Source organism: Tachypleus tridentatus, chromosome 13 (assembly GCF_004210375.1).
Source record: "Tachypleus tridentatus isolate NWPU-2018 chromosome 13, ASM421037v1, whole genome shotgun sequence".
Lineage (NCBI taxonomy): Eukaryota > Metazoa > Arthropoda > Merostomata > Xiphosura > Limulidae > Tachypleus > Tachypleus tridentatus.
This window is the reverse complement of record NC_134837.1, coordinates 128,245,310-128,317,398: the sequence shown is the minus strand read 5'-3', so window position 1 is coordinate 128,317,398 and position 72,089 is coordinate 128,245,310. Positions and strand designations below refer to the sequence as shown.

At 35.4% G+C, this 72,089-nt stretch overlaps 1 protein-coding gene across 1 annotated transcript; it reads right to left on the bottom strand.

The window, feature by feature from the left end:
• Window positions 1–40,580: 40,580 nt before the first annotated feature.
• On the bottom strand, window positions 40,581–67,839 carry LOC143236288 (transcription factor RFX4-like). Its single transcript, XM_076474559.1, has 16 exons — window positions 67,792–67,839; window positions 66,242–66,303; window positions 62,883–62,960; window positions 60,386–60,419; window positions 60,042–60,140; window positions 59,064–59,141; window positions 56,980–57,143; window positions 52,337–52,437; window positions 50,203–50,409; window positions 48,652–48,746; window positions 48,213–48,330; window positions 44,684–44,825; window positions 43,163–43,215; window positions 42,319–42,468; window positions 41,288–41,366; window positions 40,581–40,692 (listed from the first exon to the last, which is right to left on the bottom strand). Exons 1-16 carry the CDS (start codon window positions 67,822–67,824, stop codon window positions 40,581–40,583), a joined length of 1,605 nt encoding a protein of 534 aa, XP_076330674.1. The 5' UTR covers window positions 67,825–67,839.
• Between the last annotated feature and the right edge of the window lie 4,250 nt (window positions 67,840–72,089).

Sequence of the window (72,089 nt, the reverse complement as noted above, 5' to 3'; positions counted from 1 at the left end):
CTAACTCATTAGATAACCACTGTATGCTACTTACTCATTAAATGGTAACCACAGTATACTATTGACTCAACAGATAATAACCACTTTGTACTACTGACTCAAAAGATCATAACCACTATGTACTGCTAAGTCAACAGATAACCACTGTATACTACTTACTCAACAGATCATAACCACTGTGTACTACTGACTCAACAGATAACCACTGTATACAACTTACTCAACAGATCATAACCACTCTGTACTACTGACTCAACAGATTAACACACTATACTACTGACTCAACAGATAACCACACTATACTACTGACTCAACAGATGATAACCACACTATTCTACTGAAACAACAGATGATAACCACTGCATACTACTGAATCACAGATCATAACCACTGTGTACTACTGACTCAATAGATCATAACCACTGTGTACTACTAACTCAACAGATAACCACAGTATACTATTGACTCAACAGATAATAACCACTGTGTACTACTGACTCAATAGATCATAACCACTATGTACTACTAACTCAACAGATAACCACTGTATACTACTTACTCAACAGATCATAACCACTGTGTACTACTGACTCAACAGATAACCAGACTATACTACTGTCTCAACAGATAACCACACTAAACTACTGACTCAACAGATGATAACCACACTATTCTGCTGAGCAACGGATGATAACCACGGCGTACTACTGGATCAACAGATCATAACCACTGTGTACTACTGACTCAAGATCATAACCACTATGTACTACTAACTCAACAGATAACCACTGTATACTACTGACTCAAGCGGATCATAACTACTGTGTACTACTGACTCAACGGATAACCACTGTATACAACTTACTCAACAGATCATAACCACTGTGTGCTGCTGACTCAACGGATAACCACACTATACTACTGACTCAACGGATAACCACACTATACTACTGACTGAACGGATGATAACCACACTATACTGCTGAAACAACGGATGATAACCACTGTGTACTACTGACTCAACAGATAACCACACTGTACTACTGACTCAACGGATGATAACAACACTATACTACTGACTCAATGGATGATAACCACACTATTCTGCTGGAGCAACGGATGATAACCACTGCATACTACTGGATCAACGGATCATAACCACTGTACTACTGACTCAACAGGATAACAACACTATACTACTGACTCAACAGATAACCACACTATACTACTGACTCAACAGATAACCACACTATACTACTGACTCAACAGATGATAACAACACTATACTACTGACTCAATGGATGATAACCACACTATTCTGCTGGAGCAACGGATGATAACCACTGCATACTACTGAATCAACAGATCATAACCACTGTGTACTACTGACTCAACAGATAACAACACTATACTACTGACTCAACAGATAACCACACTATACTACTGACTCAACAGATGATAACCACACTATACTACTGACTCAATAGATGATAACCACACTATTCTACTGAAACAACAGATGATAACCACTGCATACTACTGAATCACAGATCATAACCACTGTGTACTACTGACTGAATAGATCATAACCACTGTGTACTACTAACGCAACAGATGACAACTGTATACTACTTACTCAACAGATCACAACCACTGTGTACTACTGACTCAGCAGATAACCACACTATACTACTGACTCAACAGATAACCACACTATACTACTGACTCAACAGATGATAACCACACTATACTACTGAAACAACAGATGATAACCACTGTGTACTACTGACTCAACAGATAACCACACTATACTACTGACTCAACAGATAACCACACTATACTATTGACTCAACAGATGATAACCACACTATACTACTGACTCAATAGATGATAACTACACTATTCTACTGAAACAACAGATGATAACCACTGCATACTACTGAATCAACAGATCATAACCACGGTGTACTACTGACTCAACAGATAACAACACTATACTACTGACTCAACAGATAACCACAATATACTACTGACTCAACAGATGATAACTTCACTATACTACTGACTCAACAGATGATAACCACACTATTCTACTGAAACAACGGATGATAACCACTGCGTACTACTAACTCAACGGATAACCACTGTATACTGCTTACTCAACAAATGGTAACCACACAGTATACTATTGACTCAACGGATAATAACCACTGTGTACTACTGACTCAATAGATCATAACCACTATGTACTACTAACTCAACAGATAACCACTGTATACTACTTACTCAACAGATCATAACCACTGTGTACTACTGACTCAACAGATAACCAGACTATACTACTGTCTCAACGGATAACCACACTAAACTACTGACTCAACGGATGATAACCACTATTCTACTGAAACAGCGGATGATAACCACTGCATACTACTGGATCAACGGATCATAACCACTGTGTACTACTGACTAAAAGATTATAACCACTATGTACTACTAACTCAACGGATAACCACTGTATACTACTTACTCAACAGATCATAACTACTGTGTGTACTACTGACTCAACAGATAACCACTGTATACAACTTACTCAACGGATCATAACCACTGTGTGCTACTGACTCAACAGATAACCACACTATACTACTGACTCAACAGATAACCACACTATACTACTGACTGAACAGATGATAACCACACTATACTACTGAAACAACAGATGATAACCACTGTGTACTACTGACTCAACAGATAACCACACTATACTACTGACTCAACAGATAACCACGCTATACTGCTGACTCAGCGGATGATAACAACACTATACTACTGACTCAATGGATGATAACCACACTATTCTGCTGAGCAACGGATGATAACCACTGCATACTACTGGATCAACAGATCATAACCACTGTGTACTACTGACTCAACGGATAACAACACTATACTGCTGACTCAACGGATAACCACACTATACTACTGACTCAACAGATAACCACACTATACTGCTGACTCAACGGATGATAACAACACTATACTACTGACTCAATGGATAATAACCACACTATTCTGCTGAAACAACGGATGATAACCACTGCATACTACTGGATCAACGGATCATAACCACTGTGTGCTACTGACTCAACAGATAACAACACTATACTACTCACTCAACAGATAACCACACTATACTACTGACTCAACGGATGATAACCACACTATACTGCTGACTCAATGGATGATAACCACACTATTCTGCTGAAACAACGGATGATAACCACTGCATACTACTGGATCACGGATCATAACCACTGTGTACTACTGACTGAATGGATCATAACCACTGTGTACTACTAACGCAACAGATGACAACTGTATGCTGCTTACTCAACAGATCACAACCACTGTGTACTACTGACTCAGCGGATAACCACACTATACTACTGACTCAACAGATAACCACGCTATACTACTGACTCAACGGATGATAACCACACTATACTACTGAAACAACGGATGATAACCACTGTGTACTACTGACTCAACGGATAACCACACTATACTACTGACTCAACAGATAACCACACTATACTATTGACTCAACGGATGATAACCACACTATACTGCTGACTCAATGGATGATAAGTACACTATTCTGCTGAGCAACGGATGATAACCACTGCATACTACTGGATCAACGGATCATAACCACTGTGTACTACTGACTCAACAGATAACAACACTATACTGCTGACTCAACGGATAACCACAATATACTACTGACTCAACGGATGATAGCTTCACTATACTACTGACTCAACGGATGATAACCACACTATTCTGCTGAAACAACGGATGATAACCACTGCATACTACTAACTCAACGGATAACCACTGTATACTACTTACTCAACAAATGGTAACCACAATATACTATTGACTCAGCAGATAATAACCACTGTGTACTACTGACTCAATGGATCATAACCACTATGTACTACTAACTCAACAGATAACCACTGTATACTACTTACTCAACAGATCATAACCACTGTGTACTACTGACTCAACGGATAACCAGACTATACTACTGTCTCAACAGATAACCACACTAAACTACTGACTCAACGGATGATAACCACACTATTCTGCTGAGCAGCGGATGATAACCACTGCATACTACTGGATCAACAGATCATAACCACTGTGTGCTACTGACTAAAGATCATAACCACTATGTGCTACTAACTCAACAGATAACCACTGTATACTACTTACTCAACAGATCATAACTGCTGTGTACTACTGACTCAACAGGATAACCACTGTATACAACTTACTCAACAGATCATAACCACTGTGTGCTACTGACTCAACAGATAACCACACTATACTACTGACTCAACAGATAACCACACTATACTACTGACTGAACGGATGATAACCACGCTATACTGCTGAGCAACGGATGATAACCACTGTGTACTACTGACTCAACGGATAACCACACTATACTACTGACTCAACGGATAACCACACTATACTACTGACTCAACGGATGATAACAACACTATACTACTGACTCAATGGATGATAACCACACTATTCTGCTGAAACAACGGATGATAACCACTGCATACTACTGAATCAACAGATCATAACCACTGTGTACTACTAACTCAACAGATAACCACCGTATACTGCTTGCTCAACGGATCATAACTACTGTGTGCTGCTGACTCAACGGATAACCACTGTATACAACTTACTCAACGGATCGCTAACCACTGTGTACTACTGACTCAACGGATAACCACACTATACTACTGACTCAACGGATAACCACACTATACTACTGACTGAACGGATGATAACCACACTATACTACTGAAACAACGGATGATAACCACTGTGCTACTGACTCAACGGATAACCACACTATACTGCTGACTCAACGGATAACCACGCTATACTACTGACTCAACGGATGATAACAACGCTATACTACTGACTCAGTAGATGATAACCCCACTATTCTGCTGAGCAACGGATGATAACCACTGCATACTACTGGATCAACGGATCATAACCACTGTGTACTACTGACTCAACAGATAACAACACTATACTACTGACTCAACAGATAACCACACTATACTACTGACTCAACAGATAACCACACTATACTACTGACTCAGCTGATGATAACAACTACTATACTACTGACTCAATGGATGATAACCACGCTATTCTGCTGAGCAACGGATGATAACCACTGCATACTACTGGATCAACGGATCATAACCACTGTGTGCTACTGACTCAACGGATAACAACGCTATACTGCTGACTCAACGGATAACCACACTATACTACTGACTCAACGGATGATAACCACACTATACTGCTGACTCAATAGATGATAACCACACTATTCTGCTGAAAGCAACGGATGATAACCACTGCATACTGCTGGATCACGGATCATAACCACTGTGTGCTACTGACTGAATAGATCATAACCACTGTGTGCTACTAACGCAACAGATGACAACTGTATACTACTTACTCAACAGATCAAGCAACCACTGTGTACTGCTGACTCAGCGGATAACCACGCTATACTACTGACTCAACAGATAACCACACTATACTACTGACTCAACGGATGATAACCACACTATACTGCTGAAACAACGGATGATAACCACTGTGTACTACTGACTCAACGGATAACCACACTATACTACTGACTCAACAGGATAACCACACTATACTATTGACTCAACGGATGATAACCACGCTATACTGCTGACTCAATGGATGATAACTACACTATTCTGCTGAAGCAACGGATGATAACCACTGCATACTGCTGGATCAACGGATCATAACCACTGTGTGCTACTGACTCAACGGATAACAACACTATACTGCTGACTCAACGGATAACCACAATATACTACTGACTCAACGGATGATAACTTCACTATGCTGCTGACTCAACGGATGATAACCACACTATTCTGCTGAAACAACGGATGATAACCACTGCATACTACTAACTCAACGGATAACCACTGTATACTGCTTACTCAACAAATGGTAACCACAATATACTATTGACTCAACGGATAATAACCACTGTGTACTACTGACTCAATGGATCATAACCACTATGTGCTACTAACTCAACAGATAACCACTGTACTACTTACTCAACGGATCATAACCACTGTGTACTACTGACTCAACAGATAACCAGACTATACTACTGTCTCAACAGATAACCACACTAAACTACTGACTCAACAGATGATAACCACACTATTCTACTGAAACAACAGATGATAACCACTGCATACTACTGAATCAACAGATCATAACCACTGTGTACTACTGACTAAAAAGATCATAACCACTATGTACTACTAACTCAACAGATAACCACTGTATACTACTTACTCAACAGATCATAACTACTGTGTACTACTGACTCAACAGATAACCACTGTATACAACTTACTCAACAGATCATAACCACTGTGTACTACTGACTCAACAGATAACCACACTATACTACTGACTCAACAGATAACCACACTATACTACTGACTGAACAGATGATAACCACACTATACTACTGAAAGAACAGATGATAACCACTGTGTACTACTGACTCAACACATAACCACACTATACTACTGACTCAACAGATAACCACACTATACTACTGACTCAACAGATGATAACAACACTATACTACTGACTCAATGGATGATAACCACACTATTCTGCTGAAACAACGGATGATAACCACTGCATACTGCTGGATCAACAGATCATAACCACTGTGACGCTACTGACTCAACAGATAACAACACTATACTACTGACTCAACAGATAACCACACTATGCTGCTGACTCAACAGATGATAACCACACTATACTACTGACTCAATAGATGATAACCACACTATTCTACTGAAACAACAGATGATAACCACTGCATAGTACTGAATCACAGATCATAACCACTGTGTACTACTGACTGAATAGATCATAACCACTGTGTTCTACTAACGCAACAGATGACAACTGTATACTACTTACTCAACAGATCACAACCACTGTACTACTGACTCAGCAGATAACCACACTATACTACTGACTCAACAGATAACCACACTATACTACTGACTCAACGGATGATAACCACACTATACTGCTGACTCAACAGATGATAACCACTGTGTACTACTGACTCAACAGATAACCACACTATACTGCTGACTCAACAGATAAACACACTATACTATTGACTCAACGGATGATAACCACACTATACTGCTGACTCAATGGATGATAACTACACTATTCTGCTGAAGCAACGGATGATAACCACTGCATACTGCTGAATCAACAGATCATAACCACTGTGTACTGCTGACTCAACGGATAACAACACTATACTACTGCCTCAACAGATAACCACACTATACTACTGACTCAACGGATGATAACTTCACTATACTACTGACTCAACGGATGATAACCACACTATTCTGCTGAGCAACGGATGATAACCACTGCGTACTACTAACTCAACGGATAACCACTGTATACTACTTACTCAACAAATGGTAACCACAATATACTATTGACTCAACGGATAATAACCACTGTGTACTACTGACTCAAAGATCATAACCACTATGTGCTACTAATTCAACAGATAACCACTGTATACTACTTACTCAACAGATCATAACAACTGTGTGCTACTGACTCAACGGATAACCACTGTATACAACTTACTCAACGGATCATAACCACTGTGTACTACTGACTCAACGGATAACCACACTATACTGCTGACTCAACAAATAACCACACTATACTACTGACTCAACAGATGATAACCATACTATTCTACTGAAACACAGATGATAACCACTGCATACTACTGGATCACAGATCATAACCACTGTGTTCTACTGACTCAATAGATCATAACCACTGTTGCTACTAACTCAACAGATAACCACTGCATACTACTAACTCAACATATAACCACTGTATACAGCTTACTCAACAAATGGTAACCACAGTATATTATTGAATCAAGAGATGATAACCACACTATACTACTGACTCAACGGATGATAACCACATTATACTATTGACTCAACAGATAACCACTGTATGCTACTGACTCAACAGATTATAACCACTGTATACTGCTTACTCAAAATGGTAACCACGGTATACCATTGACTCAACAGATAATAACCACTGTGTACTACTGACTCAACGGATCATAACCACTATGTGCTACTAACTCAACAGATAACCACTGTATACTACTTACACAACGGATCATAACCACTGTGTACTACTGACTCAACAGATAACCACTGTATACTACTGACTAAATGGATTATAACCACTGTATACTACTTACTCAACAAATGGTAACCACAGGTATACTATTGACTCAACGGATGATAACCACACTATACTACTGACTCAACGGATGATAACCACACTATTCTGCTGGAAACAACGGATGATAACCACTGCATGCTATTGAAGAACAGATCGCCAACCACTGCGTACTACTGACTCAACAGATAACCACACTATACTACTGACTCAACAGATAACCACACTATACTATTGACTCAACAGATGATAACCACACTATACTACTGACACAACGGATGATAACCACACTATTCTGCTGAAACAACAGATGATAACCACTGCATACTACTGAATCAACGGATCATAACCACTGCGTACTACTGACTCAACAGATAACCACACTATACTACTGACTCAACGGATAACCACACTATACTACTGACTCAACAGATGATAACCACACTATACTACTGACTCAACAGATGATAACCACACTATTCTGCTGAGCAACAAATGATAACCACTGCATACTACTAACTCAACAGATAACCACTGTATACTACTTACTCAACAAATGGTAACCACAGTATATTATTGACTCAAGAGATGATAACCACACTACACTACTGACTCAACAGATGATAACCACCTTATACTATTGACTCGACAGATAATAACCAATGTTTACTACTGACTCAACATATAATAACCAATGTTTACTACTGACTTAACAGATAACCACTGTATACTACTGACTCAACAGATCATAACCACTGTGTACTACTTACTCAACAGATGATAACCATTGTATACTATCGACTTAACAGATGATAACCAATGTTTACTACACACTCAACAGATGATAACCACTGTATACTACTGATTCAACAGATGATAACCACACTACACTACTGACTCAACAGATGATAACACACTATACTACTGATTCAACACATAATATCCAATGTTTACTACTGACTTAACAGATAACCACTGTGTACTACTGACTCAACAGATGATAACCACACTATAGTATTGACTCAACAGATGATAACCACTGTATACTACTGACTCAACAGATAACCACACTATACTACTGACTGGACAGATAACCACACTATACTACTAACTCAACAGATGATAACCACACTATTCTACTGAAACAACAGATGATAACCACTGCATACTACTGACTCAACAGATGATAACCACTGTGTACTATTGACTCGACAGATAATAACCAATGTTTACTACTGACTCAACAGATAACCACTGTATACTACTGACTCAATAGATTATAACCACTGTATACTACTTCCTCAACAAATGGTAACCACAGTATACTAATGACTCAACAGATCATAACCACTGTGTACTACTGACTCAACAGATAACCACTGTATACTACTTACTCAACAGATCATAACCACTGTGTACTACTGACTCAATAGATAACCACACTATACTACTGACTCAACAGATATCCACACTATACTACTGACTCAACAGATGATAACCACACTATACTACTGACTCAACGGATGATAACCACACTATTCTACTGAAAAACAACGGATGATAACCACTGCATACTACTGAATCAACAGATCATAACCACTGTGTACTACTGACTCAATAGATCATAACCACTGTGTACTACTAACTCAACAGATAACCACTGTATACTACTTACTCAACAAATGGTAACCACAGTATACTATTGACTCAAGAGATTATAACTACTGTGTACTACTGACTCAACAGATCATAACCACTATGTACTACTAACTCAACAGATAACCACTGTATACTACTTACTCAACAGAACATAACCACTGTGTACTACTGACTCAACAGATAACCACACTATACTACTGACTCAACAGATAACCACACTATACTACTGACTCAACGGATGATAACCAGACTATACTATTGACTCAACAGATGATAACCACACTATTCTATTGAAACAACAGATGATAACCACTGCATACTACTGAATCAACAGATCATAACCACTGTGTATTACTGACTCAACAGATCATAACTACTATGTACTACTAACTCAACAGATAACCACTGTATACTACTTACTCAACAAATGGTAACCACAGTATATTATTGACTCAACAGATAATAACTACTGTGTACTACTGACTCAACAGATCATAACTACTATGTACTACTAACTCAACAGATAACCACTGTATACTACTTACTCAACAGATCATAACCACTGTGTACTACTGACTCAACAGATAACCACACTATACTACTGACTCAACAGATGATAACCACACTATACTACTGACTCAACAGATGATAACCACACTATACTACTGACTCAACAGATCATAACCACTGTGTACTACTGACTTAACAGATAACCACTGTGTACTACTGACTCAACAGATAACCACACTATACTACTAACTCAACAAATGGTAACCACAGTATATTATTGATTCAAGAGATGATAACCACACTACACTACTGACTCAAAAGATGATAACCATACTATACTATTGACTTAACAGATAATAACCAATGTTTACTACTGACTCAACAGATAACCACTGTATACTACTGACTCAATAGATTATAACCACTGTATACTACTGACTCAATAGATTATAACCACTGTATACTACTTACTCAACAAATCGTAACCACAGTATACTATTGACTCAACAGATCATAACCAATGTCTACTACTAACTCAACAGATAACCACTGTATACTACTTACTCAACAGATCATAACCACTGTGTACTACTGACTCAACAGATAACCACACTATACTACTGACTCATCAGATAACCACAGTATTCTACTGACTCAACAGATGATACCACACTATACTACTGACTCAACAGATGATAACCACACTATTCCACTGAAACAACAGATGATAACCACTGCATACTACTGAATCAACAGATCATAACAACTGTGTACTACTGACTCAAAATATCATAACCACTGTGTACTACTAACTCAACAGATAACCACTGTATACTACTTACTCAACAAATGGTAACCACAGTATACTATTGACTCAACAGATAATAACTACTGTGTACTACTGACTCAACAGATCATAACCACTATGTACTACTAACTCAACAGATAACCATACTATAATACTGACTCAACAGATAACCACACTATACTACTGACTCAACAGATGATAACCACACTATACTACTGACTCAACAGATGATAACCACACTATTCTGCTGAGCAACAGATGATAACCACTGCATACTACTAACTCAACAGATAACCACTGTATACTACTTACTCAACAAATGATAACCACAGTATATTAATGACTCAAGAGATGATAACCACACTATACTACTGACTCAACAGATGATAACCACACTATACTATTGACTCATCAGATAATAACCAATGTTTACTAGTGACTCAACATATAACCACTGTATACTACTGACTCAATAGATAACCACACTATACTACTGACTCAACAGATGATAACCACACCATACTACTAACTCAACAGATGATAACCACACTATTCTATTGAAACAACGGATGATAACCACTGCATACTACTGAATCAACAGATCATAACCACTGTGTACTACTGACTCAATAGATCATAACCACTGTGTACTACTAACTCAACAGATAACCACTGTATACTACTTACTCAACAAATGGTAACCACAGTATACCATTGACTCAACAGATAATAACCACTGTGTACTACTGACTCAAAAAATCATAACCACTATGTACTACTAACTCAACAAATAACCACTGTATACTACTTACTCAACAGATCATAACCACTGTGTACTACTGACTCAACAGATAACCACACTATACTACTGACTCAATAGATAACCACACTATACTACTGACTCAACAGATGATAACCACACTATTCTACTGAAAGAACAGATGATAACCACTGCATACTACTGAATCAACAGATCATAACCACTGTGTACTACTGACTCAACAGATGATAACCATTGTATACTATCGACTTAACAGATGATAACCAATGTTTACTACACACTCAACAGATGATAACCACTGTATACTACTGATTCAACAGATGATAACCACACTACACTACTGATTCAACAGATGATAACACACTATACTACTGATTCAACACATAATAACCAATGTTTACTACTGACTTAACAGATAACCACTGTATACTACTGACTCAACAGATCATAAACACTATGTACTACTGACTCAACAGATAACCACACTATACTAATGACTCAACAGATGATAACCACACTATAGTATTGACTCAACAGATGATAACAACTGTATACTACTGACTCAACAGATAACCACACTATACTACTGACTGAACAGATAACCACACTATACTACTGACTCAACAGATGATAACCACTGTGTACTATTGACTCAACAGATAATAACCAATGTTTACTACTGACTCAACAGATAACCACTGTATACTACTGACTCAATAGATTATAACCACTGTATACTACTTACTCAACAAATGGTAACCACAGTATACTATTGACTCAACAGATCATAACCACTGTGCTACTGACTCAACAGATAACCACACTATACTACTGACTCAACAGATAACCACACTATACTACTGGCTCAACAGATGATAACCATACTATACTATTGACTCAACAGATAACCAATGTTTACTATTAACTCAACAGATAACCACTGTATACTACTGACTCAATTGATTATAACCACTCTATACTGCTTATTCAACAAATGGTAACCACGGTATACTATTGACTCAACAGATCATAACCACTGTGTTCTACTAACTCAACAGATAACCACTGTATACTACTTACTCAACAGATCATAACCACTGTGTACTACTGACTCAACAGATAACCATACTATACTACTGACTCAACAGATGACAACCACACTATACTACTGACTCAACAGATGATAACCACTGCATACTACTGAATCAACAGATCATAACCACTGTGTACTACTAACTCAACAGATAACCACTGTATGCTTCTTACTCAACAGATCATAACCACTGTGTACTACTGACTCAACAGATATCCACACTATACTACTGACTCAACGGATAACCACACTATACTACTGACTCAACAGATGATAACCACACTATACTACTGACTCAACGGATGATAACCACACTATTCTGCTGAGCAACAGATGATAACCACTGCATACTACTGAATCAACAGATCATAACCACTGTGTACTACTGACTCAACAAATAACCACACTATAGTACTGACTCAACAGATAACCACACTATACTACTGACTCAACAGATGATAATCACACTATACTACTGACTCAACAGATGATAACCACACTATACTGCTTTACTGCTGACTCAACATATAACCACACTATACTACTGACTGAACAGATAACCACACTATACTACTGACTCAACAGATGATAACCACTGTGTACTATTGACTCAACAGATAATAACCAATGTTTACTACTGACTCAACAGATAACCACTGTATACTATTGACACAACAGATCATAACCATTGTGTACTACTAACTCAACAGATAACCACTGTATACTACTTACTCAACAAATGGTAACCACAGTATACTATTGACTCAACAGATAATAACCACTGTGTACTACTGACTCAACAGATCATAACCACTGTGTACTACTAACTCAACAGATAACCACTGTATACTACTTACTCAACAAATGGTAACCACACTATATTATTGATTCAAGAGGTGATAACCACACTATTCTACAGAAACAACAGATGATAACCACTGCATACTACTGAATCAACAAATCATAACCACTGAGTACTACTGACTTAATAGATCATAACCACTGTCTACTACTTACTCAACAAATGGTAACCACAGTATACTATTGACTCAACAGATAATAACCACTGTGTACTAATGACTCAACAGATTATAACCACTATGTACTACTTACTCAACAGATCATAACCACTGTGTACTACTGACTCAACAGATAACTACACTATACTACTGACTCAACAGATGATAACCACATTATACTACTGACTCAACAGATGATAACCACACTATTCTACTGAAACAACAGATGATAACCATTGCATACCACTAACTCAACAGATAACCACTGTATACTACTTACTCAACAAATGGTAACCACAGTATATTATTGACTCAAGAGATTATAACCACTGTATACTACTTACTCAATAAATGGTAACCACAGTATACTATTGACTCAACAGATCATAACCACTGTGTACTACTGACTCAACAGATAACCACACTATACTATTGACTCAACAGATAACCACACTATAGTACTGACTCAAGAGATGATAACCACACTATTCTACTGAAAGAACAGATGATAACCACTGCATACTACTGAATCAACAGATCATAACCACTGTGTACTACTGACTCAACAGATGATAACCATTGTATACTATCGACTTAACAGATGATAACCAATGTTTACTACACACTCAACAGATGATAACCACTGTATACTACTGATTCAACAGATGATAACCACACTACACTACTGATTCAACAGATGATAACACACTATACTACTGATTCAACACATAATAACCAATGTTTACTACTGACTTAACAGATAACCACTGTATACTACTGACTCAACAGATCATAAACACTATGTACTACTGACTCAACAGATAACCACACTATACTAATGACTCAACAGATGATAACCACACTATAGTATTGACTCAACAGATGATAACAACTGTATACTACTGACTCAACAGATAACCACACTATACTACTGACTGAACAGATAACCACACTATACTACTGACTCAACAGATGATAACCACTGTGTACTATTGACTCAACAGATAATAACCAATGTTTACTACTGACTCAACAGATAACCACTGTATACTACTGACTCAATAGATTATAACCACTGTATACTACTTACTCAACAAATGGTAACCACAGTATACTATTGACTCAACAGATCATAACCACTGTGTACTACTGACTCAACAGATAACCACACTATACTACTGACTCAACAGATAACCACACTATACTACTGGCTCAACAGATGATAACCATACTATACTATTGACTCAACAGATAACCAATGTTTACTATTAACTCAACAGATAACCACTGTATACTACTGACTCAATTGATTATAACCACTCTATACTACTTATTCAACAAATGGTAACCACAGTATACTATTGACTCAACAGATCATAACCACTGTGTTCTACTAACTCAACAGATAACCACTGTATACTACTTACTCAACAGATCATAACCACTGTGTACTACTGACTCAACAGATAACCATACTATACTACTGACTCAACAGATGACAACCACACTATACTACTGACTCAACAGATGATAACCACTGCATACTACTGAATCAACAGATCATAACCACTGTGTACTACTAACTCAACAGATAACTACTGTATACTTCTTACTCAACAGATCATAACCACTGTGTACTACTGACTCAACAGATATCCACACTATACTACTGACTCAACAGATAACCACACTATACTACTGACTCAACAGATGATAACCACACTATACTACTGACTCAACAGATGATAACCACACTATTCTACTGAAACAACAGATGATAACCACTGCATACTACTGAATCAACAGATCATAACCACTGTGTACTACTGACTCAACAGATAACCACACTATAGTACTGACTCAACAGATAACCACACTATACTACTGACTCAACAGATGATAATCACACTATACTACTGACTCAACAGATGATAACCACTGTGTACTATTGACTCAACAGATAATAACCAATGTTTACTACTGACTCAACAGATAACCACTGTATACTATTGACACAACAGATCATAACCATTGTGTACTACTAACTCAACAGATAACCACTGTATACTACTTACTCAACAAATGGTAACCACAGTATACTATTGACTCAACAGATAATAACCACTGTGTACTACTGACTCAACAGATCATAACCACTGTGTACTACTAACTCAACAGATAACCACTGTATACTACTTACTCAACAAATGGTAACCACACTATATTATTGATTCAAGAGGTGATAACCACACTATTCTACAGAAACAACAGATGATAACCACTGCATACTACTGAATCAACAAATCATAACCACTGAGTACTACTGACTTATTAGATCATAACCACTGTGTACTACTAACTCAACAGATAACCACTGTCTACTACTTACTCAACAAATGGTAACCACAGTATACTATTGACTCAACAGATAATAACCACTGTGTACTAATGACTCAACAGATTATAACCACTATGTACTACTTACTCAACAGATCATAACCACTGTGTACTACTGACTCAACAGATAACTACACTATACTACTGACTCAACAGATGATAACCACATTATACTACTGACTCAACAGATGATAACCACACTATTCTACTGAAACAACAGATGATAACCACTGCATACTACTGACTCAAACGATCATAACCACTATGTACTACTAATTCAACAGATAACCACTGTATACTACTTACTCAACAGATCATAACAACTGTGTACTACTGACTCAACAGATAACCACTGTATACAACTTACTCAACAGATCATAACCACTGTGTACTACTGACTCAACAGATAACCACACTATACTCTTGACTCAACAGATAACCACACTATACTACTGACTCAACAGATGATAACCACACTATTCTACTGAAACAACAGATGATAACCACTGCATACTACTGAATCACAGATCATAACCACTGTGTACTACTGACTCAATAGATCATAACCACTGTGTACTACTAACTCAACAGATAACCACTGCATACTACTAACTCAACATATAACCACTGTATACAACTTACTCAACAAATGGTAACCACAGTATATTATTGAATCAAGAGATGATAACCACACTATACTACTGGCTCAACAGACGATAACCACACTATACTATTGACTCAACAGATAATAACCAATGTTTACTACTGACTCAACAGATAACCACTGTATACTACTGACTCAACAGATTATAACCACTGTATACTACTTACTCAAGAAATGGTAACCACAGTATACCATTGACTCAACAGATAATAACCACTGTGTACTACTGACTCAACAGATCATAACCACTATGTACTACTAACTCAACAGATAACCACTGTATACTACTTACACAACAGATCATAACCACTGTGTACTACTGACTCAACAGATAACCACTGTATACTACTGACTAAATAGATTATAACCACTGTATACTACTTACTCAACAAATGGTAACCACAGTATACTATTGACTCAACAGATGATAACCACACTATACTACTGACTCAACAGATGATAACCACACTATTCTACTGAAACAACAGATGATAACCACTGCATACTATTGAAACAACAGATCATAACCACTGCGTACTACTGACTCAACAGATAACCACACTATACTACTGACTCAACAGATAACCACACTATACTACTGACTCAACAGATGATAACCACACTATACTACTGACTCAACAGATGATAACCACACTATTCTACTGAAACAACAAATGATAACCACTGTATACTACTAACTCAACAGATAACCACTGTATACTACTTACTCAACAAATGGTAACCACAGTATATTATTGACTCAAGAGATGATAACCACACTACACTACTGACTCAACATATGATAACCACCTTATACTATTGACTCGACAGATAATAACCAATGTTTACTACTGACTCAACATATAATAACCAATGTTTACTACTGACTTAACAGATAACCACTGTATACTACTTACTCAACAAATGGTAACCACAGTATACTATTGACTCAACAGATCATAACCACTGTGTACTACTGACTCAACAGATAACCACACTATACTACTGACTCAACAGATAACCACACTATACTACTGGCTCAACAGATGATAACCATACTATACTATTGACTCAACAGATAACCAATGTTTACTATTAACTCAACAGATAACCACTGTATACTACTGACTCAATTGATTATAACCACTCTATACTACTTACTCAACAAATGGTAACCACAGTATACTATTGACTCAACAGATCATAACCACTGTGTTCTACTAACTCAACAGATAACCACTGTATACTACTTACTCAACAGATCATAACCACTGTGTACTACTGACTCAACAGATAACCATACTATACTACTGACTCAACAGATGACAACCACACTATACTACTGACTCAACAGATGATAACCACTGCATACTACTGAATCAACAGATCATAACCACTGTGTACTACTAACTCAACAGATAACTACTGTATACTTCTTACTCAACAGATCATAACCACTGTGTACTACTGACTCAACAGATATTTACACTATACTACTGACTCAACAGATAACCACACTATACTACTGACTCAACAGATGATAACCACACTATACTACTGACTCAACAGATGATAACCACACTATTCTACTGAAACAACAGATGATAACCACTGCATACTACTGAATCAACAGATCATAACCACTGTGTACTACTGATTCAACAGATAACCACACTATAGTACTGACTCAACAGATAACCACACTATACTACTGACTCAACAGATGATAATCACACTATACTACTGACTCAACAGATGATAACCACACTATACTGTTTACTACTGACTCAACATATAACCACACTATACTACTGACTGAACAGATAACCACACTATACTACTGACTCAACAGATGATAACCACTGTGTACTATTGACTCAACAGATAATAACCAATGTTTACTACTGACTCAACAGATAACCACTGTATACTATTGACACAACAGATCATAACCATTGTGTACTACAAACTCAACAGATAACCACTGTATACTACTTACTCAACAAATGGTAACCACAGTATACTATTGACTCAACAGATAATAACCACTGTGTACTACTGACTCAACAGATCATAACCACTGTGTACTACTAACTCAACAGATAACCACTGTATACTACTTACTCAACAAATGGTAACCACACTATATTATTGATTCAAGAGGTGATAACCACACTACACTACTGACTCAACAGATGATAACCACACTATTCTACAGAAACAACAGATGATAACCACTGCATACTACTGAATCAACAAATCATAACCACTGAGTACTACTGACTTAATAGATCATAACCACTTTGTACTACTAACTCAACAGATAACCACTGTCTACTACTTACTCAACAAATGGTAACCACAGTATACTATTGACTCAACAGATAATAACCACTGTGTACTAATGACTCAACAGATTATAACCACTATGTACTACTTACTCAACAGATCATAACCACTGTGTACTACTGACTCAACAGATAACTACACTATACTACTGACTCAACAGATGATAACCACATTATACTACTGACTCAACAGATGATAACCACACTATTCTACTGAAACAACAGATGATAACCACTGCATACTACTGAATCAACAGATCATAACCACTGTGTACTACTGACTCAACAGATAACAACACTATACTACTCACTCAACAGATAACCACACTATACTACTGACTCAACAGATAACCACACTATACTATTGACTCAACAGATGATAACCACACTATTCTACTGAAACAACAGATGATAACCACTGCATACTACTGAATCAACAGATCATAACCACTGTGTACTACTGACTCAACAGATAACAACACTATACTACTGACTCAACAGATAACCACACTATACTACTGACTCAACAGATGATAACTTCACTATACTACTGACTCAACAGATGATAACCACACTATTCTACTGAAACAACAGATGATAACCACTGCATACTACTAACTCAACAGATAACCACTGTATACTACTTACTCAACAAATGGTAACCACAATATACTTTGACTCAACAGATAATAACCACTGTGTACTACTGACTCAAAAGATCATAACCACTATGTACTACTAATTCAACAGATAACCACTGTATACTACTTACTCAACAGATCATAACAACTGTGTACTACTGACTCAACAGATAACCACTGTATACAACTTACTCAACAGATCATAACCACTGTGTACTACTGACTCAACAGATAACCACACTATACTACTGACTCAACAGATAACCACACTATACTACTGACTCAACAGATGATAACCACACTATTCTACTGAAACAACAGATGATAACCACTGCATACTACTGAATCACAGATCATAACCACTGTGTACTACTGACTCAATAGATCATAACCACTGTGTACTACTAACTCAACAGATAACCACTGCATACTACTAACTCAACATATAACCACTGTATACAACTTACTCAACAAATGGTAACCACAGTATATTATTGAATCAAGAGATGATAACCACACTATACTACTGACTCAACAGATGATAACCACACTATACTATTGACTCAACAGATAATAACCAATGTTTACTACTGACTCAACAGATAACCACTGTATACTACTGACTCAACAGATTATAACCACTGTATACTACTTACTCAAGAAATGGTAACCACAGTATACCATTGACTCAACAGATAATAACCACTGTGTACAACTGACTCAACAGATCATAACCACTATGTACTACTAACTCAACAGATAACCACTGTATACTACTTACACAACAGATCATAACCACTGTGTACTACTGACTCAACAGATAACCACTGTATACTACTGACTAAATAGATTATAACCACTGTATACTACTTACTCAACAAATGGTAACCACAGTAAACTATTGACTCAACAGATCATAACCACACTATACTACTGACTCAACAGATGATAACCACACTATTCTACTGAAACAACAGATGATAACCACTGCATACTACTGAATCAACAGATCATAACCACTGCGTACTACTGACTCAACAGAAAACTACACTATACTACTGACTCAACAGATAACCACACTATACTACTGACTCAACAGATGATAACCACACTATACTACTGACTCAACAGATGATAACCACACTATTCTACTGAAACAACAAATGATAACCACTGCATACTACTAACTCAACAGATAACCACTGTATACTACTTACTCAACAAATGGTAACCACAGTATATTATTGACTCAAGAGATGATAACCACACTACACTACTGACTCAACAGATGATAACCACCTTATACTATTGACTCGACAGATAATAACCAATGTTTACTACTGACTCAACATATAATAACCAATGTTTACTACTGACTTAACAGATAACCACTGTATACTACTGACTCAACAGATCATAACCACTGTGTACTACTTACTCAACAGATGATAACCATTGTATACTATCGACTTAACAGATGATAACCAATGTTTACTACACACTCAACAGATGATAACCACTGTATACTACTGATTCAACAGATGATAACCACACTACACTACTGACTCAACAGATGATAACACACTATACTACTGATTCAACACATAATATCCAATGTTTACTACTGACTTAACAGATAACCACTGTGTACTACTGACTTAACAGATAACCACACTATACTACTGACTCAACAGATGATAACCACACTATAGTATTGACTCAACAGATGATAACCACTGTATACTACTGACTCAACAGATAACCACACTATACTACTGACTGAACAGATAACCACAATATACTACTAACTCAACAGATGATAACCACATTATTCTACTGAAACAACAGATGATAACCACTGCATACTACTGACTCAACAGATGATAACCACTGTGTACTATTGACTCGACAGATAATAACCAATGTTTACTACTGACTCAACAGATAACCACTGTATACTACTGACTCAATAGATTATAACCACTGTATACTACTTACTCAACAAATGGTAACCACAGTATACTAATGACTCAACAGATCATAACCACTGTGTACTACTGACTCAACAGATAACCACTGTATACTACTTACTCAACAGATCATAACCACTGTGTACTACTGACTCAATAGATAACCACACTATACTACTGACTCAACAGATATCCACACTATACTACTGACTCAACAGATGATAACCACACTATACTACTGACTCAACAGATGATAACCACACTATTCTACTGAAACAACAGATGATAACCACTGCATACTACTGAATCAACAGATCATAACCACTGTGTACTACTGACTCAATAGATCATAACCACTGTGTACTACTAACTCAACAGATAACCACTGTATACTACTTACTCAACAAATGGTAACCACAGTATACTATTGACTCAAGAGATTATAACTACTGTGTACTACTGACTCAACAGATCATAACCACTATGTACTACTAACTCAACAGATAACCACTGTATACTACTTACTCAACAGAACATAACCACTGTGTACTACTGACTCAACAGATAACCACACTATACTACTGACTCAACAGATAACCACACTATACTACTGACTCAACAGATGATAACCAGACTATACTATTGACTCAACAGATGATAACCACACTATTCTATTGAAACAACAGATGATAACCACTGCATACTACTGAATCAACAGATCATAACCACTGTGTATTACTGACTCAACAGATAAACACTGTATACTACTTACTCAACAAATGGTAACCACAGTATATTATTGACTCAACAGATAATAACTACTGTGTACTACTGACTCAACAGATCATAACTACTATGTACTACTAACTCAACAGATAACCACTGTATAATACTTACTCAACAAATGGTAACCACAGTATACTATTGACTCAACAGATAATAACCACTGTGTACTACTGACTCAACAGATCATAACCACTATGTACTACAAACACAACAGATAACCACTGTATACTACTTACTCAACAGATCATAACCACTGTGTACTACTGACTCAACAGATAACCACACTATACTACTGACTCAACAGATGATAACCACACTATACTACTGACTCAACAGATGATAACCACACTATACTACTGACTCAACAGATCATAACCACTGTGTACTACTGACTTAACAGATAACCACTGTGTACTACTGACTCAACAGATAACCACACTATACTACTTACTCAACAAATGGTAACCACAGTATATTATTGATTCAAGAGATGATAACCACACTACACTACTGACTCAAAAGATGATAACCATACTATACTATTGACTTAACAGATAATAACCAATGTTTACTACTGACTCAACAGATAACCACTGTATACTACTGACTCAATAGATTATAACCACTGTATACTACTGACTCAATAGATTATAACCACTGTATACTACTTACTCAACAAATGGTAACCACACTATACTATTGACTCAACAGATCATAACCAATGTCTACTACTAACTCAACAGATAACCACTGTATACTACTTACTCAACAGATCATAACCACTGTGTACTACTGACTCAACAGATAACCACACTATACTACTGACTCATCAGATAACCACAGTATTCTACTGACTCAACAGATGATAACCACACTATACTACTGACTCAACAGATGATAACCACACTATTCTACTGAAACAACAGATGATAACCACTGCATACTACTGAATCAACAGATCATAACCACTGTGTACTACTGACTCAAAATATCATAACCACTGTGTACTACTAACTCAACAGATAACCACTGTATACTACTTACTCAATAAATGGTAACCACAGTATACTATTGACTCAACAGATCTTAACTACTGTGTACTACTGACTCAACAGATCATAACCACTATGTACTACTAACTCAACAGATAACCATACTATAATACTGACTCAACAGATAACCACACTATACTATTGACTCAACAGATGATAACCACTGTGTACTATTGACTCAACAGATAATAACCAATGTTTACTACTGACTCAACAGATAACCACTGTATACTATTGACACAACAGATCATAACCATTGTGTACTACTAACTCAACAGATAACCACTGTATACTACTTACTCAACAAATGGTAACCACAGTATACTATTGACTCAACAGATAATAACCACTGTGTACTACTGACTCAACAGATCATAACCACTGTGTACTACTAACTCAACAGATAACCACTGTATACTACTTACTCAACAAATGGTAACCACACTATATTATTGATTCAAGAGGTGATAACCACACTACACTACTGACTCAACAGATGATAACCACACTATTCTACAGAAACAACAGATGATAACCACTGCATACTACTGAATCAACAAATCATAACCACTGAGTACTACTGACTTAATAGATCATAACCACTGTGTACTACTGACTCAAAAAATCATAACCACTATGTACTACTAACTCAACAAATAACCACTGTATACTACTTACTCAACAGATCATAACCACTGTGTACTACTGACTCAACAGATAACCACACTATACTACTGACTCAACAGATGATAACCACACTATTCTACTGTAACAACAGATGATAACCACTGCATACTACTGAATCACAGATCATAACCACTGTGTACTACTGACTCAATAGATCATAACCACTGTGTACTACTAACTCAACAGATAACCACTGTATACTACTTACTCAACAGATCATAACCACTGTGTACTACTGACTCAACAGATAACCACACTATACTACTGACTCAACAGATAACCACACTATACTACTGACTCAACAGATGATAACCACACTATACTACTGACTCAACAGATGATAACCACACTATTCTACTGAAACAACAGATGATAACCACACTATTCTACTGAAACAACAGATGATAACCACTGCATACTACTGAATCAACAGATCATAACCACTGTGTACTACTGACTCAATAGATAACCACACTATACTACTGACTCAACAGATAACCACACTATACTACTGACTCAACAGATGATAACCACACTATACTACTGACTCAACAGATGATAACCACACTATTCTACTGAAACAACAGATGATAACCACTGCATACTACTGAATCAACAGATCATAACCACTGTGTACTACTGACTCAAAATATCATAACCACTGTGTACTACTAACTCAACAGATAACCACTGTATACTACTTACTCAACAAATGGTAACCACAGTATATTATTGACTCAAGAGATGATAACCACACTATACTACTGACTCAACAGATTATAACCACACTATACTATTGACTCAACAGATAACAACCAATGTTTACTACTGACTCAACAGATAATAACCAATGTTTACTACTGACTCAACAGATAACCACTGTATACTACTGACTCAACAGATTATAACCACTGTATACTACTTACTCATCAAATGGTAACCACAGTATACTATTGACACAACAGATCATAACCATTGTGTACTACCAACTCAACAGGTAACCACTGTATACTACTTACTCAACAAATGGTAACCACAGTATACTATTGACTCAACAGATAATAACCACTGTGTACTACTAACTCAACAGATAACCACTGTATACTTCTTACTCAACAGATCGAAACCACTGTGTACTACTGACTCAACAGATAACCACACCATACTACTGACTCTACAGATAATCACACTATACTACTGACTGAACAGATGATAACCACACTATTCTATTGAAACAACAGATGATAACCACTGCATACTACTGAATCAACAGATCATAACCACTGTGTACTACTGACTCAACAGATAACCACACTATACTACTGACTCAACAGATAACCACACTATACTACTGACTCAACAGATAATAACCACACTATACTACTGACTCAACAGATGATAACCACACTATTCTACTGAAACAACAGATGATAACCACTGCATACTACTGAATCACAGATCATAACCACTGTGTACTACTGACTCAATAGATCATAAACACTGTGTACTACTAACTCAACAGATAACCACTGTATACTACTTACTCAACAGATCATAACCACTGTGTACTACTGACTCAACAGATAACCACACTATACTACTGACTCAACAGATAACCACACTATACTACTGACTCAACAGATGATAACCACACTATACTACTGTCTCAACAGATGATAACCACACTATTCTACTGAAACAACAGATGATAACCACTGCATACTACTGAATCAACAGATCATAACCACTGTGTACTACTTACTCAACAAATGGTAACCACAGTTTATTATTGACTCAAGAGATGATAACCACACTATACTACTGACTCAACAGATTATAACCACACTATACTATTGACTCAACAGATGATAACCACTGTGTACTATTGACTCAACAGATAATAACCAATGTTTACTACTGACTCAACAGATAACCACTGTATACTATTGACACAACAGATCATAACCATTGTGTACTACTAACTCAACAGATAACCACTGTATACTACTTACTCAACAAATGGTAACCACAGTATACTATTGACTCAACAGATAATAACCACTGTGTACTACTGACTCAACAGATCATAACCACTGTGTACTACTAACTCAACAGATAACCACTGTATACTACTTACTCAACAAATGGTAACCACACTATATTATTGATTCAAGAGGTGATAACCACACTACACTACTGACTCAACAGATGATAACCACACTATTCTACAGAAACAACAGATGATAACCACTGCATACTACTGAATCAACAAATCATAACCACTGAGTACTACTGACTTAATAGATCATAACCACTGTGTACTACTAACTCAACAGATAACCACTGTCTACTACTTACTCAACAAATGGTAACCACAGTATACTATTGACTCAACAGATAATAACCACTGTGTACTAATGACTCAACAGATTATAACCACTATGTACTACTTACTCAACAGATCATAACCACTGTGTACTACTGACTCAACAGATAACTACACTATACTACTCCCTCAACAGATGATAACCACATTATACTACTGACTCAACAGATGATAACCACACTATTCTACTGAAACAACAGATGATAACCACTGCATACTACTGAATCAACAGATCATAACCACTGTGTACTACTGACTCAACAGATAACAACACTATACTACTCACTCAACAGATAACCACACTATACTACTGACTCAACAGATAACAACACTATACTACTGACTCAACAGATGATAACCACACTATACTACTGACTCAACAGATGATAACCACACTATTCTACTGAAACAATAGATGATAACTACTGTTTACTATTGACTCAACAGATAATAACCAATGTTTACTACTGACTCAACAGATAACCACTGTATACTACTGACTCAATAGATTATAACCACTGTATACTACTTACTCAACAAATGGTAACCACAGTATACTATTGACTCAACAGATCATAACCACTGTGTACTACTAACTCGACAGATAACCACTGTATACTACTTACTCAACAGATCATAACCACTGTGTACTACTGACTCAACAGAAAACCACACTATACTACTGACTCAACAGATGACAACCAGACTATACTACTGACTCAACAGATGATAACCACACTATTCTACTGAAACAACAAATGATAACCACAGTATACTATTGACTCAACAGATAATAACTACTGTGTACTACTGACTCAACAGATCATAACCACTATGTACTACTAACTCAACAGATAACCACTGTATACTACTTACTCAACAGATCATAACCACTGTGTACTACTGACTCAACAGATAACCACACTATACTACTGACTCAACAGATAACCACACTATACTACTGACTCAACAGATGATAACCACACTATTCTACTGAAACAACAGATGATAACCACTGCATACTACTGAATCAACAGATCATAACCACTGTGTACTACTGACTCAACAGATAACCACACTATACTACTGCCTCAACAGATGATAACCACACTATACTATTGGCTCAACAGGTAATAACCAATGTTTACTACTGACTCAACATATAATAACCAATGTTTACTACTGACTCAACAGATAACCACTGTATACTATTGACACAACAGATAACCACTGTATACTATTGACACAACAGATCATAACCATTGTGTGCTACTAACTCAACATATAATAACCAATGTTTACTACTGACTCAACAGATAACCACTGTATACTATTGACACAACAGATAACCACTGTATACTATTGACACAACAGATCATAACCATTGTGTGCTACTAACTCAACAGATAACCACTGTATACTACTTACTCAAGAAATGGTAACCACAGTATACTATTGACTCAACAGATAATAATCACTGTGTACTACTGACTCAACAGATCATAACCACTGTGTACTACTAACTCAACAGATAACCACTGTATACTACTTACTCAACAAATGGTAACCACAGTATATTATTGATTCAAGAGATGATAACCACGCTACACTACTGACTCAACAGATGATAACCACACTATTCTACAGAAACAACAGATGATAACCACTGCATACTACTGAATCAACAGATCATAACCACTGTGTACTACTGACTAAATACATCATAACCAATGTGTACTACTAACTCAACAGATAACCACTGTATACTACTTACTCAACAAATGGTAACCACAGTATACTTTCGACTCAACAGATAATAACCACTGTGTACTACTGACTCAACAGATCATAACCACTATGTACTACTAACTCAACAGATAACCACTGTATACTAGTTACAGAACAGATCATAACCACTGTGTACTACTGACTCAACAGATAACTACACTATACTACTGACTCAACAGATGATAACCACACTATACTACTGACTCAACAGATGATAACCACACTATTCTACTGAAACAACAGATGATAACCACTGCATACTACTGAATCAACAGATCATAACCACTGTGTACTACTGACTCAACAGATAACCACACTATACTACTCACTCAACAGATAACCACACTATACTACTGACTCAACAGATTACCACACTATACTACTGACTCAACAGATGATAACCACACTATACTACTGACTCAACAGATGATAACCACACTATTCTACTGAAACCATAGATGATAACCACTTTATACAACTGAATCAACAGATCATAACCACTGTGTACTACTGACTCAACAGATAACCACACTATACTACTGACTCAACAGATAACCACACTATACTACTGACTCAACAGATGATAACCACACTATACTACTGACTCAACAGATGATAACCACACTATTCTACTGAAACAACAAATGATAACCACTGCATACTACTAACTCAACAGATAACCACTGTATACTACTTACTCAACAAATGGTAACCACAGTATATTGTTTACTCAAGAGATGATAACCACACTACATTACTGACTCAACAGATGATAACACACTATACTACTGATTCAATACATAATAACCAATGTTTACTACTGACTTAACAGATAACCACTGTATACTACTGACTCAACAGATCATAACCACTGTGTACTACTTACTCAACAGATGATAACCATTGTATACTATCGACTTAACAGATGATAACCAATGTTTACTACACACTCAACAGATTATAACCACTGTATACTACTGATTCAACAGATGATAACCACACTACACTACTGACTCAACAGATGATAACACACTATACTACTGATTCAACACATAATATCCAATGTTTACTACTGACTCAACAGATGATAACCACACTATACTACTGACTCAACAGATGATAACCACAGTATTCTACTGAAACAACAGATGATAACCACTGTGTACTATTGACTCAACAGATAATAACCAATGTTTACTACTGACTCAACAGATAACCACTGTATACTACTGACTCAATAGATTATAACCACTGTATACTACTTACTCAACAAATGGTAACCACAGTATACTATTGACTCAACAGATCATAACCACTGTGTACTACTAACTCGACAGATAACCACTGTATACTACTTACTCAACAGATCATAACCACTGTGTACTACTGACTCAACAGATAACCACACTATACTACTGACTCAACAGATGACAACCACACTATACTACTGACTCAACAGATGATAACCACACTATTCTACTGAAACAACAGATGATAACCACTGCATACTACTGAATCAACAGATCATAACCACTGTGTACTACTGACTCAATAGATCATAACCACTGTGTACTACTAAATCAACAGATAACCACTGTATACTACTTGCTCAACAAATGATAACCACAGTATACTATTGACTCAACAGATAATAACTACTGTGTACTACTGACTCAACAGATCATAACCACTATGTACTACTAACTCAACAGATAACCACTGTATACTACTTACTCAACAGATCATAACCACTGTGTACTACTGACTCAACAGATAACCACACTATACTACTGACTCAACAGATAACCACACTATACTACTGACTCAACAGATGATAACCACACTATTCTACTGAAACAACAGATGATAACCACTGCATACTACTGAATCAACAGATCATAACCACTGTGTACTACTGACACAACAGATAACCACACTATACTACTGCCTCAACAGATGATAATCACACTATACTACTGAATCAACAGATCATAACCACTGTGTACTACTGACTAAATACATCATAACCAATGTGTACTACTAACTCAACAGATAACCACTGTATACTACTTACTCAACAAATGGTAACCACAGTATACTTTCGACTCAACAGATAATAACCACTGTGTACTACTGACTCAACAGATCATAACCACTATGTACTACTAACTCAACAGATAACCACTGTATACTAGTTACACAACAGATCATAACCACTGTGTACTACTGACTCAACAGATAACTACACTATACTACTGACTCAACAGATGATAACCACACTATACTACTGACTCAACAGATGATAACCACACTATTCTACTGAAACAACAGATGATAACCACTGCATACTACTGAATCAACAGATCATAACCACTGTGTACTACTGACTCAACAGATAACCACACTATACTACTCACTCAACAGATAACTACACTATACTACTGACTCAACAGATTACCACACTATACTACTGACTCAACAGATGATAACCACACTATACTACTGACTCAACAGATGATAACCACACTATTCTACTGAAACAACAGATGATAACCATTTTATACAACTGAATCAACAGATCATAACCACTGTGTACTACTGACTCAACAGATAACCACACTATACTACTGACTCAACAGATAACCACACTATACTACTGACTCAACAGATGATAACCACACTATACTACTGACTCAACAGATGATAACCACACTATTCTACTGAAACAACAAATGATAACCACTGCATACTACTAACTCAACAGATAACCACTGTATACTACTTACTCAACAAATGGTAACCACACTATATTATTGATTCAAGAGGTGATAACCACACTACACTACTGACTCAACAGATGATAACCACACTATTCTACAGAAACAACAGATGATAACCACTGCATACTACTGAATCAACAAATCATAACCACTGAGTACTACTGACTTAATAGATCATAACCACTGTGTACTACTAACTCAACAGATAACCACTGTCTACTACTTACTCAACAAATGGTAACCACAGTATACTATTGACTCAACAGATAATAACCACTGTGTACTAATGACTCAACAGATTATAACCACTATGTACTACTTACTCAACAGATCATAACCACTGTGTACTACTGACTCAACAGATAACAACACTATACTACTCACTCAACAGATAACCACACTATACTACTGACTCAACAGATAACAACACTATACTACTGACTCAACAGATGATAACCACACTATACTACTGACTCAACAGATGATAACCACAGTATTCTACTGAAACAACAGATGATAACCACTGTGTACTATTGACTCAACAGATAATAACCAATGTTTACTACTGACTCAACAGATAACCACTGTATACTACTGACTCAATAGATTATAACCACTGTATACTACTTACTCAACAAATGGTAACCACAGTATACTATTGACTCAACAGATCATAACCACTGTGTACTACTAACTCGACAGATAACCACTGTATACTACTTACTCAACAGATCATAACCACTGTGTACTACTGACTCAACAGATAACCACACTATACTACTGACTCAACAGATGACAACCACACTATACTACTGACTCAACAGATGATAACCACACTATTCTACTGAAACAACAGATGATAACCACTGCATACTACTGAATCAACAGATCATAACCACTGTGTACTACTGACTCAATAGATCATAACCACTGTGTACTACTAAATCAACAGATAACCACTGTATACTACTTGCTCAACAAATGATAACCACAGTATACTATTGACTCAACAGATAATAACTACTGTGTACTACTGACTCAACAGATCATAACCACTATGTACTACTAACTCAACAGATAACCACTGTATACTACTTACTCAACAGATCATAACCACTGTGTACTACTGACTCAACAGATAACCACACTATACTACTGACTCAACAGATAACCACACTATACTACTGACTCAACAGATGATAACCACACTATTCTACTGAAACAACAGATGATAACCACTGCATACTACTGAATCAACAGATCATAACCACTGTGTACTACTGACACAACAGATAACCACACTATACTACTGCCTCAACAGATGATAATCACACTATACTACTGACTCAACAGATGATAACCACACTATACTATTGGCTCAACAGGTAATAACCAATGTTTACTACTGACTCAACATATAATAACCAATGTTTACTACTGACTCAACAGATAACCACTGTATACTACTTACTCAAGAAATGGTAACCACAGTATACTATTGACTCAACAGATAATAACCACTGTGTACTACTGACTCAACAGATCATAACCACTGTGTACTATTAACTCAACAGATAACCACTGTATACTACTTACTCAACAAATGGTAACCACAGTATATTATTGATTCAAGAGATGATAACCACGCTACACTACTGACTCAACAGATGATAACCACACTATTCTACAGAAACAACAGATGATAACCACTGCATACTACTGAATCAACAGATCATAACCACTGTGTACTACTGACTAAATACATCATAACCAATGTGTACTACTAACTCAACAGCTAACCACTGTATACTACTTACTCAACAAATGGTAACCACAGTATACTTTCGACTCAACAGATAATAACCACTGTGTACTACTGACTCAACAGATCATAACCACTATGTACTACTAACTCAACAGATAACCACTGTATACTACTTACTCAAGAAATGGTAACCACAGTATACTATTGACTCAACAGATAATAACAACTGTGTACTACTGACTCAACAGATAACTACACTATACTACTGACTCAACAGATGATAACCACACTATACTACTGACTCAACAGATGATAACCACACTATTCTACTGAAACAACAGATGATAACCACTGCATACTACTGAATCAACAGATCATAACCACTGTGTACTACTGACTCAACAGATAACCACACTATACTACTCACTCAACAGATAACTACACTATACTACTGACTCAACAGATTACCACACTATACTACTGACTCAACAGATGATAACCACACTATACTACTGACTCAACAGATGATAACCACACTATTCTACTGAAACAACAGATGATAACCATTTTATACAACTGAATCAATAGATCATAACCACTGTGTACTACTGACTCAACAGATAACCACACTATACTACTGACTCAACAGATGATAACCACACTATACTACTGACTCAACAGATGATAACCACACTATTCTACTGAAACAACAAATGATAACCACTGCATACTACTAACTCAACAGATAACCACTGTATACTACTTACTCAACAAATGGTAACCACAGTATACTATTGACTCAACAGATCATAACCACTGTGTACTACTAACTCGACAGATAACCACTGTATACTACTTACTCAACAGATCATAACCACTGTGTACTACTGACTCAACAGAAAACCACACTATACTACTGACTCAACAGATGACAACCAGACTATACTACTGACTCAACAGATGATAACCACACTATTCTACTGAAACAACAAATGATAACCACAGTATACTATTGACTCAACAGATAATAACTACTGTGTACTACTGACTCAACAGATCATAACCACTATGTACTACTAACTCAACAGATAACCACTGTATACTACTTACTCAACAGATCATAACCACTGTGTACTACTGACTCAACAGATAACCACACTATACTACTGACTCAACAGATAACCACACTATACTACTGACTCAACAGATGATAACCACACTATTCTACTGAAACAACAGATGATAACCACTGCATACTACTGAATCAACAGATCATAACCACTGTGTACTACTGACTCAACAGATAACCACACTATACTACTGCCTCAACAGATGATAACCACACTATACTATTGACTCAACAGGTAATAACCAATGTTTACTACTGACTCAACATATAATAACCAATGTTTACTACTGACTCAACAGATAACCACTGTATACTATTGACACAACAGATAACCACTGTATACTATTGACACAACAGATCATAACCATTGTGTGCTACTAACTCAACATATAATAACCAATGTTTACTACTGACTCAACAGATAACCACTGTATACTATTGACACAACAGATAACCACTGTATACTATTGACTCAACAGATCATAACCATTGTGTGCTACTAACTCAACAGATAACCACTGTATACTACTTACTCAAGAAATGGTAACCACAGTATACTATTGACTCAACAGATAATAATCACTGTGTACTACTGACTCAACAGATCATAACCACTGTGTACTACTAACTCAACAGATAACCACTGTATACTACTTACTCAACAAATGGTAACCACAGTATATTATTGATTCAAGAGATGATAACCACGCTACACTACTGACTCAACAGATGATAACCACACTATTCTACAGAAACAACAGATGATAACCACTGCATACTACTGAATCAACAGATCATAACCACTGTGTACTACTGACTAAATACATCATAACCAATGTGTACTACTAACTCAACAGATAACCACTGTATACTACTTACTCAACAAATGGTAACCACAGTATACTTTCGACTCAACAGATAATAACCACTGTGTACTACTGACTCAACAGATCATAACCACTATGTACTACTAACTCAACAGATAACCACTGTATACTAGTTACAGAACAGATCATAACCACTGTGTACTACTGACTCAACAGATAACTACACTATACTACTGACTCAACAGATGATAACCACACTATACTACTGACTCAACAGATGATAACCACACTATTCTACTGAAACAACAGATGATAACCACTGCATACTACTGAATCAACAGATCATAACCACTGTGTACTACTGACTCAACAGATAACCACACTATACTACTCACTCAACAGATAACCACACTATACTACTGACTCAACAGATTACCACACTATACTACTGACTCAACAGATGATAACCACACTATACTACTGACTCAACAGATGATAACCACACTATTCTACTGACTGAAACCATAGATGATAACCACTTTATACAACTGAATCAACAGATCATAACCACTGTGTACTACTGACTCAACAGATAACCACACTATACTACTGACTCAACAGATAACCACACTATACTACTGACTCAACAGATGATAACCACACTATACTACTGACTCAACAGATGATAACCACACTATTCTACTGAAACAACAAATGATAACCACTGCATACTACTAACTCAACAGATAACCACTGTATACTACTTACTCAACAAATGGTAACCACAGTATATTATTGACTCAAGAGATGATAACCACACTACACTACTGACTCAACAGATGATAACACACTATACTACTGATTCAATACATAATAACCAATGTTTACTACTGACTTAACAGATAACCACTGTATACTACTGACTCAACAGATCATAACCACTGTGTACTACTTACTCAACAGATGATAACCATTGTATACTATCGACTTAACAGATGATAACCAATGTTTACTACACACTCAACAGATTATAACCACTGTATACTACTGATTCAACAGATGATAACCACACTACACTACTGACTCAACAGATGATAACACACTATACTACTGATTCAACACATAATATCCAATGTTTACTACTGACTTAACAGATAACCACTGTATACTACTGACTCAACAGATCATAACCACTGTGTACTACTGACTCAACAGATAATTACACTATACTACTGATTTAACAGATGATAACCACACTATAGTATTGACTCAACAGATGATAAACACTGTATACTACTGACTCAATAGATAACCACATTATACTACTGACTGAACAGATAACCACACTATACTACTGACTCAACAGATGATATCCACACTATTCTACTGAAACAACAGATGATAACCACTGCATACTACTGACTCAACAGATAATAACCAATGTTTACTACTGACTCAACAGATAATCACTGTATACTACTGACTCAATAGATTATAACCACTGTATACTACTTACTCAACAAATGATAACCACACTATATTATTGACTCAATAGATGATAACCAATGTTTACTACTGGCTCAACAGATAACCACTGTATACTACTTACTCAACAGATCATAACCACTGTGTACTACTGACTCAACAGATAACCACACTATACTACTGACTCTACAGATGATAACCACACTATACTACTGACTCCACAGATGATAACCACACTATTCTACTGAAACAACAGATGATAACCACTGCATACTACTGAATCAACAGATCATAACCACTGTGTACTACTGACTCAACAGATAACCACACTATACTACTGACTCAACAGATAACCACACTATACTACTGACTCAACAGATGATAACCACACTATACTACTGACTCAACAGATGATAACCACACTATTCTACTGAAACAACAGATGATAACCACTGCATACTACTGAATCAACAGATCATAACCACTGTGTACTACTGACTCAACAGATAACCACTGTATACTACTTACTCAATAAATGGTAACCATAGTATACTACTGACTAAACAGATAATAACTACTGTGTACTACTGACTCAACAGATCATAACTACTATGTACTACTAACTCAACAGATTACCACTGTATACTACTTACTCAACAAATGGTAACCACTGTGTACTACTGACTCAACAGATAACCACACTATACTACTGACTCAACAGATGATAACCACACTATACTACTGACTCAACAGATGTTAACCACACTATACTACTGACTCAACAGATCATAACCACTGTGTACTACTGACTCAATAAATCATAACCACTGTGTACTACTGACTCAACAGATAACAACACTATACTACTTACTCAACAAATGGTAACCACAGTATATTATTGATTCAAGATATGATAACCACACTACACTACTGACTCAACAGATGATAACCATACTATACTATTGACTAAACAGATAATAACCAATGTTTACTACTGACTCAACAGATAACCACTGTATACTACTGACTCAATAGATTATAACCACTGTATACTACTGACTCAATAGATTATAACCACTGTATACTACTTACTCAACAAATGGTAACCACAGTATACTATTGACTCAACAGATCATAACCAATGTGTACTACTAACTCAACAGATAACCACTGTATACTACTTACTCAACAGATCATAACCACTGTGTTCTACTGACTCAACAGATAACCACACTATACTACTGACTCATCAGATAACCACAGTATTCTACTGACTCAACAGATGATAACCACACTATACTACTGACTCAACAGATGATAACCACACTATTCTACTGAAACAACAGATGATAACCACTGCATACTACTGAATCAACAGATCATAACCACTGTGTACTACTGACTCAATAGATCATAACCACTGTGTACTACTAACTCAACAGATAACCACTGTATACTACTTACTCAACAAATGGTAACCACAGTATTTTATTGACTCAACAGATAATAACTACTGTGTACTACTGACTCAACAGATCATAACCACTATGTACTACTAACTCAACAGATAACCACACTATAATACTGACTCAACAGATAACCACACTATACTACTGACTCAACAGATGATAACCACACTATACTACTGACTCAACAGAAGATAACCACACTATTCTACTGAAACAACAGATGATAACCACTGCATACTACTGAATCAACAGATCATAACCACTGTGTACTACTGACTCAACAGATAACCACACTATACTACTGACTCAACAGATAACCACACTATACTACTGACTCAACAGATGATAACCACACTATACTACTGACTCAACAGATGATAACCACACTATTCTACTGAAACAACAGATGATAACCACTGCATACTACTAACTCAACAGATAACCACTGTATACTACTTACTCAACAAATGGTAACCACAGTATATTATTGACTCAAGAGATGATAACCACACTATACTACTGACTCAACAGATGATAACCACACTATACTATTGACTCAACAGATCATAACCACTATGTACTACTAACTCAACAGATAACCACACTATAATACTGACTCAACAGATAACCACACTATACTACTGACTCAACAGATGATAACCACACTATACTACTGACTCAACAGATGATAACCACACTATTCTACTGAAACAACAGATGATAACCACTGCATACTACTAACTCAACAGATAACCACTGTATACTACTTACTCAACAAATGGTAACCACAGTATACTATTGACTCAACAGATAATAACCACTGTGTACTACTGACTCAACAGATCATAACCACTATGTACTACTAACTCAGCAGATAACCACTGTATACTACTTACTCAACAGATCATAACCACTGTGTTCTACTGACTCAACAGATAACCACACTATACTACTGACTCATCAGATAACCACAGTATTCTACTGACTCAACAGATGATAACCACACTATACTACTGACTCAACAGATGATAACCACACTATTCTACTGAAACAACAGATGATAACCACTGCATACTACTGAATCAACAGATCATAACCACTGTGTACTACTGACTCAATAGATCATAACCACTGTGTACTACTGACTCAACAGATAACCACACTATACTACTGACTCAACAGATTATAACCACTGTATACTACTTACTCAACAAATGGTAACCACAGTATACTATTGACTCAACAGATCATAACCACTGTGTACTACTGACTCAACAGATCATAACCACTATGTACTACTAACTCAGCAGATAACCACTGTATACTACTTACTCAACAGATCATAACCACTGTGTACTACTGACTCAACAGATAACCACACTATACTACTAACTCAACAGATAACCACTGTATACTACTTACTCAACAAATGGTAACCACAGTATATTATTGACTCAAGAGATGATAACCACACTACACTACTGACTCAACAGATGATAACCACACTATATTATTGACTCAATAGATGATAACCAATGTTTACTACTGGCTCAACAGATAACCACTGTATACTACTGACTGAACTGATCATAATCACTGTGTATTACTGACTCAACAGATCATAACCACTGTGTACTACTGACTCAACGGATGATAACCACCGTATACTGGGAGGCATTTAATTGAAAATTTGTAATGAACTGCAAAAAAGGCTTTATAGATTAAGGGAAAATAAAGCAAGTAATAGTATGATAAATCAATTAGTTGTTAGTTTGTCATTGGCAAATAAAAATATTTTTTTAATAAATAAAACCACTTCTAATATCAGCTTTTGTCACGTTTTTTTAAAGAAATCTGAGACCTTGAAAAACGAAGCTTAACAAGAAAGGTTCGTCTTTCAGTTTTAGAGATGTTTTAATTTTTACTTTTTCACACTGTTTCTCACTCGCATGACAGTATAATTCTTTTCTTTCACATGGCCTATGCAACACGTGTAAGTCCTAATAAACTTATAAAACTATAATAGAAACAAGGACAACCACAGAGACTGCAACCCTCCCCACTTCTTTTCAAGATTTCACGTGTTTACAACAGGTGCCACTTTCGAACACTCATAAAATCTTTCTCAGATCCAGAATGATCGACAATCGGGATCATTTTCTGTGGTATGATGAGGAGTCTCAACCTTAATGTGCCCCTGAAATTTGCGATCACACTTTATAGATGTTGACCCAAAACTGTGAAAATGCTCAATTTTCCCATTACGATAAACGATTCAAAAAAGTTATCAAGAATCCAGATATGGATATTGATCTAGACCAGACCTAAGAAGAATTGTCCCATAGTGACTTACCAACCTGTGCAAAACTTTCGTACAGATCGATCTATTAGTTATCGAGATACGCCCGCGAAAACACAGACATACATACACTATCCAGATTGTTAAAACTTACGTACCTCCGTGTCTTATACACAAGGACTGCTTTGGTTTGTTTTGAATTTCGCGCAAAGCTACTCGAGAGCCATCTGCGCTAGCCGTCTCTAATTTATCAATGTAAGGTTAAAGGGAAGGCAGCTAGTTATCACCACCCACCGCCAACTCTTGGGCTACTCTTTTACCAACGAATACTGGGATTGGCCGTCACATTATAACGCCCCCACGGCTGAAAGGACGAGCATATTTGGTGTGATAGAGGTTCGAACCCGTGACCCTCAGATTACGACTCGAGTGTCTTTACCACCTGGCCATGCCGGGTCTATACACAAGGAATAGCTCGTGCTGTTAAACTCACCTCTGGTAACAGTTTCCAGGGTTCCAGGAATAACTATTGACCAGTGGATCAGAGTCAGGTAGTGGTGGCGTTGTAGTCACTTCAAAAAAATCATAATAAAAACTCTAGATTGCTTATAAAACAAAGTTAAAGATCATTATTATAATATAGTTGAAAAAACAAAAGTTTTCAGATGAAAACGGTTAAAACAAGAGAACTGCGAACTTAACTGTAATGTGGAGATTTTTAAATGAATACTCTTTACTTAAAGATTCCTCAAAAGATGAGATTTTTTTTTCTTTACAATACCCTGCTACGAATACCTAAAGTACTACCATAAATAAGAGGTCAAAAGAGTTCACTGTATCCTTTTATTTATTGTAGAGCTTCAAAGGCTACTTACAACGAGAATCCTGTGAATTATTCACTAGTACTTTTATTGTGTTAAGGAAATATTGACTAGTTAGGTTTACTATAGGTGTGTGTTTGTGTGTTTTCTTATAGCAAAGCCAGATCGTGCTATTTGCTGAGCCCACTGAGGGGAACTAAACCCCTGATTTTAACGTTGTAAATCCGTACTTATCGCTGTACTAGTAGGGGGGCATTTACTATGACGATTGAAATTTTTTTAATATATTTCAGGTTAACAGAGAAGAAATATTAAATTATTACAGATTGCATATCAAACACATTAAAATTTATTTCTTCATATTTTTTCATAAACCACTTATTTGATTGAAATTACTATAAAAATTGTCACTAACTGAGGGGAAATTTATGTATTGTTTTTTTAAATTTATTTTGACAAAGACAAAACACGGAGAGTTCAGCACAGAACTCAATGTGACTTTGTTATAAGAAAACACACACAAAACTGGCAATAAGAACAAATTCGTTGCTAATTATTTTACAAGTTCACAGTGATTTAACAATAAATCTCTAATAATGTGGTCAAATCAACTATATTCTTGCATTATTTTACTAGTCAGGCTTCTAAGCTTGTTTTATTTTAGTATATTTATAATTATCTAATAGTACAATTAACTCTCTACCTGAAGCGTTTTCACAGGACTGTTCTACTAATGTTGATCCAGGAACTTCTTGTACGGAAGAACCTTCTAAAAGACTTTCAGAGGTTGTAAGAATATGTTCCTCTGTTAGGTGGCGCTGGGTATCACGATAATCAGGAAAGTTTATGGATTCTACACGAGATACAAAATGTCCAGTCTTTATTATAATCGCAACTTATTCTTTTACTAACAATCGGTAAAAGTATTTTAGATTTAGTTAAAAATATCACACCCTTGTTTGACTAATTTTATTTTTATTACGTATTATTAATCGTAATAACAAAAAAATGACAATTTTTTAAGACCTCATGCAACGTCTTTTACTTTTTAACGTGATAAATACTAATGTACAGGTCATATTTGCTGGGCTCGGCATGGTCAAGCGTGTTAAGGCGTTCGACTTGTAATCTGAGGGTCGCAGGTTCGAATCCCGGTCGCACAAAACATGCTCGCCCTCCCAGTGGTGGGGGCGTTATAATGTTACGGTCAATCCCACTATTCGTTGGTAAAAGAGTAGCCCAAGAGTTGGCGATGGGTGGTGATGACTAGTAGCCTTCCCTCTCGTCTCGAGTAGCTTTGCGCAAAAACAAACAAACATTTTTGTTTCGCAGGTTGCCTAGACAATAATGACATGTCTTATAGCCTCTAGAAAACAATAGATTTATACTAAATATTGGGATTGGCCATACCGATATAACACCATCGCAGTTGAAAGGGCGAGTATGTTTGGTGTGATTATCATTCCAGCACCCTGACCACCTGTCCATGCTCGGCCGCAAGTAGATTACAGAAAAAAAAATTATTGCACGGCTTGAGAACCACTCACCTCTGTTCATATACATTGAAATCCTATTGTATAGTTTTGCGCTTAAAAGCAGCCTAACAAACCCAAAACCAATCTGTTTATATTTAGTTCGTAGCAAATTACTGATTATTCGACTATGCAATGTTCCTGTGGAAGAATTCACTACCAGAGGGATATGAAAGTCTCTTTCTTGGAAAGAATATTTCTAGAGCAAGACTGTTAACATCTTTAGGCCTAAAAGGTACATTTCCAAAATGGGAACATGGAATCTTCTTTCCGCTAAACTAGAAAAACTCTTACAAGAAACAGAGCATTTTGGAAACCATAGTAGCGCTAAACTTAAGCAACGCTACCATCCGCAAAGGCCCGGCTTAGCCAAGTGGTTAGAGCATTCGACTTGTAACCTGAGGGTTGCAGGTTCGAATCCATGTCGCACCAAACATGCTCGCTCTTTCAACCGTGGGGACGTTATAATGTGACGGTCAATCCCACTATTCGTTGGTAAAAGAGTAGCCCAAGAGCTGGCAGTGGGTGGTGATGACTAGCTGCCTTCACTCTCGCCTTACACTGTTAAATAAAGAACGGATAACGCAGATAGCCCTCGTGCACCTTTGCGCGAAGTTCGAGAAACAAAACCATCCGCAAAGAGAAGACTATGGTTTGCAAAAGGCAAAACTATAACCTCTCCCTGCACCACTCACCCCCCTCCAAAAATAGATCATTGCAACGAAAATTATTTTGCAGTTACAAGTTTACTACTACACTTCATGTTTTCATGTAAAAGTCGAATAAAGAAACTTGGTTCACATCACTCCCGACAAGTCCCCTTATTAGTCCAATGGGCTTTTATACGTTTGACTCGCTAAACATAGCCTTAGTGCACATGATTGGTGAAAGTTTTTGTTTGTTTATTTTGCGCAAAGATACATGAGGGCTAACTGCGCTAGCCGTCCCTAAATTACCAGTGCAAGAGTAGAGAAAAGGCAGCTAGTCATCACCACCCATCGCCAACTATCGGGCTACTCTTTTACCAACGAATAGTAGGATTGACCTTCACATTAATACACCCTCACGGCTGAAAGGGCGAGCATATCTGATATAACAGGAATTCGAACCCGTGACTCTCAGATTACGAGTCGAGGGTCCTAACCACCTAGCCATGCCGGGCCACGATTGGTAGGAGGTGTCTTAAAATATACAAGTTCCAAGATTAAGCAAGGCCTCCTTTTAGAACTTTTTAAGCTTGTCGCATTAAACATTGATGTATTAGGTAATAGTGGATAATCATGGTTGAACAAAAACTGACAATAAAGGAAGTATTTCTGGATTATAAAATGCGATTTACCCCAGAACATGTTGTAATTAATTTTCCTTTCGAAACAAGCTTATTTCCCTTAAGAAACACAAAACTGCGATGACAAAAACGAGAGAAATATTAAGCAGATACAAAAGGAATGAGGTCAATAATCACTAAACCAAAAAATGTGATAATAGATAATTTTTTTACTTTGTCAACCATTATTTGTTTTATGAAATTCTTACCTCAATTCCCAAATCTGTGAAATCCGGGATGAATCAGAAGCGATATTTCTGAAAAAATTCTTTACCTGGTCTTCCATATGGATATTTTCTACCAAGAAGATGACATAATCATCAAACATCAATCTCAGAAGATGAAAGGACCCTAATGAAGAATAATTATATTTTATATTAAATATCGATAACACCTCATCTATAAACAATGTTATTTTTAAAATATGAAACGTACATTTACCTATACATTGGTATAGACTTCAAAAATACAGATCAAAACTCAAAAGAAGTATCATATTATGTTAAAATTATAGAAATGGCTTTATATCTTTGGTCAAAATTATTAAAACAATAAAGAATAATGCGACAAAATTTTTTATCAATCTCACTGTGATGTAATATGACATATTAACCACTAACATGCAATGGCATCTGACAAGTTGCGTTGTTCAATCATTCAAAAATTCCCTCAAAGTTTCTTTGAAAAGTCGTTTATTAAGGTTTAAGTAATTTCGGCCCGGCATGATCAGGTGGTTAAGGCACTCGACTCGTAATTTAAAAGTCGCGGGTTCGATTCCCCGTCACACCAAACATGCTCGCCCTTTCAGACGTAGAGGCGTTATAATATACGGTCAATCGCGCTATTCGTTAGCAAAAGAGTAGCCCAAGAGTTGGCAGTGGGTGGTGATGACTAGCTGCCTTCCCTCTAGTCTTACACTGCTGAATTATGGACGGCTAGCGCAGAAAGCCCTCGTGTAGCTTTACGCGAAATTAAAAACAAACCAATCAAATGATTTTGAAAAGCCAAACTAGAATCAATTCCTGTAAAGCAGTGTTAGGATGTAAAGACTCAACACGGAAACTTATAGAGTAATTTTGTTCGCCAAATCTCATGTTTGTTTAAATATATCAAAATTATACATCACTGTGTATTCATTATTTTTAGAAATGTTAATAAGAGTTTAAAAGAATGAAAATTTTAGATTATTGGTATATACATTTGAAACTACTGAGACAGTGGAGTTATTTTTGTTAAATTTTGGTAAACCATATCAAATACGACAGAGAGAGATCTTCCTGGTCTAACATCTAGTCAACAATAATTTTACCTTCCTTTAATTCTAACATCTTTGTCAACAGTAATCTTACCTTCCTTTAATTCTAACATCTTTGTCAACAGTAATCTTACCTTCCTCTAATTCTAACATCTTTGTCAACAGTAATCTTACCTTCCTCTAATTCTAACATATTTGTCAACAGTAATCTTACCTTCCTCTAATTCTAACATCTTTGTCAACAGTAATCTTACCTTCCTCTAATTCTAACATCTTTGTCAACAGTAATCTTACCTTCCTCTAATTCTAACATCTTTGTCAACAGTAATCTTATCTTCCTCTAATTCTAACATATTTGTCAACAGTAATCTTACCTTCCTCTAATTCTAACATCTTTGTCAACAGTAATCTTACCTTCCTCTAATTCTAACATCTTTGTCAACAGTAATCTTACCTTCCTTTAATTCTAACATCTTTGTCAACAGTAATCTTACCTTCCTCTAATTCTAACATATTTGTCAACAGTAATCTTATCTTCCTCTAATTCTAACATATTTGTCAACAGTAATCTTATCTTCCTCTAATTCTAACATCTTTGTCAACAGTAATCTTACCTTCCTCTAATTCTAACATCTTTGTCAACAGTAATCTTACCTTCCTCTAATTCTAACATCTTTGTCAACAGTAATCTTACCTTCCTCTAATTCTAACATCATTGTCAACAGTAATCTTACCTTCCTCTAATTCTAACATCTTTGTCAACAGTAATCTTACCTTCCTCCAATTCTAACATCTTTGTCAACAGTAATCTTACCTTCCTCTAATTCTAACATCTTTGTCAACAGTAATCTTACCTTCCTTTAATTCTAACATCTTTGTCAACAGTAATCTTACCTTCCTTTAATTCTAACATCTTTGACGTTAGCCTTGTTTTTATATTTGTGAGATCATAATTCTGTTATTGTTTTTAAAACTTTACTTTCATGATGCAGCACTATAACTATTTTACTAAAACGACCTTATTTAGTCAAAATAACTATTATATTATAATTATGTGGGTCTGTGGACTTACAATGCTGATAACTAGGTTCCAATACCCGTGGTGGGCAGAGCAAAGATAGCTCTTTATGTAGTTTGTACTTAAAACTACAAACAAAAAAGTCTTTATGTGGTTTGACTATAACTGTTTCTTTATTTGATCTTAAACTTTATTATTTAGTTGCACTCAGTTTTCCTTCGTACGTGTCCCCAGTTGATGAGCGAAAAGTTCGGAAGATTAGAACTCTGAATAACAGATTTTGATATCCGCAATGGGCAGAGCACATATGGCATATTTTGTGGCTTTATGTATAGCAAAAAGCAATTTTCTTTCACTATGTTTACTCATACGAGTAGAAATGAATAAAATCCCATCAGCTTCCGTTACAATGCTATTTTGCCCCAGCGGTATGTTAAGGCACTCGACTCGTAATCCTAGGGTCGCGGATCCGAATCCCCGTCACACCAAACATATTCCCCTTTTCAGTCGTAGGGACGTTATAAGGTGATTGTCAATCCCACTATTCGTTGTAAGAGAGTAACCAAAGAGTTGGCTGTAGATTGTGATGGCTAATCTTACACTGCTAAATTAGTGACAGCTAGCGCAGATAGCCCTCGTATAGCTTTGCGTGGAATTCGAAACAAACAAGTGTATTTTAGCCACAAACAATAAAAACCAAGGTATAATCTATTTTTGTTGTGGTTTATAAGTGACATACGTTAAACTTTTTCACACCTAAAATATAGTTTTATTCCATCACACATATTTCAGTTCACTAATTTTATGATAAAATTCCTAATCTATTTTCAAATGTTGATAATGAAGACCGAAAACAGATTAGTTTGTTTGTTTTGAACAACGTAGATTAAGGAGTAAAATATTTAGTTACAGAGATACATCTCCCGTAATTCGTGATAACAAGAAACCCACTTGAAGTAAAAATGTATCAGAAATGTTCAAATTTCGCGTAAAACTACACGCGGGCTATTTGCGTTAGCCGTCCCTAATTTAGCAGTGTAAGACAAGAGGGAAGGCAGCTAATCATCATCACCCACTGCCAACTCTTGGGCTACTCTTTTATTAACGAATAGTGGGATTGACCGTAATATTATAACGCCCCCGCGGCTGAAAAAGCGAGCATGTTTGACGTGACGAAGATTCGAACTCGCAACTCTCAGATTACGATTCGAGTGCCTTATCCACCTGGCCATGCTGGGATGGTATGGGTATTAAAACTTTAATTAAAATAAAGTACAGAACAATGTTTCGACCTTTTTAAGTCATCTTCAGGTTAACCTAAGAAGGCCGAAACATTATTCTGTATTTTATTTTAATTAAAGTTTTAATACCCATACCGGCTGTCAAGTGTCTTGGGAATACATCTACCATAAACACCTTACCTAAATAAAAATTGGGTCCAAATAACGTTATATGATTAACTCACCAAAGCTTGCTGCGCTGTGTAAAGTCATGTCCCTTATGACACGCGTTCCGAAGGTTGACCACATCAGCAAGAAATGTCGAGACAGTCGCCGAACTGAAACCTTTTTTCTTGAACTTGGCTTAGGAAAAATTTATTGTATTTATTAAGTGCATGAATGGAGATGTTCACCAAGGTAGGGAAGATGAAAATAATTTATATTAAACGATGAATGTTCTATAAGACGAATCAATTCAGCAGTTTTAAAATATTTTTTTTACCCTCAAAGATAACTATTGTATTTCAGTTGATATGTTACCTTCTTTTACAAACCTTCATTACTTCTATCGATAACAGTTTTAATATCCAGAACAGTTACAATTTTTCACGTATTTTCGAATAAGTTAGGCTTAGGGCAAAAAAATCAATTTAAATGTTCACCAGGACGTGTTTAAACACTTACCAAAACAACACACTTGTTCACTAACGTATCTAACCATTCAACGTAGGCATCTATTGGTGCTCCATCTTCTAGAAAACACTCAAATTCCTTAGAGACTAATTGTGGAAGAAACAAATAAAGATAACAGATGATTAAATCAAGGGTTAGAAGACATATTTGACAGATACTGTTTCACTCGGCACACAGTTTATAACATTTATGCAAACACAAAATTCGTTGATAATTCTTGAAATGTCTTCAACATAAAAGATAACATTCTTAATGATAGTAACACAATTTGTAAAGACACGACGGAGAATTAGAAATTTAAAATATTTTTTTCATAATTTTAATAAGCCTGTAAGAGAAACAATTCTAGTCATAAAAAGGTTCAAAAGTGAAATTGAAATGCCAAATAGTTAAAGTGATTTCAATGTATTATACTATAAAGATTATGATGGCAAGCGGATTAGCCTACAAATAAGTTGAAGATAAAAAGTAAATACATGAATTATTCTACCTTTACATAACAGTATTTTAAAATTAGGTGGGCACAGATCAGTGTTACATCTACTATAGAGTGTGTCAAGCAAGCCCCTCTCTCCTCCTTGGAGATATAGAAAAATAAAAAATGGATATTTTCTGACAACTGGCAGGATGATATGTAGTAAGATATGATACCCGACCTTATCCAGTGTGTGATGTGGTAGTATGTAAGGTCTCAGATAATGCACCTAAAACATTTTGTGCTAATTTTATTGTGTTTATAAAACATCTTCAAAAGTGAACAAACACACATACACGTCCTTGCAAAATCCTGTATACGCCCTGGTAAATAAAGTTTAGGCCTCAAAAATTTTTAAACAAAATTGTAAAGAAAAAGAATTTGGATAGTTAAAAAAAATTGTAGAAAATCTGTGTGTGTTTTCTGATAGCAAAGCCACATCGAGCTATCTGATGAGCTCACCGAGGGGAATGCAACCCCCTCATTTTAACGTTGTAAATCCGTAGACTTACCGCTGTACTAGCGGGGGCAGGAGAAAATGCTTAAAGCAACATAGAACTTGTAGTTAATTCATTACCTTTAGATCATTAAGGTCTTGTTAGCTATCAGGCTTTGAAGTTTACGAAACACTAGTTAATATTTAGGGTGTCAAAGTCTATGTTTATTACAAGCGTTGACCACTTAGTTAACTTATACAGTATATAGAAGCATATTTAAACATTTTGACTAGTATCACAACCTCAACTTTTCCGCCTAACTTCGTCTTTCGTCAGGGCTGCTTTAATTGTTCACAGACTCAAACAAGAAACACACACACATACACACGTGTCGGTTTATGTACTTTAGAGACCTACGTAATAAAAGTTTCGAACAAATACATGTATATCAAAGCAAATCGCTTTAGAAACTTAAAGTTATAATGCCGAAATATTTAATAAAGTATATATATTCTTATAGGTTTATCTTTAGACCCTGGTGAACCACAGTTTCGTCAAAATACGTTAAAGGGTAAGATAAGAGTTAAACCAATTAATGCAGAGAAGTTAAAAATAAAATAAAAAACTTACTATTTAATATGATATCAAAAGTTGTCCCAATTTCATTCTGCTCCATACTATATAATGTTTCTCGGCAGATGGCGCCCATGTCAATCTGCCTCCAATCTTGTAGCATCTGCTGAGTGATTTCAGTGTTGTGCACTACCATCCGAGAAGCCTGAGCTAAGTGATTCAGCGACATCTGTCGACGAAGAACTTGTGTGAAACATCGAGCAACTGAAAAAAAAAGAAATTTTTTTCAGATAATAATTTGTTAAGAGTAATAAGTTCTAATCGGCAAACAGTCACATCAATTACTTTATGTAATAATATAAGGTAAGCCTTCACTACCCAAACTTAGATACTGCATATCTCTGTGTGCTTATGTTGGGGTTGTCGTTCAGACCAATGTATTAAACATTATCTCAGTAATATCACTGTTTACAGTTATCGAGAAAAAATGTGATAAGTTGAGTTTTCGCGAACTCCTATGAATTGTTTTATAGAAATTTTAAATATATTAACATAGCACTTGAGTCGACAAAACAAATCAAATATAAATAATTGTTTCTAGATAATATCTTATTGTTGTATTTTTAGTAAGCCTTATCAATTCATTTTATTTGGATTGATTCGTTTATTCAAATGTGCTTTCCTCACAAAAAACAATGATTAACGGTAAGCCTGAAAGCTTACACTGGTAAAAATCAAGTTTCAATACCCACGGTGGAAACAGCACAAATAATCTGCAATGCCCAGAGAATCTTAAATATGCAGTAACTCACTGACACAAGAGGGCGCGTTTCAAGCATTGTAAAGCAAGATATTTTTTTTGCTTGGTAAAGCGGCAGAAGAGGATGTGGGCTGCCTCTGGTACGTAGAGATTCAAGTGGCTGTACAATATCGTTAGAGAATAAAGGTGTTGTAGTTTAACACAATAAGGCCTACAGTAAAGATTCAAGTGGGTGTACAAAATCGTTAGAGAATAGAAGGTGTTCTAGTTTAACGCAATAAGGCCTACAGTAAAAATTCAAGTGGGTGTACAATAGCGTTAGAGAATGAAAGGTGCTGGAGTTTAACACAATCAGGCCTTCAGCAAAGATTCAAGTGGGTGTACAATATCGTTAGAGAATGAAAGGTGCTCAAGTTTAACAAAATAAAGCCTACAGTAGATATTCAAGTGGGTGTACAATGATGTTATGAAATGGAAGGAGGTCAAGTTTAACCCACTGCGATAGAGACTCGAATGGAAGAAAATTAATGTTAGAGAATATAAGGTACTGCAGTTTAGCACATTAAGAACGAACTTAAACACTCAAATGATGTCAATAACGTTATAGAATGAAAGGTGGCGAAGTTTAGCACGTTTAAACGTAAAGTTTTAAGTACTGGCACATTCATTAATGTTAGAGAATGGTATGTGTTGAAGTTTATATAACATAATGGGGTCTACACAAAAGAATCAGTTGGGGGTACAATAACATTATAAAATGAAATGTGCTATAGTTTAACACATTAAAATATAGAGTAACGCTTAAAATAAAGGTGACCCGCTCCTCTCCCAGCCCAGCAGAAAGTCTACAGACTTACATAAATCGGGTTTGATATTCACGCTGGGCAGAACACGGAACACAACCAGCAAAGCAAGCGAATAAAAGTATTACAATGTTTCAGAATGGAAAATTCCCATGTGTAAAAAATTAAAATCTGGTGTAGAGACTTGGGTGAAGTGCCAATAATAAAGTAATAGTGAGAATACAAAATCAGTTTTTAGTGCCCAGTATGTTACGTACGTGGTAGTTTTCAAATAATTGAGAATATTACGTACTTTATAGAACTGTTGTTTAAAATGTTCAACACTAAATCTTCTACAAATAGAGGCAAAGTATGAACCTTATATCAATGTATATACATATCAATAACATAGATGGTGCTGTTCAGAAAGCACACATGAATTATTCCTACGGATTTTATAGCGAAGCAAAGGTGCCATTCTTTGAGATAAATGTGTAATAGAAAGTAGAAAATTCGAGTACAGACAGAAAAAGTAAACAAACCCAACTGGACCATATATCGTACTGTATAATAAATTCCAGTTTACACACTATATAAATCTATAACAATTAAGCATATTTTATCTACTATTATAATTCTGAACACTCACCTTCCAGCTTCATAGTTCGAAGGTTTTCCGGTAGGTTATACATCGCCGAACGAAGCCAATAGTCATATTCATGAACAAACTTTCTGATCACTTTAGTTAGGCTTAAAAAAACGAAAGATTGATAAGAGAAAATTAATTGTTATTTATTAGTACGGATGTAAAAATGAGATTATTTATAGAGAAACGAACACATTAACAAATGAGAAGGCCAACATTATAAGGAAAGTAATGAAACATATGTTAGTGTAACTATAGCCATCAACAGTCGAGGTGAAAAGTAACAAAATATTTTGGTATAATTGTAGCCATCACAGTAGAGGTGCATAGCAAAAAAACAAATTTTAGTATAACTATAGACATCAACAGTAGAGGCGGATAACAACAAAACAGATGTTAGTATAACTGTAGCCATCACACTAGAGGATTAAAGTTAAAACAGATATTAGTATAACTGTAATAATCACAGTAGAGGATTAAAGTAAAAAGCAGATGTCAGTATAACTGTAGCCATCACAGCGCAAGAGTAAAGTAAGAAAACAGATGTTAGTATAACTATCCATCACAGTGGAGGTGAAAAACAACAAAACATGTGTTAATATAACTGTAGATATCACAGAAGAGGTGAAAAGCAACAAAACAGATCTTAGGATAACTGTATCCATCACAGCACAGGATTAAAATAACAAAACTGATATTAGATTAACTGCAGCCCTCTGAAGAGAGCAGTAAAGTAATAAAACAGATGTTAGTATAACTATAGCCATCACAGTGGAGGAGTAAAGTAAAAAAACAGATATTAGTTTACATGTAACATTCCAAGTACAGGAGTAAAGTAACAAAACAGATATTAGTTTACATGTAACATTCCAAGTACAGGAGTAACGTAATAAAACAGATGTTAGTATAACTGTAGCCACCACAGTAAAGGGTTAAATTAACAAAAGAGATGTTAGTATAACTGTAACTATCCCATTAGAGGAGTAATGTAATAAAACAGATGTTAGTGTAACTGTAGCCATTCCAGAACTTTGTGTCAGTAAGTTTGCGTATAGCTTATCGTGGAGCGTTGTGAAAAAACGAAGAAACGGAATCAGCATTAGCTTTCTACAAACAAACTAAATATCATGTAAAATCGTACAACGCTGACTTAGTAAAATAATACCGGATAACATTACAGGAACAGCTAGTAACGGGAGTATTAGTGAAATAAATTTATAACAGATAGTTCATGGGAAGAATTACTGCAGGATGGTTCTATTGTCTTTGTGATCAGTGGCATTAATGTATACATGAATGACTACAAGTTCGTGCAATTGTCTAATTCGTAAAAGCTGGTGCCTCCTAACCGCCAGCTTATTTTGTTTATCGATTTAATATATCTTGCAAATAAGGTTTAGAAAATATTCGGGATCTATAAATCTATTATCATCAACTAATATTGTAGAAGCGTCTTCGGGAAGCGTCGTGTGGCCATTTCACGTTTCACTGCGTCAAGTGGCTGGCCTTGCAGAAACCAAAAGCTCTATACAAGACTTTAAACCCCGTAGAATTGAGCTTATGAGCGTTCTTTCGAGGCTGTTGAACAAAGCGATGAACGAGTAGAAACAATGAAATTGCTCTGCTGTTTCCGACATTGCTACGATACGATTGGGATGAAATGTCATTTGAATTCGAAAATGGATACGGACAGCATATTTGTTATCCGACATAGTTACTATGGAGACGCCTACCAACCGTTTAAAGGATGTTGGTTTAAGAAAAGAGATATAGCTAAACATGGTGGCTGTTTCGTAAAATAGTGGGTCTGCTCTTTTTCCAAGATCTGTTTGTCCAGGTATAAAATAGATTGGAAGAAACATTTCTAGGAAATTTATGAAAGAAAGTCGCCCCCTTTATTTACCGAAAAGCGAGCCATTAACGGGAAACGACACAGTTGGCAAATTTTTTTGAAAAATCCAGAACCAAGTACTACTGTTACCATGTGAGCACAGGTTCTTTAGTACAATATTCTATGTGGAACAAGAGACATATTTTAGTACTGGCATTCCCCATAGTGTCAGTAAGTTTGCATATATCTTATCGTGGAGTGTTGTGAAAAAACGAAAAAACGAAATTAGCATTAGCTTTCTACAAACAAACTAAATACCATGTAACATCGTCCGACAGTGACTTAGTAAAATAATACCGGATAACACTACAGGAACAGGTAGTAACGGAAATATTAGTGAAATAAATTCATAGCAGATAGTTCATGGGAAGAATTACTACTGGAACAAGTAAAAACGGGAGTATTAGTGAAATAAATTTATAACAGAGAGTTCATGGGAAGAATTACTACTGGAACAGGTAGTAACGGGAGTATTAGTGAAATAAATATAAATTCATAACAGATAGTTCATGGGAAGAATTACTACTGGAACAGGTAGTAACGGGAGTATTACTACAGGAACAGGTAGTAACGGGAGTATTAGTGAAATAAATATAAATTCATAACAGATAGTTCATGGGAAGAATTACTACTGGAACAGGTAGTAACGGGAGTATTACTACAGGAACAGGTAGTAACGGGAGTATTAGTGAAATAAATTCATAACAGATAGTTCATGGGAAGAATTACTACTGGAACAGGTAGTAACGGGAGTATTACTACAGGAACAGGTAGTAACGGGAGTATTAGTGAAATAAATTTATAACAGTTAGTTCATGGGAAGAATTACTACTGGAACAGGTTGTAACGGGAGTATTCGTGAAATAAATTCATAACAGATAGTTCATGGGAAGGATTACTACAGGAACAGGTAGTAGCGAAAGTATTAGTGAAATAAATTTATAACAGATAGTTCATGGGAAGAATTACTACTGGAACAGGTAGTAACGGAAGTATTAGTGAAATAAATTCATAACAGATAGTTCATGGGAAGAATTACTACTGGAACAGGTAATAACGGGAGTATTAGTGAAATAAATTTATAACAGAGAGTTCATGGGAAGAATTACTACTGGAACAGGTAGTAACGGGAGTATTAGGGAAATAAATTCATAACAGGTAGTTCATGGGAAGAATTACTACAGGAACAGGTAGTAACAGGAGTATTAGTGAAATAAATTCATAACAGGTAGTTCATGGAAAGAATTACTACAGGAACAGGTAGTAACGGGAGTATTAGTGAAATAAATATAAATTCATAACAGATAGTTCATGGGAAGAATTACTACTGGAACAGGTAGTAACGGGAGTATTACTACAGGAACAGGTAGTAACGGGAGTATTAGTGAAATAAATTTATAACAGTTAGTTCATGGGAAGGATTACTACAGGAACAGGTAGTAGCGAAAGTATTAGTGAAATAAATTTATAACAGAGAGTTCATGGGAAGAATTACTACTGGAACAGGTAGTAACGGGAGTATTAGGGAAATAAATTCATAACAGGTAGTTCATGGGAAGAATTACTACAGGAACAGGTAGTAACGGGAGTATTAGTGAAATAAATTCATAACAGGTAGTTCATGGAAAGAATTACTACAGGAACAGGTAGTAACGGGAGTATTAGTGAAATAAATATAAATTCATAACAGATAGTTCATGGGAAGAATTACTACTGGAACAGGTAGTAACGGGAGTATTAGTGAAATAAATTTATAACAGTTAGTTCATGGGAAGGATTACTACAGGAACAGGTAGTAACGGGAGTATTAGTGAAATAAATTCATAACAGATAGTTCATGGGAAGAATTACTACTGGAACAGGTAATAACGGGAGTATTAGTGAAATAAATTTATAACAGAGAGTTCATGGGAAGAATTACTACTGGAACAGGTAGTAACGGGAGTATTAGGGAAATAAATTCATAACAGGTAGTTCATGGGAAGAATTACTACAGGAACAGGTAGTAACGGGAGTATTGTGAAATAAATTCATAACAGGTAGTTCATGGAAAGAATTACTACTGGAACAGGTAGTAACGGGAGTATTAGTGAAATAAATATAAATTCATAACAGATAGTTCATGGGAAGAATTACTACTGGAACAGGTAGTAACGGGAGTATTACTACAGGAACAGGTAGTAACGGGAGTATTAGTGAAATAAATTTACAACAGTTAGTTCATGGGAAGGATTACTACAGGAACAGGTAGTAGCGAAAGTATTAGTGAAATAAATTTATAACAGATAGTTCATGGGAAGAATTACATGGAACAGAGTAACGGGAGTAATTAAATTCATAACACATGGGAAAAATTACTACAGTACTAAACTGAATTGGAGATCATTAGCAAAGCTAATACAAACACAATTTAAAGGAAACTGTTAATACATTAACAGAAATATGTAACCGTTTACGTGACTGTAGCATTAAAATTATCGTAATGTTCGCAGAAATATGGTACCTAATTTATATTTGTGTCTGTCTTGCAACTTTGTAGCTGGTAAAATGAAAGCATAAACAAGTAACAATATTACATTACATGTGACATTGGGTAAAGGATGAAGTGTCTACAGTATTTGTAATAGTGAGTAAAGTATAAAAATACTACAAAATCAGTAATGCTGAATAAGGCATGACATATTAAAAATATCTTGATCGTTTAGTAAAGAGTGCAATATTACAATATCTGTAAAGGGCAATGAAAAAGACTTACCTGTCTGGCAACGTCTGTAGTACAGAGGGGAGTAGAACATTACAAATTGTCCGGTAGAGTATAGAGTCGCAAATTCCGACCAAATTCACTAAAATATTACTTCCAAGGAGAGACGATAGATGGGGCGGCATTCTTTGCCAAAAATGCATCAAGAAATTCTGCACCTATTGAAAAAAACAAACAAACAATAGTTCAGTTGAGTATTTACTTAACTTTATAGTCTAGCAAAGTAACTTTACTGATGCTGTGGTCTTAGAATGAAATTTGATTGGTTACTGGTTTCTATACAGGGGAATTATCATGAAATTTACTTATACAAATATCTCAGCAGCCATAACCCTCCATGATTAAACAATAAATCTCTCTTATGATCATGTTTTCACGTACGTATGTGTGTGATACAAATCAACCAGTGGGATCGATTTACAATTCTAAAATCCGACATGAGGGATGGTTCAATGCGGTTTTGCTGTATTAAAAACAAAGAAACTACAAGACAAAAACAAATATTGATGCTTCGTGTATTGTAAACCTCCTTAAACCTAAAACAGACAACATGTATTAAGTTGCTTTATAAGACGTTTACGCTAAACTTCGGGACTCGATTCCCCCTGGTTAACAGAGTACAGCTAGACCAATGTGAACTTTATAAGAAACTACAACGTTTCGATATTCTTATAACTGATTTGATTAAATAATATCAATTGACTACTTAATACATTTCTTTATCCAGTTGGTTACCACTTTGTTTGGCTTTGTTTTAGTTATTAACATACAAATGAGTTTAAATTCTTCAAAGTGGAATTATACTTTTTATTTATGTATGTTATTAACTTATTAGTTTTTGTTTTTTTTTTAATTTCGCGCAAAGGTACACGAGGGCTATCTGCGTTAGCCGTCCCTAATTTATTAGTGTAAGACTATAGGGAAGAAAATTAGTCATCACTACCTACGGCTGAAATGGCAAGCATGTTTGGTGTGACGGGAATTCGAACCCGCGACCCTTGGATTATAAGTTGAGCGCCTTAATCATCTGGTCATGCCAAGCCTTAAATGAAGTTACTTTCGGGTTATAAAAGTTTGGAATAAACACAGAACGTATCACTAGGTGACTGTTAAGCAAGTGACAACGATCCTCTAGGGTCCAGACTTGAAAATCTTTAAACTCTCTGGTGATAAACCTCTTTAGTTGAGAAAGTATTGACTCTATTTACTAGGCCTGTGAATAAAGTCGTGTACATATAGACAGCCATACTTGTTCAACATCAGTGTCGTCCATAAACTAAAACTTAAATGTTTAAAGAAGATTATCAGGGTGTTTCTTTTATCTTTTGTTTCCCAGAAAACTAAAAATTGTGGTATCGGAGCAATGTGGTATCGTGGAGATTAAATCGAGAATTTTTGCTTTATAAGTCCTCAGACTTACTGATAAGCCACTAGTTGCTGGAGGATAGTTGAAAAAAAAAACAACTTTCCCCTCGATCTCCACAGTCACGTTTCGTATCTCCTCTGACAGCTAAACATAACCTGAAACAGATGACATATGACCAAATAATTCCTCGTATTCTGATATTATCTTCAGCAACTGTAATACTAGAAAATTCTTTCCGTCAGTTCTCCACAAAAATAATAATATTAATAAAAGTCGAAAATAAGGACATCGCTACTGCGTAACTGGCAGACAGTTTGACATTTTTTTCTTTCTGACATGTTTTTTATGTCTTAATAGTGAAAGTAACAAGTTTAGGACGAAAGAGAAAGTCAAAATCACAAATTAGGGTATTAAGTTGAACTTTATTGTTTAGAGGAGTAAAACGTTCTTAGAATATTTTAACGAGAGTTTGGTTGTTTGATTTTAAACCTTCTAGAGGCTGAAACACTTCACATTTCGGTGGAATTAAACCTAGAGTTATTAGTAACATCACCGTAGAAAAGCTGTCGAAACTGCACACTGTACAAATCAAACTTCATTGTTCCTTTTCACATAATTTATAGTTTAGATTATTTTGTAAGGTTGTTTATAAAGTACAGATTAATTTCATTGTTTTTCTAACGTCACGAAGAGATAATTTTCAAAACCATACCTCATCAAAACTTGCTCTTACAATCGTATCGAGAACACGCTGACAGTGCGTTCGATACATCATCTGGAAGGTGGTGATCTGAAAGATTAAAACAAGTGACATCAGTGTATGTTAGAACTGAACATATGTCATGATTAAAACAAGTGACATCAGTGTATGTTAGAACTGAACATATGTCATGATTAAAACAAGTGACATCAGTGTATGTTAGGACTGAACATATGTCATGATTAAAACAAGTGACATCAGTGTATGTTAGAATGAAACATATATCATGATTAAAACAAGTGACATCAGTGTATGTTAGAATGAAACATATATCATGATTAAAACAAGTGACATCAGTGTATGTTAGAACGGAACATTCCTCATGATTAAAACAAGTGACATCAGTATATGTTAGAATGAAACATATATCATGATTAAAACAAGTGACATCAGTGTATGTTAGAACGGAACATTCCTCATGATTAAAACAAGTGACATCAGTATATGTTAGAATGAAACATATATCATGATTAAAACAAGTGACATCGGTGTATGTTAGAACGGAACATTCCTCATGATTAAGACAAGCGACATCAGTGTATGTTAGAATGGAACATTCCTCATGATTAAGACAAGCGACATCAATGTACGTCAGAACATATCTCATGATTAAAACAAAAGACAATAATGTATGATAAAACTAAACACAACTTGTGATTAAGACAAGAAGGACATTAATATATATTATAACAACACATATCTGATAATTAAAAGACACCAATGTACATTAGAACTGAACATATCTCATAATCACATGTGACATCAGTGTACGATAGAAGGGAGCATATTTTAATTCCATGATGTTTGAAATAATAATATGTAACATGATTAATCCATATAACTTGTATGATGCTTACAATAAGAAAGTATGACCTAATTAATATGTTTTACCTTTACGATGTTCACACTAATAAAATATGACATCGTTACCTTTACTATGTCTATAGACGAAGCTAATGACATTCTTTTGACATTCGGGAATTCTGGTAAAAGCGTTCCAGCTCGTGACCGTGGAGAGTACAGTTGTACCTAAAGAAAAAGCTACCTCTTATGTTTCAGGTATTTCAGGGTTTTGATTACAAACATAGGAAAAACTTTTCCCGTTTATCTATATAAAATAGCATATAATGTTCGTGCTACGTTAAACCATTCTGAATTTGGTTCAAGTTGAGATAAAACAGAATCAAGCTGAAATTACTTCTGGTAACAAGTTCATTATGATAATTATGTCTACATATTTTCTACTGTAGCGTTTCGGACAGTAAAGAACTTACCTGTTTAACAGTTTCCCTCCGGCAGTCTGAGACACTGTAACAATAACAGCATGGTTATTATAGTCAGATTAATTCATGAATTGTTTGTTACGGGAGTCTGAGACACTGTAACAATAACAGCATGGTTATTATAGTCAGATTAATTCATGAGTTGTTTGTTACGGGAGTCTGAGACACTGTAACAATAACAGCATGGTTATTATAGTCAGATTAATTCATGAATTGTTTGTTTCTGAGACACTGTAACAATAACAGCATGGTTATTATAGTCAGATTAATTCATGAGTTGTTTGTTACGGGAGTCTGAGACACTGTAACAATAACAGCATGGTTATTATAGTCAGATTAATTCATGAATTGTTTGTTACGGGAGTCTGAGACACTGTAACAATAACAGCATGGTTATTATAGTCAGATCACTTTATCGATTATTTATTTTTGTCAATAAATTTAAACAACACAAACAATTCAACAAAAGCAGTTCTCTACAAAATTAATATCTGTAAATGTATATACATATATATATAATCAAAATGAATACGAGATGGATACCCGCCTAACAAAATATTTTGTCATTCGTTTTTTAACTTGGACTGTAACATGTTATTCTGCAATTACTATGTTGTATAAATTACACATTACAGTTTATATTTTAAATCTGTTTTAGATAGTGTCCAGGAAACTGTCAAGAGTGTGGCTGCGTCTTTTGTCCTTCTTATATAATAACTTATAAACAAATGCAAAGACAAACATGTAATAACATACAATGCACATGACATTTACCATATTTATTGCAGACGAAGTCTCTTTCAGGAACGAAGTCTATATACATATACGTTAATGATTTGAATGAGCTACCTACATAATGAACATTTCGCATCAACAACGACTGTTATAATATGAATTCGTTTAAATAAGTGTTTTATAATTAACTTTTAGTTACGTTTTTTTTAGAAATAAGGACTAGAATAAGGATTAATAACGCGTTGTTATTATTATTTATTTATTGTCCATAAATATTTTTGTATATATTGGTATTACCACGATCCAGGTGAATCAGCGAATCAGCGAATCAGCGAGCTAAAATTCTTGCATCCGAAACGGATCAAACAACCGGATCGTCAACGGATAGAAACTGCACGAAGTCATCGTTAAACCAAAGAATAACTAATAATAATATCAGTGTAATGGGTCGTTGTGCGTAATACAGTTACCATGATAATTACGAACGTCTGGTATGACATCAGTTGAACGTTCTACGCGCTGAGCTGATATGGCATTCACTGATTGGTTGAATGACGGCTAATCACATTGTAATCTATCAGTGCGTGACTCTACTTTGGAATATTTCGTTTTGTTACAATGGAGTAAATACAATGATATAATATCTGTAATTTTGAGCCACATTATTCACCTTTTTCGTAATGATTTCCTGTAACTTATACTGAAGTTTAATAAGATACAAAGCATTCCAAATGCTCCACTTCAAATAACAAATCTTAGATAGTTTTGCATCTTAAACATTGGAGTACCTGTTAAGTATAAACCACACATGAAAAATAAAGAAGAACGACCGTTCTCAGTAAATCTTGTATAGCTTGATCGATGGAACAGATATATGGTTAGTAATAGATTTGATTTAATAGAAAAGTAGGGTTTTATTGGGCAGCATCATTTTTATTAGCTCGCCGTGAATATCGATCGTCCAGCGCGCGTTTTCCCTAATAGAATAATAATTGCTTCTCTGATCCGCCTTTTGAAGAGAAAGAGACCAGGGCGGTACCACTTCAGCACGAAGAACTCTCGTGGTATGCACGTGCTTATTTATGACGCAGTTGACTTGTTCGAGCCAATCGTTGCCCTTACTGAAAATATATTGGATAGAATAGGAGCTCGAACGACATTAGAAACGTCAGTATTTGTTTGTTAGATACAAGTACCAGTAGTTTCTTACGTTATTAGTCAATCCCAGGAGTCATGCGTATGCTTCAATAACCATCCCAATATACAAGGAACGTTTCAAGAAATATTAAATTGAATACGATAAGAAACAAATCCACATCAAACTGCCATACGTTCTTGAAAGTAATGCTTAAGAATCAAAACTTATTTTAGAAAATATTTGTGCAAACTCTGCTAAATAAATGCTTATCAAATACAGAAAATCATTCAATATTCAGTGCACTGAAAGAAACGTATAATCCCTGTGTATAATAGTTAAAAGGAAAAAAGACAAACAAATTTTGTTACTCAATATCATAAACATATAAAAATTATTCCTAAAGTAAATATGATTTGAAAAAAGGTTTAGAACCATGAAAGGAAAATTAATGATGATTATTTAATTTGTGATATATTTTGAAAGTAAAGAGTTGCGAAGGAGGTCCTCAAGTTTTATCTTCTGACGCTTAAACTGCCAGGAAGGTGTTATTTAGATATAAACTGTTAGTGCAGAGTCCTAGCAACATGGTTACTTATGAAGAGAACTAAATCTTACTTGTTGACTGTTTTTTTCGAGTAAGACAGTTGAAAATGAGGCGAGGACTCCCGTATAGCAATTCCATAATAATGGTAGCTGATAAAAAATAGAAAGAGTAAAATACACGATCATTTCTCTCTCTCGTAACACGAAGAAAAAAACAAACAATAAATGTCATCCCGATATTACAACGCAGAAGTTTTGTTACATATCAAGCTGTAACACATCAATTAAAATCTTAGATAGACGTCGCACGAAGACTGAAGTACTGGACTACCTATATCAAACTATAACACAATAATTAAAATCTCAGATAGATTTGGTGCGAAGGTTGAAGTACTGGATTACCTTTATCAAACTATAGCACATTAATTAAAATCTTAGACAGATTTGGTACGAAGTTTGAGGTACTGGATTACCTATATCAAACTATAGCACATTAATTAAAATCTTGGACAGATTTGGTACGAAGTTTGAGGTACTGGATTACCTATATCAAACTATGACACGTTATTTAAAATCCTAGATAGATATGGTACGATGTTAAAGTTGAAGTACTAGATTACCTATATCAAACTGTAACACATTAATTAAAATTAGATGGATGTGGTACGAAGATTAAAGTACTGGATTACTTATACCAAAGTATAACACGTTAATTAAAATCAATGATAGATGTGGTGCGATGTTAAAGTTGAAGTACTAGATTACCTATATTAAACTATGAAAGGTTATTTAAATTCCTAGACAGATGTGGTACAAAGTTTGAGGTACTGGATTACCTATATCAAACTATAGCACATTAATTAAAACCTTACATAGATTTGGTACGAAGTTTGAGGTACTGGATTACCTACATCAAACTATGACACGTTATTTAAAATCTCAGATAGATGTGGTACAAAGTTAAAGTACACTTGAAATCTCAATTAGCTAGTTACAATACACACACAATCATATATTTATATATATATAGCATAACGTTAAAGTTACAGGAGTACATACATGAGAATGGGTAATAAACTACCAAATTTGATAATATGGGTCTGTTAACCAATACAGCAAGACTAAACCTCTAAACTCGGCCAAGAGAGAAAGAGACAACCTGGTTATTCAGAATTAAATTCGTATCTTTTAAGATTCATTCAACATTTATTAAGCATGACTTGAACTTCTCTTACATAAAACCTTCTTAAACATTTGTATTACAAAGTATAAATATAATAAAGGTAATTTCTGTAACACTTTATTTTGTATACTTCCTGCCAAATCTAATGGACTTATAATCGTATTTACCACTCATTTTTTATTTTTTTAATGACAATAAAATCATAACTAAACACATTACAGATTTTAAAAAATTCAGAACTATTTTTTTCCAGTAGCATATTTCACTTGTGAAGAATTAGAGTACTAATATTATGGACGAATCAGAAGCTGCAAATGAAAATAATGAATGCAAAATACATTTTTTTACCTCGAAACTTCGTTTACAAACGCAAGAGACCTCTATAAATAAAGTATAATATTTTGAAATATTTCAACATTTTTAAAACATTAATTACAAAACTTGTATAGCATGAATTCAAAACTGTATGTTGTTTGTTGATTCTTTTTTTCGTGTCAAAGTGCTTAAACTAATTGTATTTTATTTCACAGTCAACAAATGTCCTGTGTTGTCAATTTATAGGCAAACTCCATTTCTGACAGACTGTCCACTTTGACTAGAAAACTACTTCAAGCAAAATTAGGCATAGTAATACAATACAATAAATATTACTTCAAAATAACCCAATATACTACAAGACGACTGTGAGCAGAATTGTCCTCTGATTATACTGAGCAGTGCCGTGGCAGTGGGGATTCCCTCTCCCCTTACGTACTAAGTTTTTAAGTATTCACATTATTTATAAAGTATAAGGGCCTGGCATGGCCAAGCGCGTAAGGCGTGCGACTCGTAATCCGAGGGTCGCGGGTTCGCGCTCCGCGTCGCGCTAAACATGCTCGCCCTCCCAGCCGTGGGGGTGTATAATGTGACGGTCAATCCCACTATTCGTTGGTAAAAGAGTAGCCCAAGAGTTGGCGGTGGGTGACTAGCTGCCTTCCCTCTAGTCTTACACTGCTAAATTTGGGACGGCTAGCACAGATAGCCCTCGAGTAGCTTTGTGCGAAATTCCAAAACAAACAAACATAAAGTATAAGAATCTTATTGTAAAGACGGTCATGTTATTGTGTACTGTGTATGTTCATTGGCTAAAGCTGTTATTTATTTAGAACTAAACATATAAGACGAAATGGCTATACAGATATTTTATTAATAACAGCATGTTGCACATGTATTAGAGCACGTTTTAATTGATTTTAAGATATACACAAGTAGGTTTCAACAGGATTAACATATGAAGCTTATAACCAGGTATTCTGTGAATGGGTATATTCATACTTCTCTTTAGAACAATTAAAAACACAATATACTTTCCCAAATGTTTTATACTAAATATTAAATGTAATAACCATTAAATATAATTTGAACACTGCTGTATGTTATAATGAAAAATGTTCCACTAGATAATGCTGGTTATTTGGTGATGATTTCGTTTGTTTATTTTGAATATCTAGCAAAGCTACATGAGGGCTATCTGCGCTGGCCGTCCCCAGTTTAGAAATGTAGAACTAGAAGGAACACAGCTAGTCATCACCACCAACCGCCAACTCTTGGGATACTCTTTTACCAACGAATAGTGGGATTGATCGTAACATTATACCGCTCCCACGACTGAAATGGTGAGCTTGTTTAGGGCAATGGAGATTCGAACCCGCAACCCTCAGCTTACAAGTCGAGCGCCCCTAACCACCTGACCATGCTGGACCGTGATTATTTTTATGTTTTATTTGGCGACGTTATGTGATACTAATATTATCGTATAGAGAGCGTATTGGAACATTACTCCCAACATACAAAAAAGTATGTTCTTAAAATGCTTATGTTCGTCTCATTGGATCAGTTACTCCAGACAGGCCTTATTCTAAACCTAACAACCTCTGATTTACAGGTATTTCGGTTTCTTTCATATGGTCTTCAGCTTCAAAGAAGATTACACAGAAAATTCTATTTACATTGACACATCAGTGTTATGTTATTTACTATTATTGTTATTATGGAATTAAATCACAACTGTAGTGTAAAATAATTTGTGCAATAATGGATACATGAAGCCTCGTTTCCAAACATGTATCCGCTTTTGTCACAAAAGTCTCATTACGAAACTTGATTTGATTGGATAATGAACACATAAACATGGAATCATTATAAGAGTCTTATTATATATCTTGATTTAAACGACGCGACCTAAAACACAAACCTGGAACCAACTTACCGTGACTGGCCTCTAGTCCCTAGCCGTCTGGTGGTGAGTTGGGGAAACTGCTGACGGATAATCTACGAAAATTATTTACAGGAAAACATTTTACGAAAGAAACCGTTAATTTCAGATAGGCTTCAATATCTCATTTCCTATACATACATCGTTTATATCTTATAATTTAGTAATGTAGCTATTTTTAGTAAATAATATAACGTAATTATCTTTACGTTTACTACAAAACAAACACAAACAAAATAAGTAAATGATATTATACTCCTACTTATCACACACAAGACACGACTTCCTGCTGGAACTCGGCAAGCCATCCAATAGTAGTTTTTAACTGCAGTATAGTCACAATATTAACAATTATCGGCCACAACCCTCTGGGCTGTATTAACCTCCTGATGTTTAGTATGAAAATATGAAAAGTGTCTGACGAGTATTGAGCCCTATGATCTAAATGCTTTCAAAGAAGAAGGAAAGCTTTACGTTTTCCTTACGAAAGAGTTCGTGTTACCACATTACTTTAACTGGAATTTATCCCACATACTTTCCAAGAAAGGAAACAAATACCGTAATGATCCTTACTGACCCGAATTTAAGGCGACCTTTTCGAAGACGAGAAATCAATTTTTTCTAATGCTTTGTGTGTTTGTTTTTTTATTATAGCAAAGCCACATCAGGCTATCTACTGTGTTCACCGAGGGGAATTGAACTTCTAATATTAGCGTTATAAATGCGATGACTTGCCGCTGTCCCAACGGGGGAACTTTTCTGATGCAAACAAAAATCTATAGTAGACCTAAACATTCATATGACGGAGCTATAAAGAAAATAAGACAGCTTCAGCAAAGAGTGGGAAGAATGAAACGTTTTTTAACCCACTATTAGGGTATGTCGGCGATATAATTTTCTGATCTAGCAAAGTTTTGACAATTTGTTGTAATCAAAACAAAAGATAAAACATGTCTAATGATAGAATAAAGATTTAAACTGTGAATATACGCAATTTGTAACTTAATGGTCAATACTGAAAAGGACGGAATTATGTCACTCTATTTATTTCATGTTTCTCAACCCTTCTTTTCATTATGCTGTATTAAAGTATCTGTTTGTTTGTTTATTTTTTTTGTGCGCATGTGTGTACAATGTAATTTCACGTTTAGCAAAGGACTGCTAAATTTCGTGTAAGTGTACGAAGTTAGTTCGGAATTGTAGTATCGTTAATTATCCACTGTGGGCTCGAGCTTTTTTTTAATAAACCTAATTTTAAGTTCAACTCAACACAATAAAATGTTTTCCATTTTGGATCGATTATTGTTTTAAACAAGCTTTTCTATGTGTTTGGTTTTGTATCTTTATGAAGGTACTCAGTTGAAAGCTCAAAATCATTTTCATTAAATTCAAGAGATCTCAATATATTAAAAAAACAACCATCATTACTAATAAATAAATATTCTCCAGCATTTTGATGTTGGTTACGTAGAAATGAATTAATATTTATGGAAACTACAATTTAAAAGATATTTGTGTATGAGTGAAACAGCCTTTTACAGCACCTTTCCGAAGCTAGCAGCGTTTACAGGTTGCATACTGTTTTTGGCACAGAAGTCTACGTAGTGGGAATAGAGAGTGCTTCTAGGAATGCAAACTCCATCGGCGATCTCGTAATTTTCCTCCAACCTGACATCAGAAAAATAACAGTTGTGACAGTTAGTTTCTATAGCAACCTTGAAAGACATTTTCTCTAAAAAAATTATTTTTTATATTGTCTTTCCCCCAAAACCTATGTATATTCGATTAATTTCTGAAAAAAAAAACTGTATATCAAAAATATGCAAAACTGAAACACCTCTCATATTAAACTTGGCGCCAAGTACAATGTTAAAATAATAACATTAATTACTGCAAATGAAAACAGGTTATTTATAGAATATTCACAACGGCTTCCTTTAGAAATAAAAGAAATAAATATATGAAATAATGATTAGCATATAAGACGTTTATTTTTAAATTACTTGAATTACACTGCACAACATTGTTTTTAAAAGTTTTGCTTCCTGAAAAGTTTATGTTGATTATGACAGGTACCTGGTTGGTATGCACAAATATTGTTTTGGTTTTGCTTCATCACGAAGGAACTCTGAGAAATAGACAGTTAACAGTTTACCGGCAATAACATATTTAATTGCGTTTATGTTTCTAATACGCTATTAAGTTCAACATAATTAAAAGTGTTTTGCTCCTGATTTTCGTTTGTATTCAAAGTCCGGTGCATCACGTTGCAGTGTCAAACAGTAGTCAGCAAGCATTGACGGATTCCAGTTGCCCTGACATCGTTTTTCCATTGTAGCAATGTCCTGGTAAAAACTGAAGATTTCGATGAAACAGTATGTTATGGGCAAATTTGGATGTGATTTTCTTGATCAGCAGCCAAAAATCTATAAGGAACACCCAACAGTGTTCAAGAAGCAAAAACTTTGTTGTGGAATGTAACCATAAAAATAATCTTAGAAACTCGTACAAACTAGCTACCATGATAACATCATTAGACATTTATACTATTTCTTTCTGTATTTTATCTCCTTTCAGATACAACTACCAAGGCTAGCTAACGCCGTCCCCAGTTTTGAACTTCTAACCTGTGGGGAAAAAAGCCAGGTTTCAGCACTCTACCATCCACACTAAGGACTGACTGTGATTCAAGTACCGCACCCACAAATTAATAAAATATGTGTGTGAGAAAAGGCCAGCTCCGAAATCCAACCGCAGGGCGAATGTGCGCTCCCTTTTTTTAATATCTTCAACACCATATAGTAACCGGTTTAATGTAAATTTTGATTATTTGATGTGGTTTAAATCACACTAATGACTTTAATTTTATATCTATATAAATATAATAGCACTGTCTGTTGTATGTCCAAGTAAACACATGTGGACGGATTGTCACCAAAATTGGTATGGAGGCTCATTAGATCCATGAAAGGGTAAATACATATTTTCAGTTTTTCCTGTTCCGTTTTCCAAATTATATGGGCGTTTATATCTTTTTGCACCATTACTTCGTCCCCTTTTAAATGGATCTTGCCATGTCTGACCTGAAGATTCACTACGTCCATGGAAAGATACATACAAACTTTCAGTTTTTGTAGTTTTTTTACGGGCATTTTTTACCACTACTTTGCCATCTATTGATGGATCTTCAATAAATTTGACATAAACATTTATTGGGTAAATACGGAGATACACGCAAAGTTGTAGTTTCACATTTTATGTTTTGCAGTATTGATGGACATTTTTGCTTTTGCTTTTATTTTTACAATTACATATAAAGGAAGAAGCTTTTCAGGCCCTAAGATTGTTTGTTTTTGAATTTCGCGCAAAGCTACTCGAGGGTTGTCTGCGCTAGCCGTCCCTAATTTAGCAGTGTAAGACCAGAGGGAAGGCAGCTAGTCATCACCATCCACCGCCAACTCTTGGGCTACTCTTTTACCAACGAACAATGGGATTGACCGTCACATATAACGCCCCCACGGTTCGAACCCACGACGCTCAGATTACGAGTCGAACACCTTAACCTACCTGGCCATGCCGGACCTGGGTTCTAAGATAACCTTTCATTAATCATGAATTTACATAATTTCTCTCCAGGGTACGGGCACCCCATATAGTTCTTTATATGGTTTCCATATATACTCACCACTGTCTGGTTCAATAAACAAATTGATTCTAGATTTTATTTTCTCTCTTAATTTATGTATAAAGTAGATACGTCATGCACCAACACATCTTTTATCCCACAGTTGTTGTTATCTTCTCACCAGATTCATTTGTCTAAGCCACATTAAGCTCAATGAAAATTAAAAAATGAAATATTGGTTTTCGTTATTTTTAATGCATTAATGGTCCACATATTCCAAGTACACATTTCGTTTTAACACTGCCCTAAACTAACAAAACAGTGACTTCCATTATTCATATTGTATTCACCGTCACCATAATCCAATTACACATTTCTATTTAACAATATTCTAAACTAATGAAATAGTGACTGCCGTTATTCGTATTGTATTAACCATCCACATATTCCAAATACACATTTCTGATTAACACTGCCTTAAACTAATAAAATAACAACTACCTTACTGGTATTGTGTTGTCCGTCCACATATTCTAAGTACACATTTCTATTTAACTCTGCCTTAAACTAATAAAATTGTGACTTCCGTTATTCGTATTCTATTAACCGTTCACATATTCCAAGTACACATTTTTGTTTAACAATACCATAAATTAATAAAACAGTGACTACCGTTATTCGTATTGTATTAATACTCCACACATTCCAAGTAAACATTTCTGTTTAACAATACCATGCGTTAAAAAATAATCACTTCGGTTATTGGTATTGTATTAACCGTTCACATATTTTAAATACACAATATCCGAAACTAATAAAATAACAACTACCGTTACTGGTATTGTATTGTCCGTCCACATATTCTAAGTACACATTTCTATTTTACTCTGCCCTTGACTGCCGTTATTCGTATTGTATTAACCGTTCACATATTCCAAGTAAACATTGTATTAACCGTTCACATATTCCAAATACACAATATCCGAAACTAATAAAATAATGACTGCCGTTATTCGTATTGTATTAATTGTTCACATATTCCAAGTAAATATTTCTGTTTAACAATACCATGCGTTAAAAAATTATCACTTCGGTTATTGGTATTGTATTAACCGTTCACACATTCCAAATACACAATATTCTAAACTAATAAAATAGTGACTGCCGTTATTCGTATTGTATTAACCGTTCACATATTCCAAATACACAATATCCTAAACTAATAAAATTGTGACTTCCGTTATTCGTATTCTATTAACCGTTCACATATTCCAAGTACACATTTTTGTTTAACAATACCATAAATTAATAAAACAGTGACTACCGTTATTCGTATTGTATTAATACTCCACACATTCCAAGTAAACATTTCTGTTTAACAATACCATGCGTTAAAAAATAATCACTTCGGTTATTGGTATTGTATTAACCGTTCACATATTCCAAATACCCAATATCCTAAACTAATAAACTAAAGACTGCCGTTATTCGTATTGTATTAACCGTTCACATATTCCAAATACACAACATCCTATACTAATAAAATAACAACTACCGTTACTGATATTTTATTGTCCGTCCACATATTCTAAGTACACATTTCTATTTAATTCTGCCCTAAACTAATAAAATAGTGACTTCCATTATTCGTATTGTATTAACCGTTCACATATTCCAAGTAAACATTTCTGTTTAACAATACCATGCGTTAAAAAATAGTCACTTCGGTTATTGGTATTGTATTAACCGTTCACATATTCCAAATACACAATATCCGAAACTAATAAAATAATGACTGCCGTTATTCGTATTGTATTAATTGTTCACATATTCCAAGTAAATATTTCTGTTTAACAATACCATGCGTTAAAAAATTATCACTTCGGTTATTGGTATTGTATTAACCGTTCACACATTCCAAATACACAATATTCTAAACTAATAAAATAGTGACTGCCGTTATTCGTATTGTATTAACCGTTCACATATTCCAAATACACAATATCCTAAACTAATAAAATAGTGACTGCCGTTATTCGTATTGTATTAACCGTTCACACATTCCAAGTACACAATATCCTAAACTAATAAAATAGTGACTGCTGTTATTCGTATTGTATTAACAGTCCACATATTCCAAGTAAACATTTCTGTTTTACAATACCATGAGTTAAAAAATAGTCACTTCGGTTATTGGTATTGTATTAACCGTTCACA

What these genes read in the sequence shown, in the direction of transcription:
- LOC143236288 (XM_076474559.1), bottom strand. Translation starts at nt 67,824, where the DNA reads ATGCAACCTGTAAACGCTGCTAGCTTCGGAAAG. An exon ending in TTCAATGTATATGAACAGAG is followed by an intron (nt 42,469 to 43,162) that starts GTGAGTGGTTCT and finishes TATCTCGTGTAG; the next exon opens with AATCCATAAACTTTCCTGAT. An exon ending in CCTGGAAACTGTTACCAGAG is followed by an intron (nt 40,693 to 41,287) that starts GTGAGTTTAACA and finishes CGCAAATTTCAG; the next exon opens with GGGCACATTAAGGTTGAGAC.